Below are 72,089 nucleotides of genomic sequence, written 5' to 3'. Positions count from 1 at the left end.
GTCGCAGAGGACTACTTCAGTGAGCTCCTGAACAGAAGCCTGGTGCAAGTGGCCGAAAGAACAACCGACGGAAGGGTCAACTTGTGCCGCATCCATGATTTCCAGCGGGAAATAATAACTTCAAAATCGAGAGATCAAAGCTTCACAACGATCGCCAAAGAGCAGACTGACGTGTGGCCAGATAAAGTCCGCCGCCTTTCATTGCAGAACAGCCTGCAAGCTGCACCGCAAAACAGGTCACTTTCTCATCTGCGCTCTCTGTACATGTTCGGGGTAGACAGGGCATTCATTGACATTGTCCTAGGATGTGACATCAAGCTGCTCAATGTCTTGGACTTGCAAGCCACACCTTTGTCAAGGTTCCCAGTTCAAGTTGTTGACTGGTACTACCTAAAATATTTAAGCTTCAGGCACACCGAGATTAAAACAATTCCTACTTCTGTCGGGATACTTAAGAACCTAGAGACACTAGATCTTAAGCACACAAATGTAACGCAATTGCCTGTCGAAATCTTGAAGCTGCAAAAACTCCGCCATCTCCTAGTGTACAGGTATGAAAACATATCCTATTTGTACTACAAGTATGGCTTCAAGGCACTGGCGGAGATCGGGGCTCTGCAATCCCTTCAAAAGTTATGCTACATAGAGGCGGACGACGAGAGGAACGTCATCATAATGAGAGAGCTCGGGAAGCTGACGCAGTTAAGCAGGTTGGGCATCCTGAAGTTGAGGAAAGAGGACGGAAGGGCTTTGTGCTCATCAATCGCAAAATTAACCAACCTCCGCGCAGTATCTGTGGCTTCAGTCGAGGAAGATGAGGTATTGGATCTGCAACACCTTACATGTCCACCTCAACTACTACAGAGGATCTACTTGAAAGGGCGTCTCGAGATGCTACCAAACTGGTTAGCCACTCTCCATAGTCTTGTCAAATTGCACTTACGATGGAGTCGGCTGAAGGATGACCCCCTCGTATCACTCCAAAGTCTGCCCAACCTTGTGCATCTCGAGCTGCTCCAGGTCTATGAAGGAAAGACCTTATGCTTCAAAGCCAAAGGTTTTAGGAAGCTGAGAATTCTGGGTCTTGACAATTTTGATGAACTCAGATCCGTGGAAGTGGAGGAAGGAGCAATGCCCTGCCTCGAAAAGTTGATTATTCAGCGCTGCATGCTACTGGAGAAGCTGCCATCAGGCATTGAGTATTTAACCAAGCTCAAAGTACTTGAATTCTTCGACATGCCTGATGAGTTGGTCAAGAAACTTGCACGAGATGACGAGTGCGAGGATTATCAGAAGGTCGCACACATTCCAGAAGTTTACTATGGATATTGGAGAGATGGAGGCTGGGACGTCCAATCGATAGAGAGATCATATGAGGGCGACGCCTCTCCTCGCCAAGGCACTAGCATGAGAAGCAGTGAGTTCCCTCCATGCTGGAAGTAATGGATTGATTCCTTTTCCTGATCTGAGAATTGTATGTGCATAAAGTTTGCAATGTATATATGAGTGACAGTATTACTGTAAGTATAGCAAATGTTAACGATGTGATGCACATGCAGAAAAATGTAAATACTAAGTGTAAGGTAATTTTCTATCCCTGTAAATGACATGAATGAAGCGGCTAGTTCACTGTATTCTCCCCTTGAAATGCTCTTCCTGCTTGGGCATCAATGATGTTCGTCAACGTAGAATGATAAGATGACCAACCTATGATAGACAACTAAACTGAATTTCATTTAACAAGACAACATATTGTTTTGAGGGGAAAGAACAGACAACATATTCAAAAGCATTTTGCAGTGGGAAGATCCCGGACTGCTGTTGACGAGAAAAGCTCAGGATACTTCTATTCGTTGCCACATCAATGGACAGATTAAAACCCTGGCACAATTCTTCTCCTTGTTCCTTTATGTATATCAGTGTGAAACACAATCTCACTGACAGAAGATTAATCTGAGGTAATAGCATTCTGTCACCTGCCGAAACTGAATACTATCCACTGCTTGCTCCGGGTCTCTTGTTATCTTACCATCATCTCCGTATCAATTTGACTTGCATATGTTCAGTAGACGATCCACCTGGTATTTTGACAGATGAGGTTGTAAACCAGCAACCTTGTTTTACCAAGCTGTGTGCATTCCCTAACAGATTGCTTTTCTGTGTACATATTGCCAGCAAGGTTCCTTGTTTCAATAGTTGCAACTCATTGGAGGATCTCCAGCAATCAAAAACTTTAGCATTCTCGTGCAAGTCTCCCTGCAATAGATACTTGCTGGTCATTCATCTTGCTAATCATACCATTAAATTAATCATCGGCCACGTACCCAAGGAAGTTGAATTCTCGGAATTAACAGGATAAGATGAATGACCAGATGGTAAGCTCATTAGCTTATGGCATGTCATCTGACAGGCATAGGGAAAATGTTGCCTTGGTCATAATGGAATACAATTTACAACACCTTGTTTTATTATGCCCTGTGTTATGCAGGAACGAAAGTATCTGCTTGCCTAATTAGTATCATATATCTGGGCATGCAAAACCCTCCTAACTACTTGAAGTAAGCCAAGTCTTCTCTATATCCTTCCCTCTACAATCAACACCGACTCCTCTTGCAATTATAACCTCGGCTTCGGACATCCAGACGATGCTGGAAGGGCACTGCTTCACCCAAGCGGCGTCCAAGGTCTCTATGTGCCTCAATTCTCCTTGTCCTAGAACATAGAGGACAGACACCAATTCTGCAATATCCTGATGCAACCCACCCAACAGCCTGTCTGATGCTGCACAAGAAAGACAAAAGATACGCATATCAGATGTGAGGACCACAAAGCAACAAAACAATGAACATTGGGTGAATTACATTTTGGCAATTATAATATAGCAAATTAATTAATCTATTTTGTGGTAATTTAAGATGGTTTCAATGGAGCTCGCAATAGCAGGAGACGATAAGATGGACTGTTTGACAAACTATGAAAGAGCCAAACGAAGCTTCTATGGGTTTGGTTCGCCTATGATAATATATAACTACGACCATATAAAGAATTATGGTGATGCCCATTAATTATTTCTTTTAAGTTGACATACATTAGTGCCACTTCAAAAAGTCATTTTTTATAGTTTGTTTGTCTGATAGGGCACATTATCTTCAGGCATAGTTAGATATATTTTATAATTATTAATTTTATAGATGTTGTTATTAGCCTCTCTGTGGAGTTGTTGAAGTGTATCGCACATCCCTTAATACAAATTTGAAATAATAGATTAACTTTTTCAAATAGTGGACATTTCGAATAAGTTTATCAACACTTCCTTTCAAGATAAATCACAAAAGTTTCAAAGAAGATTTCTCTTCAGAAAAAGAATGAGGCAAAAAGAAAAGGGTTTGCAGAATTAAAGAAACAAAAGAAAATGAAATTTTTTATTGGTTTCTCCCAAGAGTAAAACAAAAAATCATAAATAACATACAAGATCATTATATAACTTATACTACGGTAATGAAAAATTTAGAGAATAATCCATTCTCCTATGGTTGAACTAAAACTGTGAGAGAACACAAAAGCATTGCCATATATAGTGAGTGGGAAGAAGGAAGCATGGACTAACTCTGCCACTTCAGAAAAAAGTTAATGCAGTAATAGAACATAATAATTATAGTAATTTATTCTTACAATCAAATTCATTAACAGATTACTTAACTGGAGAATTTTTTACGGGAAAAATGTATCAAAATAGCAGGAATACTTTCCGAAGGGAAAATTGTCCAAAAAGTCCTAAACATATTGTATGGCGGCCAATTCAGTCTCAAGCTTTTTAATTTTACCAATTTGGTTCTAAATCTTTTGATGATTTACCAATGCAGTCCTTCTAACTAATTTTGGTTGGAAATTGCTGTTATGGACACGGTCGTCCTACGTAGCACGATTGCCATGTCAAAATATTGTCCTTATGGGAAAATACTCATAAAAATCTAAGGAATAGAGTTTAAGTGGATTGAGATAGCATGTTGGGATGTTAAGCCTATATGATATTTAGACATGAACCGTTCTTTCTTTGAATTAACTAGAAAATATACAATCCAAAATATTGACCCAAACATTCATCTTATAGGCATGTGTCACAAGTTAGTCGATCAACAACAATCCCACACCCGCGCGGCCTTAGGATCACTCTCAAGTCAGTCTTGCACACACACACACACTTGATTCACAAGAATGGAGACCAATCAACGTAATTGTATTTCTTGTAAATGAGTTGGTACAAATGAAGGGGAGGGTCCCCTATATATATAAATGCGGGTCTAATCTGAACCGTTGATTCCCTCATGATCCAACGGTGGTGTTTGAACCGGTACAATCGTTACATAACTATACAAGAAGTTCCAAAGGCTCTAGGGGCATGGGGGAGCTCAAGGGACGCTTGCCAAGGGAAGCTGCAGGGTCGTTTGTCAGAGGGAACTGAAGGGTCTGCGGACGGTGCTCGCGCCTGATCACAGATGTGCCACATCCCGTGCACGGAGGGGGCCACGGCCTGTTCATGGCCCTTGTTCGGACTGGCTCAGAATCCTTCGCTCCCTTGGGTCGTGTCACATGACAAGAGAATATTTTGGAAAAATAGTATTTGAAGCAGATCGCTTTTCAATCTTGCATAATCTCAGAGAACCATCAGAAGTTGGCTTTTCAACTTCTATGGTTTATCCACCCAGATGTTGGCAACAAAAATTTCCAAATTGATTCAAATATTGGTTTACTCTGTTCGGAACTAATATGGAACCACAAGAAGTCAGAAATTATATAGGGAATTTGAACATTTTCAAATCTATGCCAATTTCATTGAACTAGAAAGCTTCTAGTTCTATCTCATCGAATTGTACAAGACCCCCTTAAAAATATTCAAATGGTAATGATAGACGTGTCCTTAGGGGAATATCGTGAAGTTCTTACGCTGTTTTTTTTTTTTATCTGTCCTATATCTAACTCTCCTTACTTTCTGAGTTTTGCTCTGCCTCTTGCAGAGCGCGGGAGTCGAATCCCGTGATACTAGCGTCCCCACCCCCTCAATCCCTCTACCAGCATAGCAACGTACCTATTGGCGAAATTCTTACACTTTGAAGAGTGGTATTTGTCAGATGGAGGGATAAATATGATTATGACCGTGGAACAACAGGACCACCTCCACCGCCCCAAATGAACTATTTCAATTATGCTCTCAATAAATTTTATTTTGGTGACCCTTGCAAAATTGACTTCTCAAAGTCAGGATTAAAGAAGAAAATATTAGAAGATTTGCTGTGCATTTTGTAATCGTGTTTAATATTGCATTATAAATAAATTGTGCTGTTCAGGATTAGTGTAGATCCACTGTATAAAAGATCATGGTGGTTTGTGGTATCAGAGCCATTTTAGATCATACTCGTTGCGAGACCAAATTTTTAGTAATTTTTGTGAATGGATGTTTTAATTGATAAATATTGGGAAGTCACTAAAAAATAAAGATGAATTGAATGTAGTAACTTTCGAATAAGATGATTATATTCGTTTGGTAGTTTTATCTCTTCCAATATCAAATGAGATCAAAGTACTTATTGTTTCATGAGATCTAGATTAGTATCCTCTATTTGAAAAGAGTAAAGAAAGCCAGTGAGATTATAGAAATTTTTCTTGTAGGGAGAAAATTGATTGAAAAGAACTTGAAGAACAAAATCGAAAGTTTTGACGAAATATTCCTGAATTGAACGGAGTTTGTGGCATCCCAACATATCAATTTAAGAGATTTTAAGATGTCGTTGAAAAATTTAGGTGAAATCTGTTAAAAAAAACATGATTTAGGATTTTTCTTGGGTTTTCATCTAAAATTAATTACGTTCGCATAGCGAAAACAATATAACTTCTGCTTTGCGTAACGTGCACGTCCCAGGCAACCATGCAACTAGGAGGAAATTAGCCTGCATTTGTTAAAAACGATCATCCAAATCCCTTGGCGCTTGGAATGGTCAAGTCTAGACGTTGCCATCATCGAGAATATAATTTTGATAGTGGAATCTTGGAAGAATTCACACATTGAAATTCTCGCAGGGGTTTGAATATGGAGTGCCCTGCTTTTCCTCACAAGTTTTGTCCACCAAGTGTTTCATAAAATGCCAATCAGGTGACAAAAAAGGTCCAAGACGGAAGACATTGCAAATACACACCAAGGTATGAGCGAATCAGAACATGCGCCTTGGAATTGTTTTTTTCTTCTTTTGGGCGTGGCGTGTTCGTTCAGTAGATTGGTGCCGGTAAAAGTAGCTTTTTCCATCCTCATGGGATCCGAGTCAAGTCCGCCTAACTCGTGTTCTTATTCTTGTAGATGCTTTGAATATCCATTGGTGTGACCCTGTTTTTAAACTTTCATGTCGTTAGTGATTGATGATTGAGCGTGATGATTTGCTTATATTTTAGTAGCTCAGTTGTAATCAATGCCCTTTTCCTTTTTTGATTTTGTTGTTGTCCCACTCAGACTTGGTCTAGTTCTCTTGACTATACAAGGCAAGAGCTTTCTTGGGGACTAACGCCAAAGTATTTATTAGGAATTTTGATGGAGACACCTCTTTATTAGCTTATTCAATGATGATCCAATCTCGTAAGCACACAAAAATTAAAATAGAGAAGTATTAAATTTCAAGTATGTGACCTCAGTCGCTTATTTTGAACCATTTTAGATGAATTTCGCCCAAATTTCCTAGGAAGAAACGGTTTGTTGGTCTTTTCGATAATGTCATCAAGCAAAGACATTTGGTTTCCTGGCAATCAACCAAAAAGATGTAACCAGTTGATCTTGTGTGTTTCGGCCAAAAAACAGAAGTTGATCTGGTACTTTCCAGCAAAATCCTAATGATGGTGGAAAATTTCGGCAGAAATTGTGGAGATTGTAGGTAAAAGTGGTGTCCTGAATTGTGGAGGCATATATTGGTTGAGGAACTGGCTTGTTGCCGAGATGGGACAGATTTGTGGAGATGGGGTTCCTCATACAAGCTTGGAGGTTGTTCGGTTCGCAGACTGTGCTGATCAGGTATCCGACAGGTCCTGGGGTAGGATCATTCAACTTGAGGTCCTGAGAAGGTGATTGTTGTGAAGTCTTGACCATCAATTTTTAACATATGACCCGATCTTAAGCTGTTTCATCAGCTCAAACCAAACTTCATGCCAAAGTTATACCTAGAAATGCAAGCTTGAGAAAGCCTACAAGGCATCGGTATGCCAACCTCAAGCAGTGATAGCCCATAAAATAGATTTAATAAACTTGACTAGAAAAAATAATTGCCAACTCACAGCCATCCAGTTCAATTTAGGTTTATGGAAATGCTAAACTGATATACTTATGATATGACATTTTCTTTAAACTTGCAATGGGCTGCCCAGTCAGCGATTTTCTTGTTAGAACCAGGTCAATTGTTTCCAAAACCAAAAAATGGAAGGGCAAATTAAGTTATCTGATAAATTCTGTGTTACTTCATTAGAAAGATTGATACGTTAATAAATTTTCATTAAGAGGTACTTCTCAAAAATCAAATAAATTAGCTCATAATAGGAATAAATAACAACTACAGTAGTTGGGAAAAGGACTAAAAAGTACAATTTGCACAATTTTATAGCAGATGTGGACCACCAGGAAAGAGATACAAAATGCAATATCGATGCTGAACATCATACGCTTCACCATTTCCACATTGAACTCCCCAACTTTTGGAGCCACTATGTAAAGCATCCTAGCAGAGTTACAGTATACACCTTCTGCCCATGCACATTTAGAGCATGGCAGAAGCTGCCGTAAACTTCCTTATTGACAAGCTCACAAATATTCTGGAGAATGAAGTACAATTCTTCAGAGATGCTGAGGAAGAAGTTCGCTCAGTGAGAGGACATTTGGAATGCGTAAGGGCATGCCTGAGGGTTGCAGATTCCCTGGAAGAGAGCGATGAGGAAGTCAAAGTATGGGTAAAGCAGCTAAGAGAGATTGCGTATGACACTGAAGATGTTCTGGACGAGTACAAACTTCTCTGTGCGCATGATCATGGGGTTGGGTTTGCTGGTCTTCTCTGTAAGATATCTTGCTGTGTGAAGAACATGAAAGCTCGACATCGAACCATTTTGGAGATGCAGAACATCAACTCCAGAATCAAAACCGTATGTGATGGACGCCAGAGGCTACACCACAAGTTTAGTAAAGCTGAACATGGCCCAGGCTCCAGTTGCTCTGACAACACATGGCATGAACACCGAGATAATGCCTTTTTTTTAGACAAAACTGAGCTTGTGGGCATTGAAGAACCAAAGAAGCAGCTGGTTGGGTGGTTGGTCGAGGGCACTTCAAGGCGGCAAGTTATCTCAGTCGTTGGGATGGGAGGATTGGGCAAAACCACTCTGGTAAATCAAGTTTATGAAGCTGCAGAGGTGAAGAAACATTTCATGATATGTGTTTGGATCACTCTCTCTGGCTCTCCAAATATAGGAGAGCTCCTCCAGGACATGCTTCGGCAAATTATGAGAGTGATCAGAGAACCGATTCCTTGTAGTGCGGACACCACGAATATCCACTGGCTGAAGATGATAATCAAGGACTTGCTGCAGACAATGAGGTATCTGGTTGTTCTAGATGACACATGGAGGATAGATGAATGGGATGCTGTCAAACACGCACTGCCTAATAACACGTGCGGAAGCCGAATAATCATCACAACCAGGAATGTTGATCTAGCACACACCTCCTACCGAGAATCCAAGGGAAAGGTCTACAAGATGGAGCCTCTGCCAAGAGAACAGTCATGGAAGCTTTTCTGCACGAAGACATTTCAGGGGAGTTCATGCCCTTCCCATCTGGAGGAGACCTGTCAGTTTATTTTAAGAAAGTGTGAAGGACTGCCACTTGCTATAGTGGCTATCAGTGGTGTTTTGGCTACAAAAGACACGCACAGAGTAGATGAATGGGAATTGGTTTGTCGCAGTCTTCGTACTGAGATTGATTGCAATGACAAATTCAAAAACTTAAAGAGGGTTCTTTCGCTTAGCTTTAATGATCTGCCATACTACCTGAAATCATGCTTCTTGCACTTAAGTTTATTTCCTGAGGGTCACCCAATTGAGCGTAGGAAACTGATTCGGTTATGGGTCGCAGAAGGATTTGTTGAAAAGAAAGAAGGAAAGACCCTTGAAGAAGTTGCGAAGGACTACTTCGTGGAGCTGTTGAGCAGGAGCCTAATAGAGGTGGCCGCCAGACGAAGTGATGGAAGGGTCAAGCATTGCCGCATCCATGATTTTCTGCGGGACATTATCACTTCAAAGTCGACTGATCAGGGCTTTGCAGAAATAGCCAAAGAAGAAAATCATGACTGGCCAGACAAAGTCCATCGCCTGTCAATACAGAACACCCTGCAAGCTCTGCAACAGAACTGTTCCTTGTCTCAACTTCGCTCTTTATATATGTTTGGGATACATAGATCAATTATGAATAAAGTTCTAGCTAGTGATATGAAACTGCTCAATGTTTTGGATATGCAAGCAGCTCCTTTAACAAGGTTTCCTGCTCAAGTTGCTGAATGGTGTTATCTGAGATATCTAAGTTTCAGGTTCACTGAGGTGAGTACAGTTCCAAGTTCTATTGGGAAGCTTCAAAACTTAGAGACTCTAGACCTTAAACACACAAATGTCACCGAATTGCCTGTTGAGATCTTGAAACTTCGACGTCTTCGTCATCTCCTCGTTTATCGTTACAAGAATATATCGTATTCATCCTTCAAATTTGGCTTTAAGGCCCTTAGAGGATTAGGGGCTTTGCAATCCCTTCAAAAGCTCTGCTATATCGAGGCAGATGATGAGAGTAGCGGCAGTGTGATGAGAGAGCTTGGAATGTTGACACAACTAAATAGGTTGGCCATTCTGAAATTAAGAAAAGAAGATGGAAGGGATTTGTGCTTGTCAATCTCCAAACTAACCAGGCTTCGAGCAATATCTGTAGCTTCTGTTGATGATGATGAGATTATTGATCTACAACACCTCTCTAGTCCACCTCCATATCTTCAGAGAATCTACTTGAGAGGACGCTTGGGGGCATTACCACACTGGCTACCCTCTCTAAGTAGCCTGATGAAATTGCACCTGAGGTGCAGTCGCCTAAAGGATGACCCTCTCTTGTCTCTCCAAAATCTGCCCAATCTTGTGCATCTCGAGTTGCTTCAGGTTTACGAAGGAAGCTCATTGTGCTTTAAAGCAAAAGCTTTTAAGAAGCTGAGGACTCTGGGTCTTGATCATTTCGACAGACTCAGGTGCGTAGAAGTGGAGAAGGGAGCAATGCCTTATCTCAAGAAGCTTATCATTCAGCGTTGCAAGTTACTAGAGAAGCTTCCATCTGGTATTGAACACCTGAGAAAGCTGAAAGTGCTGGAGATTTTCGATATGCCAGATGAGCTTGTCAAGAAGCTTGTGCAAGGTGGACAAGATGAAGACTATCAGAAAGTTGCTCATGTTCCAGAAATATACTATGGCTACTGGAGAGATGATGGTTGGGACGTCCAGTTAATCGAGAGATCAGTGCAGAGAGATGGTGCTACTCCCCAAGGCACTAGCATGAGGAGCAATGAGTTCCCACCATGTTGGAAGTGAATGTACAACATTAGTGAATTACTGTGAGTCTGCCAAATCTTTGTGACTTGTGGCTTGTTAATGTGAATGTATTGTAAGGTAGCTTTGACTGTGAGTCTGTCTGTAAATGACAATCAGGAGCTGTCAAAACTATTTATTAATGTTTGGAGTTAGCTGTTAGATGACACTAAATAAGGTCAAATAAAATGTATCCCAGCAGATAGAGGTGAGTTTGAAATCTCTAATTCTTTTCATCTATCTATGTGCTCCTTTCTTTTGGTTGCTGTATAAACAAGTTGACATACCAGGATGGCCTGCACAAAAGTCTAAAACTAATCAACCAACAAGACTGAAAGGGCTGATAATGGCAGTCTTAAGCAGGCACATTTTCAAATTCATATTCAAGGAGGGAATTTGACATCATGTTCACTTGCAATCCCATTGTTATGATTCTATCCACTACATGATTCATCGTGTGATTCCACAAGATTTCCACCTTTACTTGCAGAAGCAAAGTAGTAACAATCTGCAATATCATAATGGTAAGTACCTGATAAATAGGAAGGACCACTTAAATAAAGTTGATTTTGAGAGCTGGTGCTACCGTGTGGTGATGCCTCCACAGTGATTCAGATTGAGGATTTCAGATCCTGACAAGTAATTTACTCTCTTCAGATCTTTAAGTATAACGGAGCTCGGTGAAGGAGATTTTACACCTCTCATTATCCAGATCGACCCCGTGTGACACACCGGTGACAACTTCTTAAACTTATTCAGAAGGGCGCCATCATGAACTGATTGATTGTATTCCGAAACAAAATAGTTTCCAGCTAATGCTCGGTAATTTTCACAGGAAACAATTATCTGAGATTACTAGCTGGCCGATGCCAGTAGTCATTGAGGAAAATGTGACTATCATTAACATTAATATGAAATATATTCAGTACTTACAGTGACTTGCATAGTAAACAAAAAAATTTATTAGAACCATATCAGAAATTTCCATGATGTAAGACATGAATGGACTGGATATCAATTGAGTTTCCTATCATTTCCTTTAAAAAGTTAAACAACAATCTTAACAAAAAAATTCACAGAATTATGTAAATTTATACACAAGCCAAGCAAATTAAGTTGTGTCCAATCATACTAAAAGATATCAACAATGGTCATTTTCAGCTTACTCAAGACAGAGTGTAAGGTTTTTTAATTTGTTAAGCAGGAGTGCATCATTACTAAATAGCCATAAACTGATGGAATGACTAGACATCAGAAGCTTGACAATTTCCACACCAAACCACCAGCCTGTGGAAGCACTATCCTAGAGGATACCAGCAAGTGTATTCTCCAGAATTTCGATATATGCAAAAATAGAGCATGGCTGAAGTAGCAGTAAACTACCTGCTAGGCAAGCTCACGGACTTTCTAGGGAATGGGGTTCAATTCTTGAGAGGTGCAGAGGAAGAAGTAAATTTAGTGAAGAGACAATTGGAGTACACGAGGGCATTCCTGAGGGTTGCAGATTCCCTAGAAGACAGTGATGAGGAAGTCAAAGTTTGGGTGAAGCAGCTGAGAGAAATTGCATATGACACTGAAGACGCTCCTGATGAGTTCAAATTTCTCCTGCCGCATGATCAGGGAATTGGCTTTGCCGGTCTTCTCTCCAAGGTGACCTGCTGTATCAAGAACATGAAAGGTCAATACCGAATTGCATCGGAGATGCAATCCATCAACTCCAGAATCAGAAGCCTATACGATGTACACTGGAGAATGCAAGACAAATTAATAAAGTCAAACATCTCCATGGCTCTAGCAAGCCGGACGACACGTGGCAGGACCAGCAAGGAAATGCCCTTCATTTAGACAAAGCTAAGCTCATGGACATCGACGAAACGACAAAAAAGCTAGTTGGCTGGCTGATTGAGGGTGCTTCCACGCAGGAAGTAATCTCAGTCATGGGGATGGGAGAACTGGGGAAAAACTACATTAGTGAAGCAAGTTTACGAAGATCCAGAAGTGAAGAAACATTTCATGATACGTGCTTGGATAACCCTTTCTCAATCTCCAAATATAGCAGAGCTCCTCCAACGCATGGTTCGACAAATTATGAGTGAAAACCAAGAACCAGTTCCTCCTCTAGAGGACAACATGGACAGATTATGCCAGAAGATGATTATCAAGGACCTGCTACAAAAAGCCAGGTACCTGATCGTTGTAGATGATGCTTGGAGCAAAAATGAATGGGATGCGATCAAACATGCATTGCCTAACAACACCTGTGGCAGCTGAATAATCATCACATCCAGGAATTCTGATTTAGCATGTACCTCATGCAGGGAATACAGGGGGATGGTTTACAAGATGGAACCACTGCCAGCTGAACAGTCATGGAGGCTTTTCTGCGCAAAGACATTTCAGAGGAACTTATGCCCTCCTCATCTAGAGGAGACCTGCAGGCTTGTTCTAAGAAAGTGCGAGGGGTTGCCACTTACTATTGTGGCCATCAGTGGTGTTTTGGTTTCAAAAGACGTGAGAAAAAAGGATGAGTGGGATCTGGTTTGTCACAGTCTTTGTACTGAAATCGATTGCAACGACAAATTGAAAACCTTGAAGAGAGTCCTTTCACTTAGCTTTGATGACCTGACATACTACTTGAAGTCCTGTTTCTTGCACTTGAGCGTATTTCCCAAGGGTTACCTCATTAACTATGGGAGATTAATTCGATTATGGATTGCAAAAGGATTTGTAGACAAGAAAGAAGGCATGACAGCAGAAGAAGTAGCCCAGGACTACTTAAATGAGCTCCTGAACAGAAGCCTGGTGGAGATGGCTGTTAAAACAAGCGATGGAAGGATAGAGTATTTCCGTATCCATGATTTTCTGCTGGATATTATTACTTCAAAGTCGAGCAACCAAGGCTTTGCAGAAACAGCCATAGAAAAATATCATATATGGCCAGATAAAGTTCGTCGCCTATCTATACAGAACAGCCTGCAAGCTATGCAACATAAGAGGTCATTGTCTCAACTACGTTCTTTATACATGTTTGGGGTAGAGAGATCATCCATGGATGCTGTTCTAGGTAGTGAAATGAGACTGCTCACTGTTCTGGACTTGGGAACTGTTTCTTTGACAAGGTTCCCAGCTCAAGTTGCTGAGTCGTGTTACCTGAGATATCTAAGTTTCAGGTACAGCAAGGTGAGAACTGTTCCAAATTCCATAGGGAAGCTTCAAAACCTAGAGACCCTAGACCTTAAACACACGTATGTCACAGAATTGCCATTTGTGATCTTGAAGCTCCAACAACTTCACCATCTTCTCGTATATCGTTCTGGAAGCACAGCCTACTCAAGGTTTCAGCATGGCTTCAAGTCCCCAGAAGACATAGGGACTTTACAGTCCTTGCAAAAGTTCTGCTACATAGAAGCAGGTGACAAGAAAAACAGCAGCTTAATGAGAGAGCTTGGAAAGTTGAAACAATTGAATAGGTTAGGCATCTTGAAGCTGAGAAAAGAAGATGGAAGAGAATTGTACTCGTCGATTGAAAGCTTAACCAAGCTTCGATCAATAGCTGTAACTTCATTCAATGAAAATGATATAATTGATTTACAGCCCCTATCTTCTCCACCTCCATTTCTCCAGAGAATCTACTTGCAGGACGTCTGGAGGCATTACCACATTGGATATCATCTCTTGATAGCCTGATGGTATTGAAGCTGAGATGTAGTCAGCTAAAGGATAATCCACTGTCGCCTCTTGGGAATTTGCCTAATCTTGTGCATCTCAAGTTGCTTCAGGTTTATGAAGGAACCAAGTTGCATTTCAAAGCCACCAACTTAATGAAGCTACGGTTTCTGGTCCTTGGTCCTTTTGACAAACTCAGATGCATGGAAGTGGAGAAGGGATCAATGCCTTGTCTTGAGGAGTTGAATATTGAGGGTTGTAAGCTATTGGAGAAGCTTCCATCAGGTATTGAGCACCTGGAAAAGCTGAAAGTGCTGAAGTTTAATTACATGCCTGATGAGTTAGTGAAGAAACTTAAGGGAGATGGACAAGACCATGATTACCTGAAAGTGGCACATGTTCTAGAAGTATATTATGGTTACCGGAAAAATGGCGGATGGGAAGTCGTGCTCACCAAGGCACTATTATGAGGAGCGTTGAATTTCTCCATGCTCGAAATGAGTGGCTGAGCCTACAATGCAGTGTAATACTTCTCCCGAGGTATGAGTGATTGAATGATTGTAATTATGGAAGATGGTTGTTACTATGTCATAACAGTTTAAATGCATAGTCTAAGGTTACTATGGTTCTGTAAATGACATTTAGCAGCTGGTTTGCATTATTGTGCAACGTCCCTTTTCCTCAGATAAGAGAGAGGTCGAGTGGGCTGGTGTATATTCTCTTTAAACTTCTTGGAGTATATGCAGATTTAAGATGAAACTCTGCTCTTATGAGAAACCAATTACATGTTTGTCACCACCATATATGATTACTTGAGTATTCCTTTTGTGGGCTTGGCCCAAATGGAACGTGTCAGGATATTACAGTCTTACTTTTGAATCACTCAAGAAGACCTGTTGGGGCTTGGGGTGTTGCAGTTAAGTCGTTTTCGTCCACCGAACAGGCATCCTCATTTGGCAAAGAAAAAGAAAGATACACACCTTAGAGTCTTTTGCTTTTCTACAAGTCAATGAAGACACTTTCCCATGTTTTCCTCATTTAGCACATCTTCACAAGTGTTTGGTTTCAAACAAATGCCAACCCTCCTGGAGTTCTCCGCTGAATTTCACGTCAAGTTGAGACTTTAAAATAATTTTTGCTGCCTTGACCATCACAAGTCTCTAACAGTTGTATCAATCGTATACCGTCCCTGTACCAGAAATTTTAGCATATGAGATTACCAGTGAAGTTCCTAGCATACAACTCTCTCTCTCTCTCTCTCTCTCTCTCTCTCTCTGGGCAGACGTATCCACAACAGGACTGGTGTCAACAGTATAAAGATGCTGAGAAGTTCCGGATCGGCGTGATAGAATAGCACCGAAGCTTCTCGCCAAGGCTCCAGTCCTTTTCACTGAGTACTTATGTTCAAAATGCTGTCAATGAGATCATACCATCACGCCATTCTAGGAGTCCGGATCCACGAGGTCAGTCCTGAAAATGTCAGCATGAACAATCAGTGTCACATACAAAATGATTCTTATTAATTGCAAAACTTCCCAGCTCGCAAAAATATATTCTCCGTTACATTGTCGGTCATAATTACATTTCTGAGAGCTTTCAGAGCAGCCAAATTACATAAACTGACCAGCCACGCACTTCGGACCATACAAACAAAAGCTGGAATCGTAACCGACCAAAACCGCAGCTTCCACTTCTGCAGTTTCAGGGTATAATCCTCTCAGCACCAAAATTGTCCGCCTTGATCACGCTCCACTTAAGTATGCCAAAACTCCCCATCTAATGCATCTATCATCCCAAAAAGGTAAGCAGGGGGACCTTGCTTGCTCAGTTTTTTAGCTTGCTTCAAGAAATGCTACTATCATCAAAATTTACAAAATACTCGGATACACGAGGGCTCTTATGATACATGATCGGCTAAATAAGCATAAACTCTTCGTTTAAATGCTCTTCGCAATTCAACGACCTCAGATACGCTCATCTGCCTAAGCATGCGGTCTAGCTGCAAAAACCCAATATTCCTTTGAGACATCCGGTTCACTACATTATCGGTCAAGCTGGCCATATGTCTGCTGTTTCTCAACATTTGTAAGCTAGCAGCAGAATACGCAGGGTTGGACACAAGCCGGTTGAGCAATACCAAAAAATCCCGCATTAGTAAGCTCCTGAGAGATGATCCAAGTTAGTACAGGAAAGAGGCCCTAAAGATCAAAACTGAAGAGGCGCGGCAATTGAAGTAGCAATGTCTCACCACAAATATCATCTTTATATATTCTACAGGGATTAAGCCATGTTTTCTTCCAATCAACCTTTTGATTAATGGTTTGCAATCATGAATATCGCCCACATTTTCATTCTTTAATTTTGCATGTGAGTGATGCCCACAACCTATAAACCACCAATCAGAAATATGTTTGGAAAATATTTATTGGCGTAATTTATCAAAAATACAAAACAGAAATTGTCCAGTCATATTTACATATAGTTGGACAAGTCCTAGCTCAACACCATATAAGTCGTGGATTTTTTGGTTAAATCATTAATAAAATCTCTTTTCTGGGCTGAAGTGTAAAGAAAGATCATCCACTTTTCTACCCACCTGCGCATGGCCGAGTTGGTGGGCGCTTTCCTTCCCTCCCCAGAGGTTCTGGGTTCGAATCCCCGCTCGGCTCCGTAATTTAAGTGGGGGGCCCTGGCGGTGGGTTGCTGAGCTAATCTCCCCTGAGGTATAGGCGCCTCAATTACCTATGCGGGCTCATCCCCGGGGAATGGTGGCGGATCCTAGGTTACCAAAAAAAAAAATCATCCACTTTTCTTTGGCAGATGTAAAGATTGGGTACTTATTTAATGCCATACCTAACATGTTGCCAATCTTAATTTTTGCACATCATTTAATCTATTTAATTGTAAATTAAGATGGTTTCAATGGAGCACGCAATATCACAAGAAGATAAGATTGACGGTTTGAAAAATTATGAAAGAGCCAAACGAAGCTTCTTGGGTTCATGCATGATAATATATAACTACAACCATATGAAGAATTATGGCGTTGCCCTATTAATTATTTCTTTTGAGTTGACATACACTCCTATAGTCATTTTTTATATTTTGTTGGTCTGACAGGGGACATTATCATCTGATATAGTGAGATAAATTACAACTATTATGCTTACAGAAGTGCATTATTAGTCTCTCTACGGAGTTGTTAAAGTACATCGCACATCCCTTAGTAGATAGTACAAATTTGAAATATAAATTATTTAATCGGTTTTACCTAGAGTTAAACAAGGAAACATACATAACATAGAAGATCATTATACAACTTATACAAACAATAAATGGAAAGCTTCGGAGAACAATCCATCCTACGGTTGGATTAAAACTATGAGAGAACACTAAAGCATTGCCATATAAGGTGAGTGGCAAGAAAGAACGATGGAATGGACCGAGCTTGATACCTTCAAGTGGAGAGATCGCCAAGAGCGAGCTCAAATCCAAGCCCGTCAACATATCCAGTTGAAATAATCTTTATACAAAAGCTTATGCTAATGAGTTACGAGTCAACTATGATATAAAAAGTGCTCCACACCACAATAATTCTCTAATGTTGGACTTTCTAACACAACTCACATGCATCTCAACAATAATTATAATGAAGTATTCTTACAATCATTAGGGAAACAACTTTATAGAATGGAAATAAAATTGGCGAAGAGACCAGAAAAGAAGAAACTAGAAACACTTATTATTGAGGTACCAACAAAAGAACCAGACTACAAGTTAGGAACCACATCAGACGATTTGATGCAAGAATGAGTCAACAGATTAGGAAAACTCGAAATCAATTTATTGACAATAGACGGGGAATTAGAAAGTGAAAATAAGATAAGAGAAATTGGAGAAAGAGTTTTTTTTCGTGCGTTTGTTTCACGGAAAATAAATTATTCGAAAAATATTTTCCTAAAAATGATCACATGTACTGCTTATAAAAATGAATCAACGAAAATATTTAAAAATAAATTGTAGTAGATAATGAAAATGTTTTTTATTGACTAATTATTTAAGTGATACAAGCGATTACTTTTAGGAAATTATTTTTCAAATTATTTATCTAATATTTTCCGCGAAACAAACGGAGCCTAAGTAAGATGGTAGATTATGTCAGTTGGAGGTTAGCATAAATCCTCACAGGCATGAAGACCTCGAATAACTATATTGGCATTAAGGAATTTGATGGGACTAAGTTATCTACTAGAGAAAGGAATGGATAAATGCTTCATAATATGAAATGCATAACTATGACATGTTTGTGAATGGTCCAAAGATGCTTTACAAGTAAAATCATGCAAAGAGAAAATTGCAATGCTATCATTTGGAAGGAAAATCTTACGGTAACTTTTGAACACGATCAACATGAAATTAAAGTATTTCTTCTTTCCCGAGATTTAGATTCGTATCTTCCATGACTAAATTGAAAAGACTGAAAAAAGTTTTTAAGATGTGTTTGAAAACTTTATGGCGCGTTTGTCCAAGAGAGCATAATTTAGGATTTTTTATGGGTTTTTTTTTTTGTCTAAAAGTGATTACGCACGTAGCTGGTAAAGATGTACAATATATGCTTTGAGTAACGTGTACGTCACATGCAACCATGTAACTAGGTGGAAATTAGCTTTGCATTGTTAAATATGATCATCCAAATTCCTAGGTGCTTTGGAATGGTCGAAGGTCTAGATGTTGCCATCATTGATCAAGATCATTTTTAAGGATCACCGTGAATCTAATTTTAATAGACACACTCTTTTTACTTCTCGAAATCTTGGAAGAATTCACCCCCTGAAATTCTAGCAGGGGTTTGAATTGGAGGGCCCTGCGAAACCTCACAAGTATGTCCACCAAGTATTTGATAAAATGCCAACTGGGAGACGAAAAAGAAGGTACAAAACGGAAGACATTGTAAATTCACACAAAGGTATGAGTGACTCAGAACATGCGCCTTGGAATTGTTTTTTTGGTTTCAGGTATGGTGTGTTCATTCAGTAGATTGGTGCTGTTAAAAGTAGCTTTTTCATCCTTGTGGGATCCAAATCAACTCCACCTAATAGATGGTGACGAATTCGTGAATATTCCAATGTTTCTTAAAGATGTGTTGGTGTGACCCTGTTTTAAAAGTTTCATGTCGCTAGTAATTGACGATGCAGTGTGACAATTTGCTTATATTTTAGTAGTTCAGTGGTAATTACTGTGCTTTTCCATTTTTTTCCATGCTGTTGTCCCACTCAGACTTGGTCTAGTTCTCTCGACTGCACAAGGGCAAGAGCTTTTTTGGAGAGCAAAACCCAAGTATTTATTAGGAAGTTTGATAGAGAATCCTCTTATTAGCTTATTCAATAATGATCCATCAAGAAACGGTCCACTGGACTTTCGATAATGTCATCTAGTAAAGACGTTTGATTTCCTGTCAATCAACCAAAAGATGTAATCAGTTGATCTTGTCATTTCCAGCAAAATGCTAATGGCAGTGGAAACTGTTGAACGAAAAACATTGTGCAGTGATTTGTAGGTAAAAGTTGTATCCCAAATTGTGGAGGCGTATAGTGGTTGAGGAACTGGCTTGTTGCCAAGATGGGGCGCATTTGTGGAGATGGGGTAACTTGTACAAGCTTGGAGGTTGTTCGGTTCACAAATTGTGCTGATCGGGTTTCCTCCAGGTTCAGGGGGAGGATCATTCAGCTTGAGGTCCTGAAAAGGTGATTGTTGTGTTCACATCAATTTTTAACATATGACCTGATCTTAAATTGTTTCATCAGCTCAAACCTAACCTCATGCCAAACTTATACCTAGAAATGCAAGCTTGAGAAAGCCAACAATGCATCAGTATGCCAACCTGAAACAGCAATAGCCCGCAAAATAGATTCAATAAACTTGACTAGAAAAAATTATATCGAACTCACAGCTAGCCAATTCAATTGTCGTTCATGGAAATGCTTAAATGATACACTCCAGTAACATTGGTATGACATTTTCTTCAAAACTTGCAGTGGGCTGCCTAGTCAGGGATTTTCTAGTTAGAACCAGGTCAATTGTTTCCAAAACAGAAAAATGGAAGTGCAAATCAAGTTATCTGGTAAGTTCTGTCTTACTTCATTAGAAAGATTGAAACATTAATAAATTCTCACAATAAGAGGTATTTCTACAAAAATCAAACAAATATTAGCCCATGGTAGGAATAAATAACAATAACAGTGATTCGGAAAAGGACTAAATATTATAATTTGCTCAAGTCTATAGGAGATGTGGACCACCAGGAAAGAGATACAAAACATAAAATTCAGCATGAACATCATATGCTTCACCACTTCCACATTGGACTCCCCAACTTTTAGAGCCATTTTGTAAAGGATACCGGCAGACTTATACTCTTCAACTTCTGCGCATGCCCAACTAGAGCATGGCAGAAGCTGCCGTAAACTTCCTTATTGGCAAGCTCACAAATTCTCTGGAGAATGAAGTGCAACTCTTCAGAGATGCTGAGGAAGAAGTTAGCTCAGTGAGAGGACAGTTTGAATGCATAAGGGCATGCCTGAGCGTTGCAGATTCCCTGGAAGAGAGCGATGAGGAAGTCAAAGTGTGGGTAAAGCAGCTAAGAGAGATTGCATATGACACTGAAGATACTCTCGACAAGTTCAAACTTCTCTCGGCACATGATCATGGAGTTGGGTTTGCTGGTCTTTTCTGTAAGATATCTTGCTGTGTAAAGAACATGAAGGCTCGATATCGAACCATTTTGGAGATACAGAACATCAACTCCAGAATCAAAAGCGTATGTGATGGACACCAGAGGCTACGCTACAAGTTTAGTAAAGCTCAACATGGCCCAGGCTCCAATTACTCTGACAACACATGGCATGAACACCAAAGTAATGCCTTTTTTTTAGACAAAACTGAGCTTGTGGGCATTGAAGAGCCGAAGAAGCAGCTGATTGGGTGGTTGGTTGAGGGCACTTCTAGGCGTCAAGTTATCTCAGTCGTTGGGATGGGAGGATTGGGCAAAACCACACTGGTAAATCAAGTTTATGAAGATCCAGAGGTGAAGAAACATTTCACGATATGTACTAGGATCACTGTCTCTGGCTCTCCAAATATAGGAGAGCTCCTCCAGGACATGCTTTGGCAAATTATGAGATTGATCAGAAAACCGATTCCTTCCGGTGCGGACACCACGAATATCTACTGGCTGAAGATGATAATCAAGGACTTGCTCCAGAGAAAGAGGTATCTGGTTGTTCTAGATGACACATGGAGGATTGACGAATGGGATGCCGTCAAACATGCACTGCCTAACAATACATGCGGCAGCCGAATAATCATCACAACCAGGAATGCTGATCTAGCATCCACCTCCTGCCGAGAATTCAAGGGGAAGGTCTACAAGATGGAGCCTCTGCCTGTAGAACAGTCACGGAAGCTTTTCTGCACGAAGACATTTCAGGGGAATTCTTGCCCTTCCCATCTGGAGGAGTCCTGTGAGTTTATTTTAAGAAAGTGTGAAGGACTGCCGCTTGCTATAGTGGCTATCAGTGGTGTTTTGGCTACAAAAGACAAGCGCAGGATCGATGAATGGGAATTGGTTTGTCGCAGTCTTCGTAGTGAGATTGACTGCAACAACAAACTCAAAAACTTGAAGAGAGTTCTTTCGCTTAGCTTTAATGATCTGCCATACTACTTGAAAGCCTGCTTCTTGCACTTAAGTTTATTTCCTGAGGGTCACCCCATCAAGCGTAGGAGACTGATTCGGTTATGGGTCACAGAAGGATTTGTTGAAAAGAAAGAAGGAAAAACCCTTGAAGAAGTTGCTAAGGACTACTTCGCGGAGCTGTTGAACAGATGCCTGATAGAGGTGGCTTCTAAACGAAGTGATGGAAGGGTCAAGACTTGCCGCATCCATGATTTTCTGAGGGATATTATCACTTCAAAGTCGACCAATCAGGGCTTTGCAGAAATAGCGAAAGAAGAAAATCGTGAATGGCCAGACAAAGTCCGTCGCCTGTCAATACAGAACACCCTGCAAACTCTGCCACGGGACTGGTCCTTGTCTCAACTTCGCTCTTTATATATGTTTGGGGTAGAGAAATCATTAATGAATTCAGTTTTAGCTAGTGATATAAATTTGCTCAATGTTTTGGATATGCAAGGGGCTCCTTTAACAAGGTTCCCTGCTCAAGTTGCTGATTGGTGTTATCTGAGATATCTAAGTTTCAGGTTCACTAAGGTGAGTACAATTCCAAGTTCTATTGGGAAGCTTCAAAACTTAGAGACTCTAGACCTTAAACACACAAATGTCACCGAATTGCCTGTTGAGATCTTGAAACTCCAACAGCTTCGTCATCTCCTCGTTTATCGCTACAAGAAAGTGTCCTATTCATCCTTCAAATTCGGCTTTAAGGCCCTTAGGGGATTAGGGGCTTTGCAATCCCTTCAAAAGCTCTGCTATTTAGAGGCAGATGATGAGAGTAGCAGCAGTGTGATGAGAGAGCTTGGAATGTTGACACAACTAAATAGGTTGGCCATTCTGAAATTAAGAAAAGAAGATGGAAGGGATTTGTGCTTGTCAATCTCCAAACTAACGAGGCTTCGAGCAATATCTGTAGCTTCTGTCAATGATGATGAGATTATTGATCTGCAACACCTCTCCAGTCCACCTCCACTCCTTCAGAGAATCTACTTGAGAGGACGCTTAGGGGCTTTACCACACTGGCTACCCTCTCTTAGTAGCCTGATGAAATTGCACCTGAGGTGCAGTCACCTAAAGGATGACCCTCTTGTGTCTCTCCAAAATCTGCCCAATCTTGTGCATCTCGAGTTGCTTCAGGTTTACGAAGGAAGCTCGTTGTGCTTTAAAGCAAAAGCCTTTAAGAAGCTGAGGACTCTGGGTCTTGATCATTTCGATGAACTCGGGTGCGTAGAAGTGGAGAAGGGAGCAATGCCTCTTCTTGAGAAGCTTATCATTCAGCGTTGCAAGTTACTAAAGAAGCTTCCATCAGGTATTGAACACCTGACAAGGCTGAAAGTGCTGGAGATTTTTGATATGCCAGATGAACTCGTCAAGAAGCTTGTGGAAGGTGGACAGGATGACGACTTTCAGAAAGTTGCGCATGTTCCAGAAATATATTATGGCTACTGGAGAGATGAGGGTTGGGATGTCCAGTTAATCGAGAGATCAGTGCAGAGAGATGTTGCCACCGCCCAAGGCACTAGCATGAGGAGCAACGAGTTCCCACCATGTTGGAAGTGAATGTACTATATAAGTGAATAACTGTGAGCCTGCCAAGTGTTTGTGACTGATGACTTGTAAATGTGAATGTGTTGTAAGGTAGCTGTAACTGCGAGTCTGTCTGTAAATGACATTTAGGAGCTGTCAAAACTATGTTAGTAATATTTGGAGTTATCTATTAGGTGATATAAGGCAATAAGGGTTTGAATTGTGTCTCTCAATGCTGTATAAGTAAAGTTCGTCCGTAATGTTTTAGTAATCCATTTTGTAAATATGAAGTCTTTCGTAATTGCTCTCACTCTCCCTCTGTTGTGTGATCCCTGAAACCTAAAATATGTACCGGAACCAATTACTTTGTTCTCATTTTATGATGTCCCTCTTTTCATCGGTGTCGTGAAATTTCATTGCAGTAGATCATTACAATTACAATAAGAGGGGTTCAACCCTGTAACAATCTTGTAAGGCCCACTATAGGTATCCAAAGATTGGTGTAGGTAGAACGTTCAAGATTCAATCTGTTATGAGTTCTTATTGAAAAGAATTTTTACCACCGGAAGATTTAATGCTCCTACTATTTAATTGCATACTCCAGGTTTGAGATGCTTCTAATGCCAGTCTTCAGCTCTTGCAGCTGTGGCTTTGCTGTAGTAGGCAGATGCAATGGTAAGAACTTTCTAGCAAATGTCATGTCTCATGTTTTCCTTGATTGCACGAAAAGGAGACCAGGTCAATTTTGTATGATAAACTTGGTTAATTAATTACCCCCTTAAACTATCGACAGAATGTTCCCCGGATGTTCTTGGTAGCTATCATCATCTGCCTGCTCTTGATTCTAGAGAATCCTGTAGAGTGAACTTTAAATTTGACTCTCCAATATTCGATGCTTGTCCATGTAGTGGCTTAAATTATTTCAGCCACTTTGAAAGTGCCAAGTCTCAATTCTTCTCGCTCGAAAGTCAGCCCGTCCAATGATCACCTCCATCCTTGAGACATTTAGTAAACATACTTAATAAGGAAATAACTGATTTTGAAAGCATCGGTTGCATATCATGAAAACAATTAGTGTATTGAAATTTGTAAAATTCCCTTATTTTGGTCGCTTAACAAGTGTCCAGGGGGCTTTTTAAAACAAAATCCTAACTAGCAAAGGTGTGTCTCATAACCTCAAATGCTGAAAATTAATATTTTCTGTTCATTTAAGGTACGTGTCATAGTTCTATTAACTGCTGAAAATAGAAAACTCAAGTACTTAATGAGATTAAGCTTGTTTGATAACCTTAATTAGTATTGACTTAAAAGACTAAATTAAGTTGATATTTTACTTAATATGGCAAGTAAGGGAGGGGTTACTTAATTCATTCAATAGGAAAAATAATTGATGGCTAGTAGAATCTTGCCAAATATATTGCTAAAACCTACTGATAATGATCACTGTCTTATGTTTTTTAAGAAATTGATAATATTTTACTGTTAATCTTTAGTTATCATCAAACAACTTTTTATTGACATCTTCAACACTTAATATTATCCACACCTAAATCAGTACTTAAGTTTCCACTTCTTTTATTAATCTTAATTGGCATTGGCTTAAAAGATTCAATTATTTCCAAATATTAGTTCATATGTTTAGTAATGGTGGGGTTACTTAAATCATTCAAGAGAAAAAATAATTGATGGCAAGTGGAAGGTTTCCAATTAGATCGTTTAGCCTTCCAATAGTGATGTTGTTCTGTATCACAGCTTACAGTATACCTTTATGAGAAGACGGTGCACCAGAGAAGCCTAGTCAACAGAAGAGCAGGCTCGTCGAGAGGGGTATCAAACAAGGAATATATTCGAAATTCACAGCTGGGGTGCTATTTGAAAGAACAACAAAATTCAAGGTCCAATTTGAAATAACGAAAAGACGAGGGTATACGGCTCAAAATATAAGACAATCAAATCTTTTTCAAGCAAACTGGTCCCATAGAATGTATCACAGCAGATGGAGGCGAGTTTGAAATCTGTAATTTTTACCATCTATCTATCTGCTCCTTTATTTTGGCTTCTGTATAAACAAGGTAACAAACCAGGAAGTCCAAAACTAATCAGCCAACAAGACTGAAAGGGCTGATGATTGGCTGTGTCTTAAGCAGGCACATTTTCAAATTGATATTCGAGGAAGGAATTCGACAGCATGTTTACTTACAATCCCATCATTGTGATTCTATCCACTTCACAATTGATAGACTGATCACGCAAGATTTCCACCTTTTCCTACAGATACATAGTAACAATCTGCAATATCCTAATGGTGAGTGCCTGATAAATAGGAAGGACCAATTAAAGTGAAGTCGATGTTGAGAGCCGGTGCTGCTGTTTCATGATGCCTCCACAGTGATTCAGATTGAGGATTTTGGATCCTAGCAAGTAAGTTATCCCCTTCTTGGTCAAAAATTGGAGAAATGACTTTTACCGGTTCAGTTCCCGATTTTTACAAATAGATAGATATGTTGGGAGATGGGTTTTGAATGGGGAAAGGTTAAAAGACTCATTAGGCTTTAACCACCATGCCACAAATTATCAAATGAAGGGTTTTCCTGAAATATTAGTAATTACTTAAAATTAGGTCTGGTTTCCAAGTCGATCATGGAATCAACCAGTTCAATTCCAGGCCAGTTCCTAAGGGTATCAGCTTGATTCTCCGTTCCAAAATCCAAGAATCGAATTTTGATAGATTGCCTGAAGGTTGACATAAAAATCTCTGTATTAGTGTCATTGAATGATGCTTTTATTAGATAAAGGCATGGAAGAATCAAAGAAAAGCACAATGAAAATTTTTAATTATATGACCTCAGTTGCTTGTCTAGTCATAGTAGGTGAACTAGTCTCCACTTTCTCAGCAATAATGGATATTACTAGTATCTCAGCAATGAGTCACTTGGTCTTCTTACGCCTTCATGACAATGCTAACACCAATAAGAAGTTGCACAGTAATTGCTAGGCGAATACCGATCACTACTTTTTGCCTGAGCTTCTGAGGAGATGACAGTTCAAAAGTTTTGCCCGCTATAAAGTTCTGTATGAAGTTAAGTTACTTCATTACCATAAACCCCCGACCGATTCTTTTACTTGACGAAGCAAGCTTTAGAAAGCTTTAGTACAATGGTATTCTAAAACAAATTATTTGCCAGCAAATGTTCAGTAGCTTTCACCGAACACAATTTTTGAAAATTAAAGCCAGCCTATGTTGTTAGCCATTCAGGAAAATGTCGCTCTCAACAACATTAATATAAAAACATATTCAGTACTTGCAGGGAACGTACCTAGTAAACTAGAATTTTGATTAGAACCGTATCAGAAGTTTCTGAGAAGTTTCCGAGATATAAAACAAGAGGGGATTGGAAATTACTAAGTTTCCCATCAGTTCCTTTGAAAAGTTGAACAACAATTTAATAAAAAAAATCCACAGAGTTAGGTATGTTAATACACGAACCAAGCAAAATTAAGTAGCATGCAATCATTCTAAAAGATATCAATAATGGTCACTTTCAATTTAGTCAAGACAAAGAGTGCAAGGAATTTTAATCTGTTAAAGCGCATGTGGATCATTAGCAAACAGCCATACACTAATAGAATGCCTAGGGTCTAATTTCCTAAAAAAACCCAACTTTAGATTTAGTCTCATATCTGCCCTAAACTTTATTTTGTCTAAAAAAAACACCAACTTTATATTTAGTCTCACTTTTCCCCCGAACTTTTTTTTCTAAAAAAACCCGAAACTTTAGATCCAATCCCAAATCTACTCCAAATTTTTTTTGTCTAAAAAAATTGCAAACATTTAACTCTAATCTCAAATTTGTCTCAAACTTTTCTTTGTCTAAAATATATTATTAACTTTCAATCTAGTCTCAAATTTGCCCTTGTTAACCCTCTATCCAAAAATCATCATTAGTTGGTTGATGTAGCATTTCCACTTCGGTAATATATCCACATCAGCAAGGTGACGTGAAAAATTATTTTCAAAATGAAACCGCCCTTTGATATGAAAATTAGGAACGACTAACAACAATTTTGGATAGAGGGTTGATGGGAACAAATTTGAAACTATAATAAAAGTTTGTGATTTTTTTATAAAAAAAAGTTCAGGCCAAATTTGAGACTTAATCTTAAATTGGTGTTTTTTTTAAGACAAAAATTGAGGATTTTTTTAAGGAAATAAGGCCGTATGGCTAGACAATAGAAGTTGAACATTTCCATACCAAACCTCCAGCCTATGGAAGCACTCTGTTAGAGGAGCAAACAGGAAGTTTTGAGGAAATATTCCTGAGTTTAATGGAGTTTGGGGGCATCAGGGTAGATTTGTTTCAATGGCATCGGTTCAGGAGTTTTAAAGATGCGTCCAAAGGTTAAAAGAATTTAGCTTAGTATTTTTCACGGGTTTCATTAAAATTAATTACGCACGACATCACGAAAACAACTAATTTTTGCTTTGAGCAAGCGTGCACGTCCCAGGCAACCATGCAACTAGGTTGAAATTGGCTTGCGTTTGTTAACTACAACCATCGAAATCCGTTGGCGGTTGGAATGGTCAAGTCTAGACGTGGCCATCACCAATCAAGCTCATTTTCAAAGATCGCCGAGAATTAAGAGACAAGCTTGTTAACTTCTTATTGTAACGACCCAGTCCGATGAGGGGTGGAGAGTAGCCACCGGAGCTAGAGGGCGTAGACAATGAGCAGCTTTTTGCAGGCTTTTAGTGTAACATTCGGGTATTTACAAAAAAAAAAAAAGAAGTCAAAAAGTATCTACAGTGGACGCTCGGCTCTTCTTTTTAACCGAGAGCTTGCGCATAGCAGGGAAGAGGAAAGGCTCACGTCACCGGAGCCTCGCCAGCTCGGATCAATTTCGTATTGCAATGCCCAGTAAGCATTCGCGTCCCTCGTTCATCCGATCGAAGAAGTTTTCAAAGTTAGGGTTTAAATTCGGAATTTTGGGAAATTCAAGCCGCGAAGTCCGATTTTTGAGTCATTAAGCTACGTATATTTATAGAATTGGTAGTTTAGGGTGTCGTGGAGCCATGGGATTTTACGAATCTTGATTTGGACTTGCGGTTTGCCTAATATGAATTTTTGAAGTTGGCCGCGCAAGGTGAACAGTGCGCGACCAGCGGCTTTTAGGCTGATTTTTGTCGGTTTTTGGCTCGATTTTGGGACAGCCAAGTTGTGGTTCTTGTAGTGCTCTGAGTGGACTTTCTATTGACTATAAGTTCGCTTGAAACGGGGTTCGGTGGAGGAATTTATGGTGCTATCAAGTTTCGCATTCAAACTCTGCGTTGCGAACGGTTTGGGTAATCGCTTTGGAGAAGCGATTTATGGGCGCCTTTGAGTTGTCTTGTTAGCGTTTAAGCGTCGTTTAGCCGTTTCGTAGTGTTTGTACTTGGTTTTGATGTCAATTCTCGTTTAATTGTTAGGATTACGAGATCGTCGGTTCTAGTGAGCGTGGTTGTTTGATTTTTGGGGATTCCAGGTGAGTGGTGCTATCTCTTCTTTGGTTTTATAAAAATCATATCTCTAAGGAATTATGATTCGATATAAATATATATGTTGAACTTAAAAGAGCATTTTGTTGCATAAATCGGGATCGAGCATTTACTACTTTTTAATATTTGAGAATGATTTGGGAATCGTTTTTGGAAATGTATTGTGCAAAGATACATATATGTATCGCGTTACGAACTAGTTTATGAAATGATTTCAGAAATGATTTAAGAAATGCCGAAATGTATTTCTGGAGGTTGAGCCATGTTGCGAGAAAGTTATTTGTTTGGTTTGTGAAATGTATTATGGATTTGATTTCTAATATTGGATGATGATTGTTTGATGCTCAATATAACTGTGAACCCATTTAGGGGTTTTGGGGGTATGCATACCGGGTTTAGGATATCCTTCTGGGCCGAGTTACCGGCTTTGTAGGTGGAGACCTTGCCAATGGAGGAATCTTGGTAGCCTTGTCACAAGACTTTATGTCGTGACGATGGTTAGATACGAGCAATAGATTGGTCGATGGAATGGACCATCGACGTTTAATGTGATATGAGATTCATCAATGGAATAGACTATTGATGTGTGATTTGAGGTTAGTCAATGGAATGGACCATTGACATGGTTTTTATAGAGATTGATCAATGGACTTGACCATTGATAGTTTGAATTGTGATGGTGGATTTAAATGTGTATTTGTGACTTGTACAAAGTTTTGATTAAATGAAATAACTCTTACGTAATTCTATATGTATTCTAAACCTTGGGTTTGGCTTCTGAAGTTCTGGTATTGCTTTGTATACATGCATAGTGATTGCTTGATCTACTTAGAAGAGATGTACTATTCACTGAGCTGTGGTTGCTCATCCCTCTCTTTCCCAATCTTTTCAGGTTCCTCAGCTAGCGGCCATTAGTACAAGAGCGCTATCGCGGGGACGTTTGGGAGTTAGATTTTTGGGTATGAATTTTGGAGTTAGTTGTTAGGTTGTTGATAGTTCGTCGGGTTCGCTGAGTTCTTGATGTACATGTTCTTTTGGTGGATTATAGAAACTCTGATGTTGTAACAAACCCGTTGATTTATCTGATATATATGTGATTTAAGATATATATATATATATATATATGTTGATAACAGGTTGTTGGTTATTGTTGAGGCTGCGTCCTTCGTGTAGAAGGACGGCAGTGCCATCTCCCTTTTCTAGTTGTTTTTGGGGTGTGACATTTAGAATGGTTGATGGCGATAGGGTAGGAATGAAACGAATTGTACGCCAAATAGGGAAAGAACAATTTTGAGATATATATGTGTGTGTGAAAACTGAAATGAATTCATGGGTGCACCTTTTGATGTAACGGCAATGCTTAGCTCGGAGGTTGTTCGATCACAGATTCACAGATTCAGCTTGAGGTCCTGAGAAGGGGATAGGTGGTAGGTGAACGAATCTCCACTTTCTCAGGTATGATGAACATTACCAGTATCTCAGCAATACGTCACTTGATCTTCTCTCGCCTGCATGACAACTGTAACTCCAACAAGAAGTTGCACAGAAATTGCTAGGTGAATACCGATAACTTCATTTTGCCTAAGCTTCCGAGGAGGTGACAGTTCAAAGTCTTGTCCCACCATAAAGTTATGTATGAAGTCAAGTTGCTTCATTACCATAAACCCCCGGCCGGTTCTTTTATTTGACGATAAGCGAGCTTTAGAAAGCTTTCCTATTCCAAAACAAAATAGTTGCCTGCAAATGTTCAGTAGCTTTCACCGGAAAAAATTATCTGAAATTGATAGCTGGCCGATGCCGATAGCCATTCAGTAAACTGTCTCCCTTATTAACATTATTATGCAATTATATTCAGCACTTGCAGTGAACTTGCCTAGTAAACAACAAGTCTGATTAGAGACAGCGGCCAAACAGTTTGGATGTAACAAGGGGTTTTTAAATTAGTTGCACGTTCTTCAAAACATGTTGGGAGGGAGTTCATGTCCTGACTTGGAATAGTGGCTTGTCAAAGCCAGCTTTTCCTCCTCATGGAAATCCCAATCAACTCCACATAATAGATGTTGACAGCCGCTCTATTCTTATTGAAAAGGGGCCATAATTTCGTATTTTATAAAAGTTTTGTTGATGTCATTCTATGTTTTAATGCCATCTGTCCTTAGCGACCGACATGCGACTCTTCACTTTATATGCTCTATTGCTTCATTGGTAATGGTAATCAGAGCAGTGTACAGTGAAATTCACAAAAGATCTGCACTCAGCTGCTCGTTCATCGCCTTACTGTAGTTGATGATCTCTTTTATTTGCTGGCAATGAAACGTTGCTTGAATTTCCTTCATGTAACCTGGTCAAAAAATACATTTGGTTTTTGCGATACTCAGTGATAAGTCCGTGAATTTCACTCGAATGTCGACTCGCAGATGGATTATCCTGCCCTCGGGTTGAAGTCTTGATTCTGATGAACTCTTGGCCATCATAAGATTCTGAATTGATTGGAAGTTTCCTCCGTCGTTATCAGTCATAAATCAGCTCTTTTACCTTGCAATGCAAGTTTTTCAATAAAATTTAAGAGCAGGAACTGGTAGCTGAAATATATTTTAATAAGCTACCCGGAGAAAATGACATGATTGTGGACTCACAACAAGCACATCTAGCTGTGCCTGGATTCAGATAAGAATCTACTCCAATAAAATAAAACACGAAAGTTCCTTCGAAACTTCCCATGATTTTGCATTAGATATATAATATCCAAACAGTGTTATACAAGTTATTTCTGCTGACAATGAAGAATTTTACTTAGCTTGTTCAGATAAGATGAAACTACAAAAGAATAAAGTACTAAACATACGTTCAGACTTTTCTACATGAAACAAGCTAATTGAATATCTTGCTGTCAAAGGCAAAAATATTCAACAGGATCATGCAAAATTCAGAGGCATGTCATGAATTTAAACGAAAACTTGTGCAATGTGCTTAGCAGACATGAATCCGACATAAAGCAGCTATAAATATAAGACTCAATAAAGTTATACAGTTAACAGTTTAGACACTATGAAAAGCCTCAACTTTTGCAACCTTAGTCTAAAGCCTCTAGGCAATGCATAAACCAAAAGCCTCACCACCACTCACCAGACTAGAGGCATGGCAGAGAGCCCGGTGATTTTCCTACTCAACAAGCTCGCACAATTCTTTGATAACGAGGTGCAGTTCCTAAAGGGCGCCCGAGAAGAAGCTCTCTCGGTGAAAGGAGAATTGGAGCGTGTCCGGGCCTTCGTCAGGGTGGCAGATTCCCTTGAGGAAACCGATGACGAAGTCAAAGCGTGGGTGAAGCAGTTGAGAAACACAGCCTACGACATGGAGGACGCGCTTGATGAGTTGTCACTGGTCCTGAGACATGATCATGGAGTCGGGTTCACTGGCCTTGTCAGCAGGATGTCCTGCTGTATCAAGAACTTGAAGGCTCGATACCGTGTCATGTCCGAGATAGAGCGCATCAACTCCAGAGTAAAGGGTATATGTGATGGGCACCAAAGGCTGTGCCACAAATTCAGCAGGGCTCAACCAGATCCGAGCTCGACTGTCATGGATGACACGTGGCAGGACCACCGAGGCAATGCCCTTTTCCTAGATAAAACTGACCTAGTGGGAATTGAGCAGCCAAAAAACGAGCTGGTCGGGCAGTTACTTGACGGGGCTCTCAGGCGGGAGGTCATCTCCATCGTGGGAATGGGAGGGTTGGGCAAAACCACTCTGGTGAAGCAAGTCTACGAAGACCTCGCCGTGAAGAAGCATTTCACAGTGCATGCTTGGATCACTCTCTCTCGGTCCTCGAAGATTGAAGAGCTCCTCAAAGACATGCTTGATCAGATCATGAGGGTGATCAGGAAACCGGTCCCTCATGGAGTCAACACTATGAATAGCTACTGTTTGAAGATGATCATCAAGGACCTGCTTCAGAAGAGGAGGTACCTGATCGTCCTCGATGACGCATGGCACATGAACGAATGGGATGCGGTCAAGCATGCCTTTCCTACCAATGGTCATGGAAGCCGGGTGATCATCACTACCCGGAATGCCGATCTGGCATCTACCTCCTGCAAGGAGTTCAATGGGCAGGCAAAAAAGATGGAGCCGCTCGATCCTGAGCAATCGTGGGAGCTTTTCTGTCGGAAGACATTTCAGGGGAACTCGTGCCCTTCCCACCTGGAGGAAATATGTAAGTACATTTTGAGAAAGTGTGAAGGACTTCCGCTTGCAATCGTGACCATTAGTGGTGCTCTGGCCGCAAAGGACAAACGGAGGATCTATGATTGGGAATTGGTTTGTCGCAGTCTTCGTACTGAGAATGACTGCAACGACAAACTCAAAAACTTGAAGAGAGTTCTTTCCCTTAGCTTTAATGATCTGCCATACTACCTGAAATCCTGCTTCTTGGACTTAAGTTTATTTCCCGAGGGTCACCCTATTAAGCGTAGGAGACTGATTCGGTTATGGGTCGCAGAAGGTTTGTGGAAAAGAAAGAAGGAAAGACACTCGAAGAAGTTGCTAAGGACTACTTCGTGGAGCTGTTGAACAGAAGCCTGATAGAGGTGGCTTCTAAACAAAGCGATGGAAGGGTCAAGTATTGCCGCATCCATGATATTCTGCGGGAGATTATTACTTCAAAGTTCGGCCAATCAGGGCTTTGCAGAAATAGCCAGAGAAGCAAATCGTGAATTGCCAGACAAAGTCCGTCGCCTGTCAATACAGAACACCCTGCAAGCTCTGCAACAGAACTTGTCCTGGTCTCAACTTCGCTCTTTATACATGTTTGGGATAGAGAGATCATTTATGAATACAGTTCTAGCTAGTGATATGAAGCTACTCAATGTTTTGGATATGCAAGCGGCTCCATTAACGAGGTTCCCTGCTCAAGTTGCTGATTGGTGTTATCTAAGATATCTAAGTTTCAGGTTCACTGAGGTGAGTACAGTTCCAAGTTCTATTGGGAAGCTTCAAAACTTGGAGACTCTAGACCTTAAACACGCTAATGTCACCAAGCTGCCAGTTGAGATCTTGAAACTTCAACGACTTCGTCATCTCCTCGTTTATCGTTACAAGAATATATCCTATTCATCCTTCAAATTCGGCTTTCGGGTTTTTAGGGGAATAGGGGCTTTGCAATCCCTTCAAAAGCTCTGCTACATAGAGGCAGATGACGAGAGTAGCAACAGTGTGATTAGAGAGCTTGGGATGTTGACACAACTGGATAGGTTGGCCATTTTGAAACTTAGAAAAGAAGATGGAAGGGATTTGTGCTTGTCAATCGCCAAACTAACCAGGCTACAAGCAATATCTGTAGCTTCTGTTGATGATGACGAGATTATTGATCTGCAACACCTCTCCAGTCCACCTCCATTCCTTCAGAGAATCTACTTGAGAGGACGGTTGGGGGCATTACCACACTGGATAGCCTCTCTCAGTAGCCTGATGAAATTGCACCTGAGGGGTAGTTGCCTAAAGGATGACCCTCTCATGTCTCTCCAAAATATGCCCAATCTTGTGCATCTCGAGTTGCTTCAGGTTTATGAAGGAAGCTCATTGTGCTTTAAAGCAAAAGCCTTTAAGAAGCTAAGGACTCTGGGTCTTGATCATTTCGACGAGCTCAGGTGCATAGAAGTGGAGAAGGGAGCAATGCCTTATCTTGAGAAGTTTATCATTCAGCGTTGCAAGTTATTAGAGATGCTTCCATCAGGTATTGAACGCCTGACAAAGCTGAAAGTGCTGGAGATTTTCGATATGCCGGATGAGCTTGTCAAGAAGCTTGTGCAAGGTGCACAAGATGATGACTGTCAGAAAGTTGCGCATGTTCCACAAGTATATTATGGCTACTGGAGAGATGGTGGTTGGGATGTCCAATTAATTGAGAGATCAGTGCAGAGAAATCAGATCAGTGTATGAGTGAACGACTGAGTAAGCCAAATGTTTGTGACTTGTAATTGGTAATGTATTGTAATGTAGTTGTGATTGCGAGTCTGTCTGTAAATGCCATTCAGGAGCTATCAAAAATATGTTACTAATGTTTGGAGTTAGCTGTTAGGTAATATTAGATAAGGCAATTAGTGTTTTAGTTGTGCCTCTCGATGCTCTATGAATAGAGCTCGCATATAAGTTTTAGTAAGCCATTCAGTAAAAATGTTGTCTTTTAATTGCTCTTTGCTCTCACTCTCCCTCTGTTGGTTGATCCCTAAAACCGAAAGCATGGATACGGGGAATTCTGATTACTGTGCAAGGGTTGCCACTTAATATTGTGGCCATCAGTGGTGTTTTGGTTTCAAAAGACACAAGAAAAAAAGGATAAATGGGATCTGGTACGTCGCAGTCTTCATACTGAAATCAATTGCAATGACAAATTCAAAACCTTGAAGAGAGTCCTTTCACTTAGTCTTGCAGTTGAGCGTGTTTCACAAGGATTACCTCATTAACTGTAGGAGATTAATTGAATTATGGATCGCAGAAAGATTTGTAAACAAGAAAGAAGGCATGACGGTTGAAGAAGTAGCCAGGACTACTTAAATGAGCTCCTGAACGGAAGCCTGATAGAGGTCTCTGTTAATACAAGCGATGGAAGGATTATGTATTGCCGTATCCATCACTTTCTGCTGGATATTATCACTTCAATGTCCAGCAACCATGGCTCTGCAGAAACAACCATAATAAACATCATAAATGGCCGGATAATGTTCGTCGCCCATGCATACAGACCAGCCTGAAAGTTATGCAACAGAAAAGGTCATTGTCTCAACTACATTCTTTATGGGCAATGTCATTCCATGCCTTTTATACTGATAATATATATAATCTCTATCACTTTTATATATGAGTTCACAATTTCGTAAAAGAGATAAGACCACGTACTTGGAATGCTCAAACCAAACAACGAAAGCTACTCAAACGGACGAATTCAAAACCCTATCAATAAAGCGAGAAGCGATATCAAAACTTAAGTGAATAATAATCTATTGCCAAGATCTTTTTGTCACCCCCCGACTCCTACACGTATAGAGGTAATGACATGGCTATCCTCCTATCCGAAGGATGCAGCCTCAAACATAGCTAACATTAACCTGTTATCTTATGTTCAACCAAAAAAATAACTTATATATAAAACTTGTGTATAACTTCGAATTTGATTATAATTGGACCTTTCAGTTCAAAATTCGTATAACTTCGAAAATTGCTCTGATAATACAAACAACAAGTTCAATTACTTATGAGAATTGCGAAATGAAGCTATTCCGGCTTGACAAGGTCCCCTGGCATGTACACGCAGGCTTTCTCTCCTCTCTTTTCCCTCAGTTTCCTCTTATTCTTGTCATTTACGAAATTTGTGGAAACAAAAGAAGATCTATTTGATTTATCAAGAACAAGCCACCAAAGACCCCAAACTATACCCACTATAATACATTTACCATAAACTTTTTTCTATGACACCAAAAATCTCAAACTTATACATGTGTGACACATTTACTCTCCGACAACATTCCGTCAATGGACACCATTAAAAATTTGTCTATATATATGCTGAAAGGCAAACGGTGTTGACATGACACCTATATAATTTAACTGAAATAAAAACGATATTGTTTTGACTAAAAAATTATCTGAGAGAACTTTGATGGATAGTAAATATATCACATAGGTACAAATTTAAGCTTTTTTTGTTACAAGAAAAATTTTAAACTAAATATATCATAGTGGGCATAATTTGGGGTTTTTTTATATCACAATAAAAATTAAATGGTAAATGTGCCACAATGAGTATATTTTGGGATTTTTTATGGCTTTTTCCCTAATATATATGGGTTAAAGCTAACAAAATAACGGGTTAGGCTTCGGCTTTAGGAAAAATGGGCTGGGTTTTTTCTTGTTGGGCTCATCTATTGCACTTTTACAGAAGTCAAATTACATAAACCGATTAGCCACATCCTTCGGAGCATATGAACAAAAGGTGGAATCTTGAAGCGACCCAAACCAAAGCATCTACTTCAGCAGTTTCAGGGTATAATCCTCTCAGCGTGAAAATTCTCCACCTAGATTATGCTCCACCTAAGTGTGCCAAAACTCCTCATCTACTGCACCCTTATGCCAAAACGGTAAGCAGGGGCCCTTGCTTCCTTAGTAAAAGCTGATGCCATCAAAATTTACAGAACACTGGGAATGAGGGCTCTTAAGAAATATGATTGCCTAAATAAGCATAAACTCTTCGTTTAAATGCTCTTCCCAATTCAACGACCTCAGATTCCCTCATCTGCCTATGAATGCTGTCTAGCTGCATAAACCCAATATATCCTTGGGACATCCGGTTTGCTACATTAGCGGTCAAGCAGGCCGTATCTCTGCTATTTGTTAACATTTGTAAGCTAGCAGCAGAATACGTAGGGTTGGTTACAAGACGGTTGAGTAACATCAAAGCTTCCCACGTTAGTAAGCTCCTGAGATATAGCACAAGTTAGTGCAGGAGAAAGGAAGGCAAAAGAGACTAAGGCAATAGCAAAGACCCCGATAGGGATGTTAAAGCATTCATAATCAACTGGTATTTCAAGAACAACAGGCTGAAAATAAATGCAAGCACAAGTACCTTCAAATCCCGAAGATAATGGCACTGCCATATGACTACGGTGTTAAATTTGAATATCTAACAAATGAATGATCAGATAGAGAAGAGTTAAAAAAAAAAGAAAAAAAAAGAAATGGGCACTGCATTCAGCATACTGTTTGTGTTAAAAATTATCCACGTCAGTGCCGACCGTGCCACATAGGCCGGCTGGCGTCTGCGTCAGCAAAATCCGATCAAAGTTAGCTGGAATAACTGAATTTGCACTATATCAAAAGGTTTATGATTCAATTGGCACAAAAAAAAAATTTAAGACTTAATTGGCACCAAAGCAAAAGGTTTAACTTTTCTGACACTTTTCCCGTTACAATCATTTATATCGCCCACATATATATTCAGCTAAGTTTGCATGTGAATGATGCCTACAACCTATAAGCCACCAATCAGAAATACATTTGGAAAATGTTTATTGGAGTAATTTATCAAAAATGCAAAACAGAACAGTCAAGTCATATTACCACCGCCTCAGCGTCATATTTCCCACAAATAGTTGGGTCAAGTCCAAGCTAAAAAAAAACAGTCGAGTCATATTTACAAATAGTTGGTCAAGTCCAAGCTCAACATCATATCAGTCGTGGAGTTTTTGGTTAAATAATTAATAAACTCGCTTTTCTGGGCATTATAAAGTGCAAAGATCATCACAGACAAAAAAAAGAATGGTGTAAAGATCATCCACTTTTCTTAGGCAGATGTAAAGATTGTGTACTTATTTAATGCTATACCTAACATACTGCCAATCTTAAAGTTTTGCAGATCATTTAATCTATCGTAAATTAAGATGGTTTCCATGGAGCACACGCAATAACAGGAGAAGATAAGATGGACGGTTTGACAAACTGGGCAAGAGCCGAACGAAGTTTCTATGGGTTCATGCATGACTACGACCATATCTTGATTTACAGGGTTGCCCGTTAATTATTTCTTTTAAGTTGACATACATTCGTATAGTCTTTTTTTATATTTTGTTGATCTGATAGGGGACATTATTATCTAATATAGCGAGATAAATTACAACTATTATTCAATATAAATTATTTTAACGGGTTTTACCTAGAGTTAAACAAGGAAGCATACATAATATAGAAGATCATTACACAACTTATGCTACGATAAATGCAAAACTTCAAAGATCAATCCATCCACCTGCGGTTGGATTAAAACTATGAGAGAACACTAAAGCATCACTATATGAGGTGAGTGGCAAGAAAGAATGGAATAGGCCTGCAACATTAGAAGAAGTTGATCAGTAATAGAACACAACAATTATAGTAATATGTTCTTACACTCATTAGGTAAACAACTTAATAGAATGGAAACAAAATTGGGGAAGAGACCAGAAGAGAAGAAACTAGAGACAACAGATGATATTAGGTACCAACAAAAAAAACCAGACTTCAAGTTAGGAACTTGAGAACCAAATCAGATGACTGATTTGATGCAAGAATCGGTCAACAGATTAGGGAAACTCACCGGACATGAAGGTAAAGGAAAAAAAAAGTAACGTACTGAGGATAGACGAGGAATCAGAAAGTGAAAGTAAGACAGAGAAATTGGAGAAAGTATTTTCTTTAAGTAAGATTGTAGATTATGTTAGTAGGAGGTCATCATAAATCCCAAAAGAAGTTTGAACCTGGAATAATTGCAAAAGATGTTTTGCTTAAAGATATAAAAAAAACTTAACATGTAAACAAATATTTGCCGGTAAAACTACCATATTAGTCACAAACCTATTGTCCATATGCAAATTCAATCAATATATTTTTTTTAATTTTGCTAATTTAGTCCTAAATAATTACGTTGTAGTCCTTTTGGGCCAATTTTAGCCAAAAATTGCTAATATCATGGTCTAGTCATCACCAGCCGTCCTGCATAGCGCACTATTACATCAACGAATTCCAGCAAATTTGGCTGAAAAGACTAAATTGAAGTTTCGCGCAAAGGTTTAAAATTCAATTCGCAAAATTGGAAATTTTTAAACTAAATTTGTATCCGTACAATAAGTTTATGAACGATTGCATAATTTCCCCGATATTTGCTAGTGGCAAGCAATTCTATCAGCATTCGATTTTGACATAGAATATATTAAAGGAGAATCAAATTCATTACCAGATATCTCAACTAGAGAATTTTTACAGGGAGATATGTATTAGGATAGTAGAAATACTCTCCAAAGGAGACCAAAATTGATTTAGGTGAATCCTCTCAGCCAGGATTTGTCATAAGAAGCTAGAGTTCATATGTGTCTGAGTCAGAGTCAGTACAACCCTAATTGAAAAATGCTCTTCAGAAAATTTAGGAATAGTGTCTTAGTGGATTGAGACAGCATGTTCAAAAGTTAAGCATATAGAGTATTTATATTTAGCCCGTTCTTTCTTTGAATCAACTAAAAAAGAGAAGGCATTACCTAGAATCCTCAGATATCATATTACTCCAAAAGACCTTCCAGTAAAGTTTTTCTATCTCAAAAAAAAATCTTTCCTCTTTACTCCTAAATAATTTTTTAATAGATAATAAGGCTCCGTTTCTTTCGCGAAAAATGAATGATTTGAAAAATATTTTCCTAAAAATGATCATTCATATTGCCAGCCATAGGTGAGTGTGTCAGCCCCCCCTAGATCTAAGCAAGGGCTGCAACGCCTTAGCCAGCCAAGGGAAAGGGTTGTAGCCCTCAACCAAACCGAGTGAGGGCATCACAACCCTCGCCGGTTGGCCAGCAAGGGTCACCAGCCCAAGGTTAGAAAAAAAGGAAGGCTAAAAAAATAAAAGAAAAAAAAAAGGAAAAATAATGATAATAAATTTATAAACTTTTAAAAACATTGTCCACATAAGCTATTTTGAGCTAAAATTTGTCGGATGGACTAAATTGACACAATTGAAAGGTTTATGACTAAATTGGTTATATTGAAAGGTTTAGTACTGTTTTAGCACGAGTACAATAGGTTTATGAATTTTTTAAAAGTTTTCCCCTATTTAGTGTGTGCCCTTTCCAATAATCCTGTGACCCTTACTATAACGACCGGGGGACAAGGGCCAGCAGCCATTGGTGGAGACAAAGAGTAGCTCCTCGAAAGCTTTTAAGATGACAAAGGAAGAAGGAATGAAATAAATTGCACACCAAATAAGGGGGAGAACATTTCTAGATTATTTATGTCAAATTGGATTTAACATACAAGAGACTCCAATGTCAAGAGTGCTCAAATGGGAGCACAGCCAGGATAGATGACCTCTCAGGAAAGTATCTATCGGTATGCCAAAGGACGAAATTGGCTAGTATGGGTCTAGGGGTATTACATTATGTCTCCAATGCATTTGTAATGATAATTGGTGTGATTATGTAGAAATATCATGTCAGTTTTTGGTATCAGCGCTATATTAGATTATTCTCATAATAGATAAAGCTTTTAAAAATTCCTATGAACGTATCTTTCTTTTAATGAAAATTGAAAAAGTCTTTAAAATTAAAGATGAATCGAAGTAGTAACTTTTAAATACTTTTTTTATTGGCAGTTTTATCTCTTTCAGAAGATTTAGATTGGTATCTTCATCAATAGAAAAATGCTCCTTAATGACTTAATTGAAAAGAATGAAGAAAGTAGTTAAGATGGGTTGAAAACTTCAGGGTAGATCCGTTCAAGAGGTCACAGTTTAGGGTTTTTCATGGGTTTATGTTTGAAAGTGATGAAGCACATAGCTTGAAAACAATTTAATTTCTGCTTTGAGTAACGTGTACGTCCCAGGCAGCCATGGAAGTAGGAGAGATTAGCTTGAATTTGTTGATTATGATGATCCAATTTCCGTGGTGCTTGGAATGGTCAAAAGTCTAAACGTTGCCATGACCCATCAAGCTAATTTTCAAAGATCACCCAGGATCTAATTTGAATAGAGACAGACTTGGAACATTTCACCCTTTGAAATTCTCGCAGGGGTTTCGATGGGGAGTGCTCCTGCTTTTCCTCACAAGTATGTCCACCAAGTGTTTGATATAATGCCGAGCAGGAGACAGAAAAGAAGGCACAAAACGGACGACATTGCAAATACACGCAAAGGTATGAGTGACTCAGAACATGCGTCTTGGAATTGTTTTCTTGTTTCGGGTAAGGTGTGTTCATTCAGTAGATTGGTGCTGGTAAAAGTAGCCTTTTCATCCTCATGGGATCCAAATCAACTCCACCTAAGTGACGGTGACGAATTCGTGAATACTCAATGTTTCTTAAAGGGCTATTGGCGCGACCCTGTTTTTAAAGTTTCGTGTCGTTAGTGATTGACGATGCAGCGTGACAATTTGCTTATATTTTAGTAGCTCAGTGGTAATTAATGTCCTTTTTCATTTTTTGATATGTTGTTGTCCCACTCAGTCTTGGTCCAGTTCTCTCGACTATACAAGGGCAACAGCTTTCTTGGAGACTAACGTCAAAGTATTTATAACGAAGTTTGATAGAGAATTCTCTTATTAGCCTATTCACTGATGATCCAATCTGGTAAGCGCAGAAAAATTGAAAAGAGAACTATCAAAATTTCAAGTATGTGACCTCAATTGCTTATTTAGAACTGTTTTAGATGACTTTAGCCCCAATTTCCCAGCAAGAAGTTTTTGGACTTTTCGATAATGTCATCTAGTAAAGACCTTGGATTTCCTGTCAATCAATCAAAAAGATTAATCAGTTGATCTTGTATTTTTTTGGGCAAAAAAATGGAAGTTGATTTTGTACTTTCCAGCAAAATGCTCATGGCGTTGGAAACTGTTGAACGGAAGAAATTGTGTGGAGAATTGTCGATAAAAGTGGTATCCCAAATTGTTGATGCATATAGTGGTTGAGGAACTGGCTTGGTGCCGAGATGGGACGGTGGAGATGGGGTAGCTTGTACAAGCTTGGGGGTTGTTCAGGTCGCAGGTTGTGCTGTTCCTGTTTCCACCAGGTTTAGAGAAAGTGTTGTAAACAGATGCGGAAGAACAAACACAGAACACAGGGATTTACGTGGTTCGATCACAACGTGATCTACGTCCACGGGCGAGGCAAGATAAAATTTCACTATAATCAAAGAGAGTACAGTTTTCAGAAGTCGAAACAACGACAAAAGCTCACAGCTCACAAAACTCTCGAAAACAAAATTCTCCCTGTACATCAATGAGAAAACCTAGCCGCGGTATAAATAGTGCTCCCAAAAAAATTTCCTCCGGGGCATAGCCCCCGAACCCCCCGAGACATTTGTTCGCTTGCTCCAGCTCGGGCTCTACAAGTTGGGCCTCTCGACCTAACCCTCCGCGTCACGAATCAAATCTCAATTTTTTCTCCACTTTCGGGTCGCACAAAAAATATGTCGGATCGGGTCATGAATCGGACCGAGTACATAAATTCAAGACATATTTAACAGAAAGTATCATTCAGCTTGAGGCCCTGAGAAGGTGATTGTTGTGAAGTCTTGACCATCAATTTTTAACATATGAAATGACCTTAAATTGTTTCATCAGCTCAAACCTAACTCCGTCTGAAACTTTTACCTAGAAATGGAAGCTTGAGAAAGCCTACAATGCATCGGTATGCCGACCTCAAACAGCGATAGCCCGCAAAATAAATTCAATAAACTTGACTAGAAAGCCAATCCAATTGTCATTCATAGAAATGCTAAAATGATATACACCAGTAACATCATAAAAAAATTTCTTCAAAACTTGCGGGGGGCCGCCTAATCAGCGATTTTTCTGGTTCGAACTAGGTCAATTGTTTCCATAATAAAAAATGGAACTGCAAATCAAGTTATCTGATAAGTTCTGTGTTACTTTATTAAAAAGATCGAAACATTTAATAATTTCTCGCATTAAGAGGTACTTCTACAAAAAGGAAAGGAAATAACAATTACAGTGATTGAGAAAAGGACTAAAAAATATAATTTGCTCAATTTTATAGAAGATATGGACCACCAGGAAAGATAAAAAATGTAAAATTCAGCATGGACATCATATGCTTCACCATTTCCACATTGGACTCCCCAACTTTTGGAGCCACTATGTAAAGGATACTGGCAGAGTTATAATCCACAACTTCTGCACATGCACAATTAGAGCATGGCTGAAGCTGCCGTAAACTTCCTTATTGACAAGCTCAAAAATTTTCCGGAGAATGAAGTGCAATTGTTCAGAGGTGCTGAGGAAGAAGTTAGCTCAGTGAGAGGACAGTTGGAGTGCGTAGGGGCATTCCTGAGGGTCGCAGATTCCTTGGAAGAGAGCGATGAGGAAGTCAAAGTATGGGTAAAGCAGCTCAGAGAGATTGCATATGACACTGAAGATGCTCTCGACGAGTTAAAAATTCTCTTGGCGCATGATCATGGGGTTGGGTTTGCTGGTCTTCTCTGTAGGATGTCTTGCTGTGTGAAGAACATGAAAGCTCGATGTCAAACCATTTCTGAGATACAGAACATTGACTCCAGAATCAAAAGCACATGTGATGGACACCAGAGGCTACGCTACAAGTTTAGTAAAGCTGAACATGGCCCGCGCTCCAAGTACTCTAACAACACATGGCATGAACACCGAGGTCATGTCCTTCTTTCAGATAAAACTGAGCTTGTGGGCAATGAAGAACCGAAGAAGCAGCTGGTTGGATGGTTGTTTGAGGGCACTTCTAGGCGGGGAGTAATCTCAGTTGTTGGGATGGGAGGATTGGGCAAAACCACACTGGTAAAGCAAGTTTATGAAGATCCAGAGGTGAAAAAACATTTCATGATATGTGCTTGGATCACTCTCTCTGGTTCTCCGAATGTAGGAGGGCTCCTCCAGGACATGCTTTGGCAAATTATGAGAGTGATTAGAACCCCAATTCCTTCTGGTGCAGACACCACTGATATCTACTGGCTGAAGATGATAATCAAGGACTTGCTATGGAGAATGAGGTTTCTGGTTGTTCTAGATGACACATGGGGAATAGATGAATGGGATGCTGTAAAACACTCTGCCAAATAACAAGTGCAGCAGCCGAATAATCGTCACAACCAGAAATGCTGATCTAGCATATACCTCCTGCCGAGAATTCAAGGGAAAGGTTTACAGGATGGAGCCTCTGCCAGTAGAACAGTCATGGAAGCTTTTCTGCACGAAGACATTTCAGGGGAGTTCATGCCCTTCCCATCTGAAGGAGACCTGCAAGTTAATTTTAAGAAAGTGTGAAGGACTGCCACTTGCTATAGTGGCTATCAGTGGTGTTTTGGCTACAAAAGACAAGCACAGAATAGATGAATGGGAATTGGTTCGTCGCAGTCTTCGTACTGGGATTAACTGCAACGACAAACTCAAAAATTTGAAGAGAGTTCTTTCGCTTAGCTTTAATGATCTGCCACACTACCTGAAAGCCTGCTTCTTGCACTTAAGTTTATTTCCCGAGGGTCAACCCATTAAGCGTAGGAGACTGATTCGGTTATGGATCGCTGAAGGATTTGTTGAAAAGAAAGAAGGAAAGACCCTCGAAGAAGTTGCCAAGGACTACTTCGTGGAGCTGTTGAACAGAAGCCTGATACGGGTGGCTTCTAAACAAAGTGATGGAAGGGTCAAGTATTGCCGCATTCGTGATTTTCTGCGGGACATTATCACTTCAAAGTCGACTGATCAGGGGTTTGCAGTAATAGCTAAAGAAGAAAATTGTGAGTGGCCAGACAAAGTCCGTCGCCTTTCAATACAGAACACCTTGCAATCTCTGCGACAGAACTGGTCCTTGTCTCAACTTCCCTCTTTATATATGTTTGGGATAGATGGATCAATTGTGAATAAAATTCTAGCTAGTGATATGAAACTGCTAAATGTTTTGGATATGCAAGGGGCTCATTTAACAAGGTTCCCTGCTCAAGTTGCTGATTGGTGTTATCTGAGATATCGAAGTTTCAGGTTCACTGAGGTGAGTACAATTCCAAGTTCTATTGGGAAGCTTCAAAACTTGGAGACTCTAGACCTTAAACACACCAACGTCACCGAATTGCCAGTTGAGATCTTGAAACTGCGACGACTTGTCATCTCCTCATTTATTGCTACAAGAACATATCCTATTCATCCTTCAAATTCGGTTTTAAGGCCCTTAGGGGAATAGGGGCTTTGCAATCCCTTCAAAAGCACTGCTATATAGAGGCAGATGAGGAAAGTAGCAGCAGTGTGATGAGAGAGCTTGGAATGTTGACACAACTGGATAGATTGGCCATTCTGAAATTTAGAAAAGAAGATGGAAGGGATTTGTGCTTGTCAATCTCCAAACAAACGAGGCTTCGAGCAATATCCGTAGCTTCTGTTGATGATGATGAGATTATTGATCTGCAACACCTCTCTAGTCCACCTCCATTCCTTCAGAGAATCTACTTGAGAGGACGGTTGGGGGCATTACCACAGTGGCTACCGTCTCTCAGTAGCCTGATGAAATTGCCCCTGAGGTGCAGTCGCCTAAAGGATGACCCTCTCGTGTCTCTCCAAAATCTGCCCAATCTTGTGCATCTCGAGTTGCTTCAGGTTTACAAAGGAAGCTCATTGTGCTTTAAAGCAAAAGCCTTTAAAAAGCTGAGGACTCTGGGTATCGATCATTTCGATGAACTCAGGTGTGTAGAAGTGGAGAAGGGAGCAATGCGTTTTCTTGAGAAGCTTATCATTCAGCGTTGCAAGTTACTAAAGAAGCTTCCATCAGGTATTGAACACCTGACAAGGCTGAAGTGCTGGAGATTTTCGATATGCCAGATGAGCTTGTCAAGAAGCTCGTGCAAGGTGGACAAGATGATGACTATCAGAAAGTTGCGCATGTTCCAGAAATATATCATGGCTACTGGAGAGATGAGGGTTGGGACGTCCAGTTAATCGAGAGATCAGTGCAGAGGGATGTTGCTACCGCCCAAGGCACTAGCATGGGGAGCAACGAGTTCCCACCATGTTGGAAGTGAATGTACTATATAAGTGAATAACTGTGAGCCTGCCAAGCGTTTGTGACTGATGGATGACTTGTAATTGTGAATGTGTTTTGAGGTAGCTGTGATTTCGAGTCTGTCTATAATAAGGGATTGAGTTGCGTCTCTCAATGCTTTATAAATAGAGCTCGTATGTAATGCTTTAGTAAGCCATTTAGTAAATATGTAGTATTTTGTAATTGCTCTCGCTCTCCCTCTGTTAGGTGATCCCTGAAATCTAAAACATGTACTAGAACTATTACTTTGTTCTCATTTTACAATGTCCCTTTTTTCATCGGTGTCGTGAAATTTCACAAGAGTGGATCATTACAATTACAATAAGAGGGGTTCATTCAACCCAGTCATGATCTCGTAAGGCCCACTATAGGTATCCAAAGATTGGTGTAGGTATGACAGTCAAGATTCAACCTGTTACGGGTTCTTATTGAAAAGCATTTTCACCACCGGAAGATTTAATGCCCCCGCTATTTAATTGCTTCCTCCAGGTTTGAGATGCTTCTGATGCTAGCCTTCAGCTCTTGCAGCTATAGCTCGGCTGTAGTGGGCAGATGCAATTATAAGAACTTTCTAGCAAATGTCAAGTCTCATGTTTGCCCTGATTTCATAAAAAGGAGATCAGGTCATTTTTGTATGATAAACCTGGTTAACTAAGGCACCTCTTTAAACCATCGACAGAATGTTCCGATGATGTTCTTGGAGCTTTCTGTTAAAGAATTGTTGGCTTTTTCAGGGTTGTAGCTACCATCATCTGCCTGCTCTTGATTCTAGAGAATCCTATAGAGCGAACTTTGAATTTTCACAAACTTTGAATTTGACTCTCCAATATTCGATGCTTGTCCATGTAATGTCTTAAATTATTTTTGCCACTTCGAAAGTGCCAAGTCTGAAATTCTTCTTGCTCGAAAGTCAGCCTGTCCAATGATCACCTCTGTCCTTGAGACACTTATTATTTATTAAACATACTTAATAAGGAAATAGTCGATTTTGAAAGCAATGATTATGCATGTCATGAAAACAACTAGCGTATTGAAAAATTGTAAAATTTTCTTATTTGGTTGCTTAACAAGTGTCTAGGGGCTTTTTGAAACAAAATTCTAACTATTAAAGGTGTGTTTGATAACCGCAACTACTGATAATTAATACTTTCAGTTCATGCAAGGCATATGTCATAATTCAATTAAGCGATGAAAATAGAAAACTCAAATACTTAACGAGATTAAGCTTGTTTGATAACCTTCATTATTATCAACTTAAAAGACTCAATTAAGTCAATACTTTACTTAATATGGTAAGTAAGGGAGGGTTTACTTAATTCTTTAAATAGAAAAAATAATTGATGGCTAATAGAATCTTGCCAAATATATTGCTTAAACCTACTAATAATGATCATTGTCTTATGATTTGTGAGAAATTAATAATATTCAACTATTAATTTTAGTTGTCATACAACTTTTTATTGTCATTTACATTCTTAATATTATCCACACTGAAATCAGTACTTAAGTTTCCACTTCTTTTATAACCTTAATCAGCATTGGCTTAAAAGATTCAATTAAGTCCAAAATTTATTTAGTATGGTAAATAAGGGTGGGGCAACTTAATTCATTCAACAGAAAAAATAATTGATGGCAAGTAGAAGGTTGCCAATTATATCGTTTAGCCTTCCAATAATGATTGTTGTTCTGTATAACAGTTTACAGCATATCTTCATGAGAAGACGGTGCTCGCAGGGAAGCTTAGTCAACAGAAGAGCAGGTCTAGAGGGGTATCAAACAAGGAATGTACTCGAAATTCACAGCCGGGTTGCTCCTTGAAAGAACGACAAAATTCAAGGACCAATTTGAAATGACCAAAAGACGAGGGTGTACGGCTCAAACTGTAAGACAACCAAATCTTTTGCAAGCAAACTTGTCACATAGGATGTATCACAGCAGATGGAGGTGAGTTTGAAATCTGTAATTCTTGCCATCTATCTATGCGCTCCTTTCTTTTGGCTGCGGTATAAACAAGGTAACAAACGAGGAAGGCCTACTTAGAAGTCTAAAACTAATCAGCCAACAAGACTGAAAGGGCTGATGATGGCCCTGTCTTAAGCAGGCTTGTTTTCAAATTTATATTCAAGGAGGGAATCCGACAGCATGGTCACTTACAATCCCATCGTTGTGATTCCATCTACTGCACAGTTGATAGAATGATCACACCAGATTTCCACATTTTCTTGCAGAAACAAAGTAGTAACAATCTGCAATCTCCTAATGGTGAGTGCCTGATCAATAGGAAGGGCCGATTAAAATGAAGTTGATTTTGAGAGCTGGTGCTACTGTTTAGTGATGCCTCCACAGTGATTCAGATTGAGGATTTCAGATTAGTTATCCCCTTCAGATCTTTATATATGGTGATGCCCTTGGATTAACTCAATCTGAGATATTGTCCGTTTTGACCTGTCCCATATCAAGCGTCACTTGTTTATTCTTTGGCGTATAGGCGGGCACTTCCCCAAAAAGTCACCCTTCTAGTAATGCTCTCATCTCACCACACTTAACATTGAAGTTCCAATTCTGAGCGTCAAAAAGCACCTCTTTTGAGTCGATTCCAGTTTCACATATATATGCCAAAAACGCTCTACCCGGTTCGCAATCCGGTTAATTCCTACCCCTTTCACCATTTTAGAAACTTGTCAAGAGCCGATCCTTGCTCGGGCCCTCTAGCCCCAACACTCACTCCCCGCCTTCGTCGGACTTGGTCATTACGTATAATAGACAGCTTTTACCACCTCTTGTTATCTGAATCGACCTCACATGACACGTCGGTGACAAGTTCTTAAACTTATCCAGAAGGGTGCCAGCAACTGAATATTAAAAAGGTATCTGTTGATGACCCACTATTGCTAAAGCTAATGTCACCAGTGATTGACACAAAATAGTTTGCGATTCGTTTTTGCTAGATATTAAATTGAGTGAAGTACGGTGATTGACAACATTAGTAGAACATCAAATATGTAAATCACATTTATAATTTCCCAAGGCACGTTAATTACAGTTCACCTCGTTTATATAGCAAATGCGTGGACACATGCTCTAGACGTAACGAGAGCCCTTGTCCTACTTAGACTTGGTCTACTTCTCACCTGGCTGGACAGGGCTAGAAATCTACTTTATCAGATACTAGAGCCTAGATTGCTTGAAGGAAGGAAGACGAATTAAAAACTCTGTATCAGTGCCACTGAATGATGTTTCTATTAGGATGAAGCCATGGAAGAATCAAAGCACAGCACAACGAAAATTTAAAGTACATGACCTCAGTTGCTTGTCTAGTGATGGTAGGCGAACTAATCTCCACTTTTTCATGTATAGTATTTCAGCAATACATCACTTGATCTTCTTACGCCTGCATGACAACAATAACACCAACAAGAAGTAGCACAGAAATTTCTAGGTGAATACCGATAACTTCTTTTTGCCTGAGCTTCTAAGGAGGTGACAGTTCAAAGTCTTGTCCCGCTATAAAGTTCTGTATGAAGTTAAGTTGCTTCATTACCATAAACCACCGGCTGATTCTTTTATTTGACGAAGTAAGCATTAGAAAGCTTTAACACAATGGTATTCTGAAACAGAGCAGTTTAGCTGCAAATTTTCGGTGACTTTCACTAGAAACAATTATCTGAAATCAATTGCCGGCCGATAGCCACTCAGGAAAGTGTAACTCTTGTTAACATTAGTATGAAAATATATTCAGTACTTGCAATGAACTTGCCTAGTAAACAAGAACTTTGACCACTCAGTAAATAGTCACTCTCAGTAACATTAGTATTAAAATATATTCGGTACTTGCCGTAAACTTGCCTGATAACAGGAATCTTAACCATTCAGGAAAAGTCACTCTCATTAACATTAGTATAAAAGTATATTCAGCACTTGCAGTGAACTTGCCGAGTAAACAAAAAATTTTATTAGAACCATATCGGAAGTTTCCAAGATATAAAACATGAGTGGGCTGGAAATCAATTGAGTTTCCTATCATTTCCTTTGAAAAGTTAAACAACAATCTTAATAAAAAATTCACAGAATTAGGTACATTTATACACAAGCCAAGCAAATTAAGTTGCGTCCAATCATACTAAAAGATATCAATAATGGTCATTTTTAGCTTACTCAAGACAGAGAGTAAGGTTTTTTAATTTGTTAAGCGGGTGTGCATCATGACCAAACAGCCATAAACTGATGGATGACTAGACATCAGAAGCTTGACCATTTCCACACCAAACCCCCAGCCTGTGGAAGCACTATGTTAGAGGATACCAGCTAGTGTATTCTCCAGAACTTCGATATCTGCAAAATAGAGCATGGCAGATATTGCAGTAAACTACCTACTTGACAAGCTGAAGGACTTTCTAGAGAATGGGGTTCAATTCTTGAGAGGTGCCGAGGAAGAAGTTAATTTAGTGAAGAGACAATTGGAGTATATGAGGGCATTCCTGAGGGTTGCAGATTCCCTGGAAGAGAGTGATGAGGAAGTCAAAGTTTGGGTGAAGCAGCTGAGAGAAATCGCATATGACACTGAAGACGCTCTTGATGAGTTCAAACTTCTCCTGGCGCATGATCATGAAATTGGTTTTCCTGGTCTTCTCTCCAAGATGTCCTGCTGCATCAAGAACATGAAAGGTCGATACCGAATTGCTTCGGAGATGAAATCCATCAACTCCAGAATCAAAAGCATATATGATGGACCCTGGAGAATCCGAGACAAATTAAATGAAGTTGAACATCGCTATGGCTCCAGTGAGCCAGACGACACATGGCAGGACCAGCGAGGGAATGCCCTTCTTTTGGACAAAGCTGAGCTCGTGGGCATCAAAGAACCGACAAAAAAGCTGATAGGCTGGCTGATTGAGGGTGCTTCCCTGCGGAGAGTAATCTCGGTCGTGGGGATGGGAGGACTGGGGAAAACTACATTAGTGAAGCAAGTTTACGAAGATCCAGAAGTGAAGAAACATTTCATGGTACGTGCTTGGATAACTCTTTCTCAATCTCCAAATATAGAAGAGATCCTCCGAGGCATGTTTCAACAAATTATGAGGGAGACCGAAGAACTAGTTGCTCCTCTAGAGGACAACAAGGACAGGTTATGCCAGAAGATGATTATCAAGGACTTGCTACAAAAAGCAAGGTACCTGATTGTTGTAGATGATGCGTGGCGCATAAATGAATGGGATTCAATCAAACACGCATTGCCTAACAACCCCTGTGGCAGCCGAATAATCATCACATCCAGGAATTCTGATTTAGCACATACCTCATGCGGGGAATTCAGGGGTATGGTTTACAAGATGGAGCCACTGCCAGCTGATGAGTCATGGAAGCTTTTCTGTGCAAAGACATTTCAGGGGAACTCCTGCCCTCCTCATCTAGAGGAGACCTGTAGGCTTATTCTGAGAAAGTGTGAGGGATTGCCACTTGCTATTGTGGCCATCAGCGGTGTTTTGGTTTCAAAAGACACAAGAAAAAAGGATGAATGGGATCTGGTTCGTCGAAGTCTTCGTACTGAAATAGATTGCAATGACAAATTCAGAACCTTGAAGAGAGTCCTTTCACTTAGTTTTGATGACCTGCCATACTACTTGAAGTCCTGTTTCCTGCACTTGAGCGTATTTCCCAGGGGTTACCCCATTAGCTGTGGGAAATTAATTCGATTATGGATTGCAGAAGGATTGGTAGACAAGAAAGAAGGCATGACAGTAGAAGAAGCAGCCCAGGGCTACCTATATGAGCTCCTGAACAGAAGCCTGATAGTGGTGGCTGTTAAAACAACCATTGGAAGGATCAAGTATTGCCGTATCCATGATTTTCTGCTGGATATTATTACTTCAAAGTCGAGCCACCAAGGCTTTGCAGAAACAGCCATAGAAAAATATCATATATGGCCAGATAAAGTTCGTCGCCTATCTATACAGAACAGCCTGCAAGCTATGCAACATAAGAGGTCATTGTCTCAACTACGATCTTTATACATGTTTGGGGTAGAGAGATCATCCATGGATGCTGTTCTAGGTAGTGAAATGAGACTGCTCACTGTTCTGGACTTGGGAACTGCTTCTTTGACAAGGTTCCCAGCTCAAGTTGCTGAGTGGTGTTACCTGAGATATCTAAGTTTCAGGTACAGCAAGGTGAGAACTGTTCCAAATTCCATAGGGAAGCTTCAAAACCTAGAGACCCTAGACCTTAAACACACATATGTCACAGAATTGCCAGTTGTGATCTTGAAGCTCCAACAACTTCGCCATCTCCTCGTATATCGTTATGGAAACACAGCCAACTCAAGGTTTCAGCATGGCTTCAAGTCCCCAGAAGGAATAGGGGCTTTACAGTCCCTGCAAAAGCTCTGCCACATAGAAGCAGGTAACGAGAGAAACAGCAGCTTAATGAGAGAGCTTGGAAAGTTGACACAATTGATTAGGTTAGGCATCGTGAAGTTGAGAAAGGAAGATGCAAGGGAACTGTGCTCGACAATTGGAAAGTTAACCAAGCTTCAAGCATTATCTGTAGCTTCAGCGGATGAAGATGAGATTATTGATCTACAACAGCTCTCTTCTCCACCTCCATTTCTCCAGAGAATCTACTTGAAAGGACGTCTGGAGGCATTACCATGTTGGATATCATCTCTTGATAGCCTACTGGTATTGCACCTACGCTACAGTCAGCTGAAGGATAATCCACTGTCGTCTATTGGGAATTTGCCTAATCTTGTACATCTCGAGTTGGTTCAGGTTTATGAAGGAACCAAGCTGCGTTTCAAAGCCAACGACTTTATGAAGCTACGGTTTCTGGGCCTTAGTTCTTCTGACAAACTCAAATGCATGGAAGTGGAGAAGGGATCAATGCCTTGTCTCGAGGAGTTGTTTATTGAGAGTTGTAAGCTATTGGAGAAACTTCCATCCGGTATTGAGCACCTGGAAAAGCTGAAAGTGCTGAAGTTTATTGACATGCCTGATGAGTTTGTGAAGAAACTTATGCGAGATGGACAAGACGATTTTTACCTGAAAGTGGCCCATGTTCCAGAAGTATATTACGGTTACCGGAGAGATGGGGGATGGGACTTCGTGCTCACCAAGGCATTTGTGTGAGGAGCGTTGAATTTGCTCCATGCTTGAAATGACTGGCTGAGCCTAGGATGCGGTATAATATTTCTCACAAGGACTGCATAATGGATATCGTTATGCAAACATAGGCTACCCATGGTGTAAGTATGGCTTCAAGTCCCCAGAAGGTATAGGGGCTCTATAGTCCCGGCAAAATCTCTGCTTCATAGAAGCAGATGACAGAAGAAACAGCAGCTTAATGAGAGAGCTAGGAAAGTTGGCACAATTGATTAGGTTAGGCATCGTGAAGTTGAGAAAAGAAGATGCAAGAGAGCTGTGCTCGTCCAATGAAAAGCTAAACAAGCTTCAATCATTATCTGTAACTTCAGTCAATGAATGTGAGATTATTGATCTTCAACCCCTCTCTTCTCCTCCTCCATTTCTCCAGAGAATCTACTTGACAGGATGTCTGGAGGCATTACCACGTTGGATATCATCTCTTGATAGCCTAATGGTATTGAAGCTGAGATGTAGTCAGCTAAAAAATAATCCATTGTCGTTTGTGGGGAATTTGCCTAATCTTGTGCATCTCGAGTTGGTTCAGGCTTATGAAGGAATCAAGTTGCATTTCAATGCCAATGACTTTCTGAAGCTACGGATTCTGGGCCTTGTTTCTTTTGACAAACTCAAATGCGTGGAAATGGAGAAGGGATCAATGCCTTGTCTTGAGGTGTTAATTATTGGGAATTGTAAGCAAATGAAGAAGCTTCCATCTGGTATTGAGCACCTTGGAAAGCTGAAAGTGCTGAAGTTTATCGACATGCCTGATGGGTTAGTGAAGAAACTTATGCGAGATGGACAGGACGATGATTACCTGAAAGTGGCACATGTTCCGAAAGTATATTATGGTTACCGGACAGATGGGAGATGGGATGTCGTCATGCTCACAAAGGCATTTGAATGAGGAGCGTTAAATATTCTCCATGCTCGAAATGAGCGGCTGAGCCTAGAATGCAGTATAACACTTCTCACAAGGTACGAGTGATTGAATGATTGAAATTCTAGAAAATAGTTGTTCTTTTGTGATGAAAGTTTAAACGCATGGTCTAAGTTTACTATGGGGTCTGTTTCCGTAGCTGTTTCGCATTATCCTGCATCCCTTTTCCTCATAGAAGAGAAGGGTCAGGTGGGATGGTGTATAATCAGCTTTGAACTTCTTGGAGTGAATGCAGATTTAAGATGGAATTCTGCTATTATGAGAAACTAATTACATGTTTGTCACCACTTTGTGTGATTATTTGAATATTTCTTTTGCGGGCTTGGCTTGGCTCAAATGGAACGTGTCTGGTCGTTACAATCTTACTTATGAGTCACTCAAGAAGACCTTTTTCATCCGATGCGAGAACTGAGGCGTTGCAGTTAGAGTCACTTTCGTCAGTCAAATAGTCTCGGCATTGCTCTTCTCATGAACGACATCCTCAGTCGGCAAAGAAAAAGAAAGATGCACACCTCAGCCCATCTTCACTGTGTTGGTCTCAAACAAATGCCAACCCTCCTGGAGTTCACTGAATTTCACCTAGTGTAGAGACTTTGAAATGGTTTTTGCTGCCTTGACCATGACAAGTCTCTCACGGTGGTATTAGTTGTATGCCATCCCTATGCCAGGAATTTTAGCATACGAGACTTCTGGAGGTCCTAGGTCTTGTTTCTCTCGAACTTACATGCTTCTTCCATAATGTGCTAGAAAATCCTCTCTCTCTCTCTCTTCTCTCGGGACAGCAATTTTAAGTGAAAAAACAACTTCAACTGCGGATGGAATGATCCAGGATTTTTGCACTCAAAAGGAACTTGAGGCGGGCAGTGACAACCGATAGTTAGCACCGATTAGGAGGAGGATCCTTATTGAATCAGCAAGGAGTGAAATGAAACGTACCAATATCAACTTCCTTGGCCAGACAAATATCGATTCATCATTAGTGTGGAATCTCGATAGACAGGAAAAACTCTTCCATCAAAAAATCGCATTCATTTCGTATACATTTTTGCGACATCTTCAACAGCATGCTGTCATTTCCAAACTATTGGGCGGACGCATCCACAACAGGACTGGTGTCCACAATATAAAAATGCTGAGAAGTTGCTGTGTCAGTGTGAAAGAATGGCACAAAAGCTTCTCGCTAAGGCTCCCGTCCTTTTTGCTGAGTAGTTTTATGTTGAAAATGCTGTCGACGAGATCATATCAACTAGCCATTCTAGGAGACCAGAATACATGTAGTTGAAAAAAAAATCAATGAAGTCGGTCATGAAAATGTCAGCCTGAACAATCAGTGTCACATACAAAATCATTCTTATTGATGGCAAAACTTCCCGGCATGCCAAAAAATGTGCTCCTTTTTATTGTTGGGGATAATTACATTTCCGACAGCTTTTATAGTAGCCAAATTACATAAACCGATCAGCCACACCCTTCGGAGCATATGAACAAAAGCTGGAATCTTGAACCGACCAAAATCCTACGTTTTCACTTCAGCAGTTTCATGGTATAATCCTCTCAGCACCAAAATTGTCCACCTTGATTATGCGCCACTTAATTGTGCCAATGCTCCCCACCTAATGCATCCAACATCCCAAAAAGGTAAACAGGGGCCCTTGCTTGCTCGGTTTTTCAGCTGGCTCCAATAAATGCTAACACTCGGTTATATGAGGGCTCTCATGATACATGATCGCCTAGCTAAGCATAAACTCTTCGTTTAAATGCTCTTCCAATTCAATGACCACGGATTCCCTCATCTGCTTATGCATGCTGTCTAGCTGCGTAATCCTAATATATCTTTGGGACATCCAGTTTGCTACGTTAATGGTCAAGCTAGCCATATCTCTACTGTTTGTCGACATCTGTAAGCTAGCAGCAGAATACGCAGGGTTGGACACAAGCCGGTTGAGTACTATCAAAGCTTCCTGCATCAGTAAGCCAGTTGTTCTAGATGAGGCTAAGCAACATAAGGAAGTTTGCAGGGGTTTGAATATTGTAACGACCTGGTCCGATAAGAGTGGGGAGTGGTTGCTAGGGGCCGCGGCCAGAGAGTCTGGACAAAGAACTGCTCTTGGCAGGCTTCTAGAATGGCGAAGGGGCAGGAATGAACCAAACTGTGCACCGAATAGGGGAAGAGTTATTCTGAGATATATGTGAAAAACTAGAATTAACTTACAGAGGCGCCTTTTGATGTAATAATAAGCTTAGCTTTGGAACTCCAAAGTTAAGCGAGCCTAGGCTAAAGCAATACCAAGATGGGGTGACCTCCTAAGAAAGTGCATGCCTGTATGCCAAAGGACAAAACTCAGTATAGGACGGATTAAAGCGGACAATACCTCGAGTGAGTTAATCCAGAGATGTTACAAACATCGAGTGTCCTACTTTTCCCGTCCACCTAATGTTTGATAAAATGCCAAGCAATAGACAGATAAGAAGGTACGAAACGGAAGAAGTTGCAAATACACAAGGTATGCGTGACTCAAAACATGTGTCTTTGAATTTTTATTTTTTTTTACTGTTATTATTTTTTCGAGTATAGCCACATTGGCCGGTTTATATTAAATTGATGCCATGTTTTTTTAACCACACAATCGCCAACTGGCAATCAAGTAAACAATTTTTAACCAATGTGACACTCAGTGGATTGAAAAATATTATGGCACCTAAATAAGCGCAGTACGAAAATTATGACACTAGTAGTGTGCTTCTCTCTTTATATGCATTGACTTAATTGAGTCAATTAAATCAAAAATTCACTCAATATGATGAATAAGGGAGGGGTTACTTAATTCAATAAATAGAAAAACTAATCGATGACAAGTAGAATCTTCGATCTTGCCAAATATATTTCTAAAACCTAGCGGTGATTATCATCATCTTATGTTTTGTATGAGTTTAATAATATTCAACTATTAACTTCTAATAATCATCAAACAACTCTTTATTGTTATTTTCAACACTACCAACACTTAACATTCGGTACTTAACTTACAATATATTAATAACCTTATTTATCGTTGACTTAAAAGAACCAATAAATCCAGAATTTTCATAACATGGTAAATGAGGTAGGAATTACTTAGTTCATTCAACAGAAAAAATAATTGATGGCAAGTAGAAACTTGCCAAATATATTGTTCAACCTTCCAATAATGGTTCTTGTTAGGAATTATGACAAGATGGTGCGTGAAGCAGGGAAGCCAGTCAATAGAAGAGCAGCCTAGTCCTTCTATCTATGTGCTCCTTTCTTTTTGTTGCTGTATAAGCAAGGTAACAAACCAGGAAGGCCTGCTCAAAAGCCTAGACTAATCAGCCAACAAGACTGAAAGGGCCGATGATGGCGGTGTCTTAAGCAAGCACTTCTTTTCAATTTCATATTCAAAGAATGAATTCGACAGCATTTTCACATACAATCCCATCACTGTGATTCTATCCACTATACAATTCATAGAATGATCACATAGGATTTCCACCTTTTCTTGCAGAAACAAAATAGTAACAATCTGCAATCTCCTAATGGTAAGTGCCTGACAAATAGGAAGGACCAATTAAAATGAAATTGATTTGCGAGCTGGTGCTGCTGTGTAGTGACGCCTCCACAGTGATTCAGATTGAGGATTTCAGGTGCTAACAAGTAAGTCATTCCCTTCAGATCTTTATATATAACTGAGCTCATTGGAGGAGCTTTTACCGCCTCTCTTCATCCTTATCGACCCCACATGAAACACTGTCGACAATTTCTTAAACTTATCCAGAAGGGTGTCATCAATTTAATAGTTATCAAGGTATCCGTCGATGCCCCTGTATTTCTGAAGCTACTGTCACTAGCGATGGAACACAAAATGGTTTCGTTGTCGTCCAACGATTTTTAAGTATACTATAAACAAAAACTCATTTTTGCAAGATATTAAATTGAGTGAAATACAGTGATTTACGACATTAGAAAGACACTAAATATGTAAATCGCATTCAAAATTTTCGGAGGCATATTAATTACTGTTCACCTCATTTATATAGCAAATGCGTGGACACATGCCGTAGACAAAACAAGGGACCTTGTCCTCCTTAGACTTGGTATATTTCTCACTTGGCTGGGAAGGGCAAGAAATCTACTTTATTAGAGACTAGAGCCAAAGGTAGACATATAAAATCCCCATATTAGTGTCGCTGAATGATGCTTCTATTAGCATGAAGCCATGGAAGAATCACTGAAGAGCACAATGAAAATTGTTAGGTACATTACCTCAGTTGCTTGTCTAGTCATAGTAGGTGAAACTAATCTCCACTTTCTCAGCAATACTGGACGTTACTAGTATCTCAAGAATGAGTTACTAGATCTTCTTACGCCTTCACGACAACACTAACTCCAACAAGAAGCTGCACAGAAATTGCAAGGTGAATACCAATAACTTCTTTTTGCCTGAGCTTCTGAGGAGGAGACAGTTCAAAATCCTGGTCCGCTATGAAGTTCTGTATGAAGTTAAGTTGCTTCATTACCATAAACCCTCGACCGATTCGTTTACTCGATGAAGCAAGCTTTAGAAAGCTTTTAAAACAATGGTATTCTGAAACAGAATAGTTGACTGCATATGTTCAGCAACTTTCACCGGAAATAATCATCTGAAATTAATAGCCAGCCGATGCCAATAGCCATTAAGGAAAATGTCTCTCTCTTTAACATTAATATGAAAATATATTCAGTACTTGCAGTGAACTTGCCTAGTAAACAAGAATTTTGATTAGAACCATATCAGAAGTTTCCGAGATATAAAACAAGAGTGTATTGGAAATTAGTTAAGTTTCCTATCATGTCATCTGAAAAGTTAAACGACAATTTAATAATAAAAAATCCACAGAATTAGGTATGTTAATAAACAAATCAATAGCATGCAATCATACTAAAACATATCAATAATGTCATTTTCAACTTAGTCTAGACAAAGAGTGTAAGGTTTTTAAATTTGTTAAGCAGGTGTGCATCATGACCAAACAGCCATAAACTGATGGATGACTAGACATCAGAAGCTTGACTATTTCCACACCAAACCCCAGCCTGTGGAAGCACTATGTTAAAGGATACCAGCTAGTGCATTCTCCAGAACATCGATATATGCAAAATAGAACATGGCAGAAATTGCAGTAAACTGCCTACTTGGCAAGCTCAAGGATCTTCTAGAGAATGGGGTTCTAATGAGTGGTGCCAAGGAAGAAGTTACTCTGATGGAGAGACAATTGGAGTACATAAGGGCATTCCTGAGGATTGCAGATTCCCTGGAAGAGAGTGATGAGGAAGTCAAAGTTTGGGTGAAGCAGCTTAGAGAAATCGCATATGACACTGAAGACGCTCTTGATGAGTTTAAACTTCTCCTGGCGCATGATCATGAAATTAGTTTTTCCGGTCTTCTATCCAAGATGTCCTGTTGTATCAAGAACATGAAAGGTCGATACCGAATTGCTTCGGAGATGAAATCCATCAACTCCAGAATCAAAAACATATATGATGGACACTGGAGAATCCGAGAAAAATTAAATAAAGTCGAACATCGCTATGGCTCCAGTAAGCCAGACAACACATGGCAGGACCAGCTAGGGAATGCCCTTCTTTTAGACAAAGCTGAGCTCGTGGGCATCAGTGAACCGACAAAACAGCTGGTCGGCTGGCTGATTGAGGGCTCTTCCACACGGGAAGTAATCTCAGTCGTGGGGATGGGAGGACTGGGGAAAACTACGTTAGTCAAGCAAGTTTATGAAGATCCAGAAGTGAAGAAACATTTCATGATACGTGCTTGGATAACTCTTTCTCAATCTCCAAATATAGAAGAGGTCCTCCAAGGCATGGTTCGACAAATTATGAGGGAGACCCAATCACCAGTTCCTCCTCTACAGGACAACATGGATAGATTATGCCAGAAGATTATTATCAAAGACTTGCTACAAAAAGCAAGGTACCTGATTGTTCTAGATGATGTGTGGCAGATAAATGAATGGGATGTGATCGAACATGCATTGCCTAATAACAACTGTGGCAGCCGGATAATTATCACATCCAGAAATTCTGTTTTAGCACATACCTCATGCGGGAAATTCAGAGGGATGGTTTACAGGATGGAGCCACAGCCGCCTGAACAGTCATGGAAACTTTTCTGCACATAACACATCTCAGGGGAACTCCTGCCCTCCTCATCTAGAGGAGACCTGTAGGCTTATTCTAAGAAAGTGAAAGGAATTGCCACTTGCTATCGTGGCCATCAGTGGTGTTCTGGTTTCAAAAGACACAAGAAAAAAGGATGAACGGGATCTGGTTCGTCGAAGTCTTCGTACTGAAATAGATTGCAACGACAAACTCAGAACCTTGAAGAGAGTCCTTTCACTTGGTTTTGATGACCTGCCATATTACTTGAAGTCCTGTTTCCTGCACTTGAGCGTATTTCCCAGGGGTTACCCCATTAGCTGTGGGAGATTAATTCGATTATGGATCACAGAAGGATTTGTAGACAAGAAAGAAGGCATGACAGTAGAAGCAGCAGCCCAGGGCTACCTATACGAGCTCCTAAACAGAAGCCTGATAGAGGTGGCTGTTAAAACAAGCGATGGAAGGATCCAGTATTGCTGTGTCCATGATTTTCTGCCGGATATTATTACTTCAAAGTCGAGTAACCAAGGCTTTGCAGAATCAGCAATAGAAAAACATGATAAATGGCCGGATAAAGTTCGTCGCCTATCAATACAGAACAGCCTGCAAGCTACGCAACAGAAAAGGTCATTGTCTCAACTACGTTCTTTATACATGTTTGAGGTAGAGAGATCTTCTGTGGATGCTGTTCTAGGTAGTGAAATGAGACTGCTCACTGTTCTGGACTTGCAAACAGCTTCTTTGACAAGGTTCCCAGCTCAAGTTGCTGAGTGGTGCTACCTGAGATATCTAAGTTTCAGGTACAGCAAGGTGAGAACTGTTCCATATTCCATAGGGAACCTTCAAAACCTAGAAACCCTAGACCTTAAACACACATATGTCACAGAATTTCCAGTTGTGATCTTGAAGCTCCAACGACTTCGCCATCTACTCGTATATCGTTACGCAAACATAACCTACTCATGGTTTAAGTATGGCTTCAAGTTCCCAGAAGGAATAGGGGCTCTACAGTCCTGCAAAAGCTCTGCTACATAGAAGCAGGTAACGAGAGAAACAGCAGCTTAATGAGAGAACTTGGTAAGTAAAAACAATTGAATAGGTTAGGCATCATGAAGTTAAGAAAAGAAGATGCAAGGGAACTGTGCTCGTCCATTGAAAAGTTAACCAAGCTTCAAGCAATATCTGTAACTTCAGTGGATGAAAATGAGATTATTGATCTACAAAGCCTCTCTTCTCCATAGAATCTACTTGGCAGGACATCTTGAGGCATTACCACGTTGGATATCATCTCTTGATAGACTAATGGTATTGCACCTGAGACATAGTCAGCTAAAGGATAATCCACTGTCCTCTCTCAGGAATTTGCCTAATCTTGTGCATCTCACCTTGCGTCAGGCTTATGAAGGAACCAAGCTGTGTTTCAAAGCCAACGACTTTATGAAGCTACGGTTTCTGGCCCTTGATCCTTTTGACAAACTTGAATGCGTGGAAGTGGAGAAGGGATCAATGCCTTGTCTTGCAGAGTTTATTATTGAGAGTTGTAAGCTAATGGAGAAGCTTCCATCCGGTATTGAGCACCTGGAAAAGCTGAAAGTGCTGAAGTTTATTGACATGCCTGATGAGTTAGTGAAGAAACTTAGGCGAGATGGACAAGATGATGATTACCCGAAAGTGGCACATGTCCCAGAAGTATATTATGGTTACCAGAAAGAGGGGAGATGAGATGTCGTGCTCACCAAGGCATTTGTATGAGGAGCATTGGATTTCCTCCATGCTCAAAATGAGTGGCTGAGCCTAGAATGCAGTATAATACTTCTCACTAGATATGAGTGATTAAATGACTGTAATCCTAGAAAATAGTTGTTACTTTGTGATAAAAGTTTACACGCATAGTCTAAGGTTACTATGGGTCTGTAAATGGCATTTAGCATCTGGTAAGCATTTATGCACGACGGCCCTTTTCCTCAGATAAGAGAATGGTCAAGCGGGATAGTGTGTATTCAGCTTTGAGCTTGTTGGGGGTATATGCAGATCTAAGATGAAATTCTGGTATTATGAGAAACCAATTACATGTTTGTCACCACCTCTTATGATTACTTTTGCATGCCTGGCCCAAATGGAACGTGTCAGGTCGCTGTAGTCTTACTTATGAATCACTCAAGAAGACCTCTTCCATCCGATGAGGCACTTTGGGGGTAGCAATAAGAGTCGCATTCGTCCATCGAGCAGTCTCAACATTGCTCTTCTCATGAATGGCGTCCTCAGTTAGCTAAGGAAAAGAAACACTGGTTTAACTCTTTTTGCTCTTCTACAAGTCGGTGAAGACACTCTTTCCCATGTTTTCCTTATTCAGCCCGTCTTCAAAGTGTTGGTTTCAAACAAATGCCAACCCTCCTGGAGTTCTCCACGGAATTTCACTTCGGGTAGAGACTTCAAAATGGTTTTTGCCGCCTTGACCATGACAAGTCTCTCACGGTTGTATTAGTCGTATACCGTTCCCATGCCAGGAATTTTAGCGTGAGACTTCTGATGAAGGTCTTGATTTCCCTCGAACTTACATTCTTTTTCCATAGTGTTACAAAACTCTCTCTCCCCCCCCCCCCCCCCCCCCACCCAACGAACAGTAATTTTAAGTAAAAGTTGAACTTCAATCCTGAATCAAATCTTCCAGGATTTTGCACTCAAAAGGAACTTGAGGCAGGCAGTGCCAACTGAAAATAACTAGCACCGATTAGGAGGAGAATCCATAAAGAATCGGCAAGGAACGAAACGAAAGAGACCACAATCAACTTGGCCATACAAATATCCATTCACATAAGAGCGGAATCTTGATGGAGAAGAAAGGATCTTCCATCAAAAAATTGCGTTCATTTCTATATATTTTGCAACGTCTTCAATAGCATGCATGCTGGCGGACGTAATCCACAACCGGACCGGTCTCAACAAAATAAAGACATTCAGTCAGGCACTATCCTGGATCGGTGTGAAAGAACAACGGAAAAGCTTCTCGCTATGGCTCCCGTCCGTTTCGCTGAGTAGTTTTATGTTGAAAATGCTGTCGACGAGATCATATCAACTAGCTACTCTAGGAGACCAGAATACGTGTAGTTTGTACTGCATGCAGCAGGACTTGTCGCCTTTCCCCGAAAGTTTGTGCAATAAAATATTTATATTAAATTAATGCCATGTTTTTTTTACCACACAAATTGCCAAGTCGCAATCAAGTGAACAATTTTAGACCAATGTGACACTCAATTGATCGAAAAATGTTATGACACCCAAGTGAGAGTCATATAAAAGTTATGACATTGGTGGTGTACTTTTCTCTTTATAAGCATTGACTTGATTTGATTCAATTAAGTCAAAAATTCACTTAATATGATAAATAAGGGAGAGGTTACTTAATTCAATAAATAGAAAAACTAATCGATGACAAGTAGAATCTTCGATCTTGCCAAATATATTTCTAAAACCTACCAGTGATTATCATCGTCTTATGTTTTGTATGAGCTTAATAATATTCAACTACTAATTTCTAATAATCATCAAACAACTCTTTATTGTTATTTTCAACACTACAGCACTTAAAATTCGGTACTTAAATTTTCAATATTTTAATAACCTTATTTATCGTTGACTTAAAAGATCCAATTAAATCCAGAATTTTCATAATATGGTAAATAAGGTAGGGAATTACTTAATTCATCCAACAGAAAAAATAATTGATGGCAAGTAGAAACTTGCCAAATATGTATGTTCAACCTTCCAATAATGGTCCCTGTTAGGAATTACGACAAGATGGTGCGAGAAGCAGTGAAGCCTAGTTAATAGAAGAGCAGCCTAGTCCTTCTATCTATGTGCTCCTTTCTTTTTGTTGCTGTATAAACAAGGTAACAAAAAACCAGGAAGGCCTGCTTAAAAGCCTAGACTAATCAGCCAACAAGACTGAAAGGACCGATAAGGGCCGTGTCTTAAGCAAGCACATTTTCAATTTCATATGCAAGGAAGATTTTCGACGGCATGTTCACTTACAATCCCATCACTGTGATTCTATCCACTACACAATTCATAGAATGATCACACAGGATTTCCACCTTTTTCTTGCAGAAACAAAGTAGTAACAATCTGCAATCTCCTAGTGGTAAGTGCCTCATAAATTAGAGACTAGAGCCAAGATGTCACTGAATGATGCTTCTATTAGCAAGAAGCCATGGAAGAATCAAAGAAGAGCACAATGAAAATTATAAGTACATGACCTCAGTTGCTTGTCTAGTCATAGAAGGTGAAACTAGATCTTCTTATGCCTTCATGACAACACTAATGTTTTCCGGCATGATTGATTCAATTCTCACCCAAAGAGCTTCACAATATATATCATGAAGAGGAAAGGGAAGAGGTTTGTCCAGCACCTTTTTCCGATCAAGAAGGCGCCGGAGCGCTCTCCTCTCGTATCTTTCTTTTAATGAAAATTGAAAAAGCCTTTGAAATTAAAGATGAATCGAAGTAGTAACTTTTAAATACTTTTTTTATTGGCAGTTTTATCTCTTTCAGAAGATTTAGATTGGTATCTTCATCAATAGAAAAATGCTCCTTAATGACTTAATTGAAAAGAATGAAGAAAGTAGTTAAGATGGGTTGAAAACTTCAGGGTAGATCCGTTCAAGAGGTCACAGTTTAGGATTTTTCATGGGTTTATGTTTGAAAGTGATGAAGCACATAGCTTGAAAACAATTTAATTTCTGCTTTGAGTAACGTGTACGTCCCAGGCAGCCATGGAAGTAGGAGAGATTAGCTTGAATTTGTTGATTATGATGATCCAATTTCCGTGGTGCTTGGAATGGTCAAAAGTCTAAACGTTGCCATGACCCATCAAGCTAATTTTCAAAGATCACCCAGGATCTAATTTGAATAGAGACAGACTTGGAACATTTCACCCTTTGAAATTCTCGCAGGGGTTTCGATGGGGAGTGCTCCTGCTTTTCCTCACAAGTATGTCCACCAAGTGTTTGATATAATGCCGAGCAGGAGACAGAAAAGAAGGCACAAAACGGACGACATTGCAAATACACGCAAAGGTATGAGTGACTCAGAACATGCGTCTTGGAATTGTTTTCTTGTTTCGGGTAAGGTGTGTTCATTCAGTAGATTGGTGCTGGTAAAAGTAGCCTTTTCATCCTCATGGGATCCAAATCAACTCCACCTAAGTGACGGTGACGAATTCGTGAATACTCAATGTTTCTTAAAGGGCTATTGGTGCGACCCTGTTTTTAAAGTTTCGTGTCGTTAGTGATTGACGATGCAGTGTGACAATTTGCTTATATTTTAGTAGCTCAGTGGTAATTAATGTCCTTTTTCATTTTTTGATATGTTGTTGTCCCACTCAGTCTTGGTCCAGTTCTCTCGACTATACAAGGGCAACAGCTTTCTTGAAGACTAACGTCAAAGTATTTATAACGAAGTTTGATAGAGAATTCTCTTATTAGCCTATTCAATGATGATCCAATCTGGTAAGCGCAGAAAAATTGAAAAGAGAACTATCAAAATTTCAAGTATGTGACCTCAATTGCTTATTTAGAACTGTTTTAGATGACTTTCGCCCCAATTTCCCAGCAAGAAGTTTTTGGACTTTTCGATAATGTCATCTAGTAAAGACCTTGGATTTCCTGTCAATCAACCAAAACGATTAATCAGTTGATCTTGTATTTTTTTGGGCAAAAAAATGGAAGTTGATTTTGTACTTTCCAGCAAAATGCTCATGGCGTTGGAAACTGTTGAACGGAAGAAATTGTGTGGAGACTTGTAGATAAAAGTGGTATCGCAAATTGTAGATGCATATAGTGGTTGAGGAACTGGCTTGGTGCCGAGATGGGACGGTGGAGATGGGGTAGCTTGTACAAGCTTGGGAGTTGTTCAGGTCACAGGTTGTGCTGTTCCTGTTTCCACCAGGTTTAGAGAAAGTATCATTCAGGTTGAGGCCCTGAGAAGGTGATTGTTGTGAAGTCTTGACCATCAATTTTTAACATATGAAATGACCTTAAATTGTTCATCAGCTCAAACCTAACTCTGTCCGAAACTTTTACCTAGAAATGCAAGCTTGAGAAAGCCTACAATGCATCAGTATGCCGACCTCAAACAGCGATAGCCCGCAAAATAAATTCAATAAACTTGACTAGAAAGCCAATTCAATTGTCATTCATGGAAATGCTAAAATGATATACACCAGTAACATCATAAAAAAATTTCTTCAAAACTTGCAGGGGGCCGCCTAATCAGTGATTTTTCTGGTTCGAACTAGGTCAATTGTTTCCATAATAAAAAATGGAACTGCAAATCAAGTTATCTGACAAGTTCTGTGTTACTTAATTAAAAAGATTGAAACATTTAATAATTTTTCGCATTAAGAGGTACTTCTACAAAAAGGAAAGGAAATAACAATTACAGTGATTGAGAAAAGGACTAAGAAATATATTTTGCTCAATTTTATAGAAGATATGGACCACCAGGAAAGAGATACAAAATGTAAAATTCAGCATGGACATCATATGCTTCACCATTTCCACATTGGACTCCCCAACTTTTGGGGCCACTATGTAAAGAATACTGGCAGAGTTATAATCCACAACTTCTGCACATGCACAATTAGAGCATGGCAGAAGCTGCCGTAAACTTCCGTATTGACAAGCTCAAAAATTTTCCGGAGAATGAAGTGCAATTCTTCAGAGGTGCTGAGGAAGAAGTTAGCTCAGTGAGAGGACAGTTGGAGTGCGTAGGGGCATTCCTGAGGGTCGCAGATTCCTTGGAAGAGAGCGATGAGGAAGTCAAAGTATGGGTAAAGCAGCTCAGAGAGATTGCATGTGACACTAAAGATGCTCTCAACGTGCAACACCCCGGGTCTACACTGTGTAATATTGTCCGATTTGAGCCCACTGACCCTCACGGCTTTAAAACACATTACACAGAATAGGCCACCCAGGCCTTATAAGCAATCCTAGGACTCCCCCCCTAGGCGATGTGGGACAAGACACATGCCCCCCTTGCCATCCTAGAAGCATGCCGGGAGCCGCTCCTTGTCCAGGTCCTTTTGGCCCCGACGACCACTCCCACTCTCGTCGGACCGAGTCGTTACATTCTCCCCTCCTTCGAGCACAGCGTCATCACTGTGGCCCCACACGCGGTCAGGAGTCGGCTCTGATACCACCTGTAACACCCCGGGTCTACACTATGTAATATTGTCCGCTTTGGGCCCACTGACCCTCACGGCTTTAAAACGCGTTAGGCAGAATAGGCCACCCAGGCCTTATAAGCAATTCCAGGACTCCCCCCTAGGCGACGTGGGACAAGAGACATGCCACCCCTTGCCATCCTAGAAGCATGCCGGAAGCCGCTCCTTGTCTAGGTCCTTTTGGCCCCGGCGACCACTCCCCGCCCTCGTCGGACCGGGTCGTTACACAACGAGTTCAAAATTCTCTTGGCGCATGATCATGGGATTGGGTTTGCTGGTCTTCTCTGTAGGATGTCTTGCTGTGTGAAGAACATGAAAGCTCGATGTCGAACCATTTCTGAGATACAGAACATTGACTCCAGAATCAAAAGCATATGTGATGGGCACCAGAAGCTGCGCTACAAGTTTTGTAAAGCTGAACATGGCCCGCGCTCCAAGTACTCTAACAACACATGGCATGAACACCTAGGTAATGCCCTTCTTTTAGATAAAACTGAGCTTGTGGGCATCGAAGAACCGAAGATGCAGCTGGATGGATGGTTGTTTCAGGGCACTTCTAGGCGGGGAGTAATCTCAGTTGTTGGGATGGGAGGATTGGGCAAAACCACACTGGTAAAGCAAGTTTATGAAGATCCAGAGGTGAAAAAACATTTCATGACATGTGCTTGGGTCACCCTCTCTGGCTCTCCGAATGTAGGAGGGCTCCTCCAGGACATGCTTTGGCAAATTATGAGAGTGATTAGAAAACCGATTCCTTCTGGTGCAGACACCACGGATATCTACTGGCTGAAGATGATAATCAAGGACTTGCTATGGAGAATGAGGTTTCTGGTTGTTCTAGATGACATATGGGAATAGATGAATGGGATGCTGTAAAACACTCTGCCAAATAACAAGTGCGGCAGCCGAATAATCGTCACAACCAGAAATGCTGATCTAACACATACCTCCTGCCGAGAATTCAAGGGAAAGGTTTACAGGATGGAGCCTCTGCCAGTAGAACAGTCATGGAAGCTTTTCTGCACGAAGACATTTCAGGGGAGTTCATGCCCTTCCCATCTGAAGGAAACCTGCAAGTTAATTTTAAGAAAGTATGAACGACTGCCACTTGCTATAGTGGCTATCAGTGGTGTTTTGGCTACAAAAGACAAGCACAGAATAGATGAATGGGAATTGGTTTGTTGCAGTCTTCGTACTGAGATTGACTGCAATGACAAACTCAAAAATTTGAAGAGAATTCTTTCCCTTAGCTTTAATGATCTGCCATACTACCTGAAAGCCTGCTTCTTGCACTTAAGTTTATTTCCCGAGGGTCACCCCATTAAGTGTAGGAGACTGATTCGGTTATGGGTCGCTGAAGGATTTGTTGAAAAGAAAGAAGGAAAGACCCTCGAAGAAGTTGCCAAGGACTACTCCGTGGAGCTGTTGAACAGAAGCCTGATAGAGGTGGCTTCTAAACAAAGTGATGGAAGGGTCAAGTATTGCCGCATCCGTGATTTTCTGCGGGACATTATCACTTCAAAGTCGACTGATCAGGGGTTTGCAGTAATAGCTAAAGAAGAAAATTGTGAGTGGCCAGACAAAGTCCATCGCCTTTCAACACAGAACACCCTGCAATCTCTGCAACAGAACTGGTCCTTGTCTCAACTTCGCTCTTTATATATCTTTGGGATAGATGGATCAATTGTGAATAAAATTCTAGCTAGTGATATAAAACTGCTGAATGTTTTGGATATGCAAGCGGCTCCTTTAACAAGGTTCCCTGCTCAAGTTTCTGATTGGTGTTATCTGAGATATCGAAGTTTCAGGTTCACTGAGGTGAGTACAATTCCAAGTTCTATTGGGAAGCTTCAAAACTTGGAGACTCTAGACCTTAAACACACCAGCGTCACCGAATTGCCAGTTGAGATCTTGAAACTGCAACGACTTGGCATCTCCTCGTTTATCGCTACAAGAACATATCCTATTCATCCTTCAAATTCGGTTTTAAGGCCCTTAGGGGAATAAGGGCTTTGCAATCCCTTCAAAAGCACTGCTATATAGAGGCAGATGAGGAAAGTAGCGGCAGTGTGATGAGAGAGCTTGGAATGTTGACACAACTGGATAGATTGGCCATTCTGAAATTTGGAAAAGAAGATGGAAGGGATTTGTGCTTGTCAATCTCCAAACTAACCAGGCTTCGAGCAATATCCGTAGCTTCTGTTGATGATGATGAGATTATTGATCTGCAACACCTCTCTAGTCCACCTCCATTCCTTCAGAGAATCTACTTGAGAGGACGGTTGGGGGCATTACCACAGTGGCTACCGTCTCTCAGTAGCCTGATGAAATTGCCCCTGAGGTGCAGTCGCCTAAAGGACGACCCTCTCGTGTCTCTCCAAAATCTGCACAATCTTGTTCATCTCGAGTTGCTTCAGGTTTACGAAGGAAGCTCGTTGTGCTTTAAAACAAAAGCCTTTAAAAAGCTGAGGTCTCTGGGTCTTGATCATTTCGATGAACTCAGGTGTGTAGAAGTGGAGAAGGGAGCAATGCGTTTTCTTGAGAAGCTTATCATTCAGCGTTGCGAGTTACTAAAGAAGCTTCCATCAGGTATTGAACGCCTGACAAGGCTGAAAGTGCTGGAGATTTTCGATATGCCAGATGAGCTTGTCAAGAAGCTTGTGCAAGGTGGACAAGATGATGACTATCAGAAAGTTGCGCATGTTCCAGAAATATATTATGGCTACTGGAGAGATGAGGGTTGGGACGTCCAGTTAATCGAGAGATCAGTGCAGAGGGATGTTGCTACCGCCCAAGGCACTAGCATGAGGAGCAACGAGTTCCCACCATGTTGGAAGGGAATGTACTATATAAGTGAATAACTGTGAGCCTGCCAAGTGTTTGTGACTGATGGATGACTTGTAATTGTGAATGTGTTGTGAGGTAGCTGTGATTTCGAGTCTGTCTGTAATAAGGGATTGAGTTGCATCTCTCAATGCTTTATAAATAGAGCTCGTATGTAATGCTTTAGTAAGCCATTTAGTAAATATGTAGTAGTATTTTGTAATTGCTCTCGTTCTCCCTCTGTTAGGTGATCCCTGAAATCTAAAACATGTGCTAGAACTAATTTCTTTGTTCTCATTTTACAATGTCCCTTTTTTCATCGGTGTCGTGAAATTTCATAAGAGTGGATCATTACAATTACAATAAGAGGGGTTCATTCAACCCAGTCATGATCTCGTAAGGCCCACTATAGGTATCCAATGGTTGGTGTACGTATAACAGTCAAGATTCAACCTGTTACGAATTCTTATTGAAAAGCATTTTCACCACCGGAAGATTTAATGCCCCTGCTATTCAATTGCTTCCTCCAGGTTTGAGATGTTTCTGATGCTAGCCTTCAGCTCTTGCAGCTATGGCTTTGCTGTAGTAGGCAGATGCAATTATAAGAACTTTCTAGCAAATGTCAAGTGTCATGTTTGCCCTGATTGCTTAAAAAGGAGATTAGGTCATTTTTGTATGATAAACCTGGTTAACTTAGTCACCTCCTTAAACCATCGACAGAATGTTCCGTTGATGTTCTTGGAGCTTTCTGTTAAAGAATTGTTGGCTTTTTCAGGGTTGTAGCTACCATCATCTGCAATTCTTCTTGCTCTAAAGTCAACCCGTCCAATGATCACCTCTGTCCTTGAGACACTTATTAGTTATTAAACATACTTAATAAGGAAATAGTCGATTTTGAAAGCATTTATTATACATATCATGAAAACAATTGGTTATTGAAAATTGTAAAATTTTCTTATTTGGTTGCTTAACAATTGTCGAGAGGGCTTTTTGAAACAAAATTCTAACTATTAAAGGTCTGATTGATAACCGCAAATGCTAATAAGTAATACTTTCAGTTCATGTAAGGCATATGTCATAATTCAATTAAGCGTTGAAAAAAGAAAACTCAAATACTTGACGAGATTAAGCT

General features: G+C 40.1%; 2 protein-coding genes and 7 pseudogenes across 2 annotated transcripts in view; all 9 read left to right on the top strand.

Annotated features, from left to right (window-relative positions):
* LOC115691844 (disease resistance protein RPM1-like) overlaps nt 1–1,634 on the top strand; it is a 3,126-nt gene extending 1,492 nt beyond the window's left edge. Inside the window, exon 1 of the mRNA XM_030618578.2 lies at nt 1–1,634. This exon is cut by the window's left edge and continues 1,492 nt beyond it. Within this exon, the coding sequence (XP_030474438.2) occupies nt 1–1,443 (1,443 nt within the window). The 3' untranslated portion in view covers nt 1,444–1,634.
* Nucleotides 1,635–7,694: 6,060 nt separating this feature from the next.
* LOC115691837 (disease resistance protein RPM1-like) lies at nt 7,695–10,931 on the top strand (annotated as a pseudogene).
* Nucleotides 10,932–11,994: 1,063 nt separating this feature from the next.
* LOC115691846 (disease resistance protein RPM1-like) lies at nt 11,995–14,771 on the top strand (annotated as a pseudogene).
* Nucleotides 14,772–19,819: 5,048 nt separating this feature from the next.
* On the top strand, nt 19,820–23,781 carry LOC115691839 (disease resistance protein RPM1-like; annotated as a pseudogene).
* Nucleotides 23,782–32,228: 8,447 nt separating this feature from the next.
* On the top strand, nt 32,229–35,350 carry LOC115667432 (disease resistance protein RPM1-like; annotated as a pseudogene).
* Nucleotides 35,351–43,807: 8,457 nt separating this feature from the next.
* LOC130139950 (disease resistance protein RPM1-like) lies at nt 43,808–46,647 on the top strand (annotated as a pseudogene).
* Nucleotides 46,648–50,955: 4,308 nt separating this feature from the next.
* LOC115667239 (disease resistance protein RPM1-like) lies at nt 50,956–53,850 on the top strand. Its single transcript, XM_030588849.2, has one exon. The coding sequence runs from the start codon at nt 51,014–51,016 to the stop codon at nt 53,789–53,791; it is 2,778 nt and encodes a 925-aa protein (XP_030444709.2). The 5' UTR covers nt 50,956–51,013; the 3' UTR covers nt 53,792–53,850.
* Nucleotides 53,851–59,903: 6,053 nt separating this feature from the next.
* Nucleotides 59,904–62,696, top strand: LOC115665566 (disease resistance protein RPM1-like; annotated as a pseudogene).
* A 2,783-nt stretch (nt 62,697–65,479) lies between these two features.
* On the top strand, nt 65,480–71,145 carry LOC130139866 (disease resistance protein RPM1-like; annotated as a pseudogene).
* The last annotated feature ends 944 nt before the right edge of the window (nt 71,146–72,089 follow it).

Source organism: Syzygium oleosum, unplaced genomic scaffold (assembly GCF_021117445.2).
Source record: "Syzygium oleosum isolate NSW1041296 unplaced genomic scaffold, Sole_v2.1 Sole_v2.14, whole genome shotgun sequence".
Lineage (NCBI taxonomy): Eukaryota > Viridiplantae > Streptophyta > Magnoliopsida > Myrtales > Myrtaceae > Syzygium > Syzygium oleosum.
The sequence above is the reverse complement of the archived record's forward strand: the minus strand, read 5'-3'. Positions and strand labels throughout refer to the sequence as shown.

Bases quoted from the DNA above. Each gene is read 5' to 3' on its own strand.
- LOC115667239 (XM_030588849.2), top strand. From the start codon at position 51,014: ATGGCAGATATTGCAGTAAACTACCTACTTGACAAGCTGAAGGACTTT.